The sequence below is a fragment of the Dipodomys spectabilis genome, unplaced genomic scaffold, assembly GCF_019054845.1.
Source record: "Dipodomys spectabilis isolate Male_0828 unplaced genomic scaffold, ASM1905484v1 ptg000737l, whole genome shotgun sequence".
Classification (NCBI taxonomy): Eukaryota; Metazoa; Chordata; class Mammalia; order Rodentia; family Heteromyidae; genus Dipodomys; species Dipodomys spectabilis.
The window spans coordinates 187481-259569 of NW_024871414.1; positions in this window are offsets into that span (position 1 = coordinate 187481).

Here is a 72089-nt window from a genome sequence, read left to right on the forward strand (position 1 = left end):
GGGAGCCAGTTGTGTTTGAGAAGTCAAGAAAAGCTTTCCTGCTTAAGTGATATTTCAACTACAATGTAAAGATGGGGGTGCAGATGGGATATTCTCGGTAAAGGGAAGAACAGGGGGAAAACTAGGAGGTATAAAGAACTAAGAATAGTTAAGAACCCAAAGGCAAGCCAAAGTTACAGACAGAGAGTGAAGAGATAGGAGGGAGTAATAGGTCACAGAGCTGGAAAGTTAGGCAGGCAGTAGAACAATACGGGTTTGTTTTCCACTCTAAGTATTATTACCATAAGACTAATGAAAAGTCCCTGACACAGTTGGAGTGAGAGAACCTATGACTATGCTTATGGCCCAGAAAGAAAGCAGGAAGACCATTCTGGAAGTAGTTGCAATGGTGAGGGAACACATGAGAATTCTTAGGTGGTGAAATTGGCAGGACTCCACAGACTGGACGTGGGTTGTGAAAGGCATGGAGGGGTCAGAACTAGTGTTGAGTACCAGGCAACTATTTAGTCCAGTCTGAAAGCATGAAGACCAATAGAAGGCTCTGCTCTTTTCTGTGTTTTAGCCTTCTCTGTGTCAGCTGCCTCTTTTCCAGAGTATCCAGCCCAGTGTTTCTGCCCCTGGAATAGACTGCCAGGTGACTGACAGTTGAACTTTTCCTTTTCCCTGTGACTTATGGCAGACTCATCCCTCTCGCTTTGATTTGTGTGATGACCAAATGATACAGCAAATGTAAAAATAAGCAAGCAGACATTTGGGAGGGTAAAAGTGCTCTCAAAGGAATCCATTTCACTATTATCCTTATGATTATCTCCTCCCTTCCTTCCCCCCCTCCCACCATTGGGAATTTCTCCCATTTTTTAAATTGTACAACAAAGGAAAACTAGACGAGAACTAGAGGAGACTTAATCAGTGCCAGAAATAATGAGATGGACTTTTATTTTTGCACATACTGCACTTCATAGGATAAATGCTGGCACATGCCCAGCTGCTGCCCCATCTGTGCTACCTGTGGAAAAGTTTTCCTTATTTAGTGTGCTGCTCATTATTTGTCTCCATTGAACTTTAATTGGTCTCTAAGTATAAGAAATTACTTAATAAATGTCAAGAGGGACATGTCCTCAAGAGCACAGATTTATCCCTACGGCCTCCATAGCCAGGGTTCGTGGCACACACCCAGGATTATTCCCTGCTATTTGAAGGTGGAGGTTGGGAGGATTGAAATTTGAGGCCCGACCAGGCAAAAAGTTAGCTAGACATCATCTCAACAGACAGGCAGGCCTGGTGTGTATGTATGGAAGTATATTCACTGACATAATCCCAGCTCTGCAGGAGGAATAGATAGGAGGAATACAGTCCAAGGGGAAAAAAAAGCAAGACCCTACTTGAAAAGTAACAAATCCTGTGAGACCTTTTGGAAGCTGACCAGAGTCTGGTTCATATATTCAAATACTGAAGAGTTCTACAACAGTGCATTCATATATAGCCAGTGTGAAGGACTCGAAGCTTCTACTGCTGCTTTCTGCATGATTATAAAGGACTTTTATTTCTTCTTCTTCTTCCTCCTTTTCCTCCTCCTTGCCCCCACCCAACCCCTGGTTGAACTTGGGGCCTGGACACTGCCAAAGAGCTTTTTTGTTCAAGGCTAGAACTCTACCACATGGAGCACAGTTCTATTTCTGATGTTTCGGAAGTTAATTGGAGATGAAGTCGCACAGATTTTCCTGTATGAGCTGGTTTTGAACCACGATCCTCAGAAATCAGCCTCTTTGGAAGCTAGAATTACAGGTATGAGCCACTGGCTATTTTTTTGTTTTGAAGTCAATTTACCTGTTTGAAATAGATTAGTGATCAAGAAGGGACTTGTACATTGGAGTTTCTTATTAGCTAGCACATAGAAAAATGCTAGATCTGCATAAATCTGAGTGATCAATCCTCCCTGAAGTTCAATTTCACCTTTGTGGTGAATAGGAGTTTTCTAATGGAACTCTAGGAACAGTTGGGCAGAATAAAAAGGCCAAATAATTTGGAATCAAATTAGTCAATTTTACATTTCTCAAAAATGATATATTTTCTTTGTCCATTCTTTGTCTTACTCATAATTCAAAACTGAGTCTAAATGTCAGATCCGGGGTCCTGATCCTTCTCTTTGCTGCCTGACAGAATTAGGCTGTGCCCTTTGGGCTCGAACGACCCCTTTTTTCCTTTCCTCTAAAATAGAACTTACAACATGGTATTGTAAATTTTGGGTTTCCTGGAGGGAAATGATTTTCTATTACTTATCTTGAATTCTCTGTGCCCATCAAAGCTCATGGCCCACAGTCAGAGCTTAGCATGTTTGTTGAATGAATAATACAAATTCCCTCAAAGCATATGAATTTATTTTAGGCTGAAAAAAAAGTCCTATTCAGATGTGTTGTAGCTAGTTTCTGTAACAAATAAATTCTAAAATTTCAGAGGCGTAACCAAGCAGAATTTAATCTTTCATTTATATAACAGCCACGATTTTGTTACTGACAAGTGGGTAGGTGACTTTTTGCTTATAGCTTACTTTTTCCTAGACCTCAGTCATTATTATTATTATTAGTCAGTCATGGGGCTTGAACTCAGGGTCTGGACGGTGTCCCTGAGCTTTTTCACTCCAGGCTAGCATTCTACCACTTTGAGCCACAGTGCCACTTTCAATTTTCGGATGGTTAACTGGAGATGAGAGTTTCACAGACTTTCCTTTTTGAGCTGGCTTGAAACTGTGATAATCAGATCTCAGCTTCCTGAAAATCTAAGGTTACAGGTATAAACCACTGGTGCCCGGCTCAGACTTCCATATTTATATGGTTTGCATCTTTGTGATGTAGAAATTCCTGGAACTATTCTTTTTTATTGCTGATCATTTTTACCAAGGCATATTAATTACATGAAATAGTATGTTTTGTTATGACATTTTTATATATTTATATGTGTTGGTCCCAGTTACCCTTAATCATTACCTGTCTCCTCCTCTGCTGGTCTACTTTCTCTTCCCAAATATTGTCATACCTTTATATAGTGAATTTCAAGATAACACACTCCCTATTAGGTTATCTCACTTAATAGTTATTTAAGAGTGTACTATGTATAAGACAATGTTATGCATTCTTAATATAGGTAGAATAATGAACACATTCCCTGCCTTTGTGGCACAGACATTTTATTGTAGTTAGACCACAATAGTATTTTAGTAGTTGATAAGTGCTATAGAAAGATGTGGCAACATAGGGCTGTGGTGAGCTTCCTTTTTAGAGAAATTTCAATGAAGCATCCAAGTCGGATGAGATTGAATATTGTAAAATCTTTGCCAACCATCTGCAGGGTGCAAAGCAGTCTTCTGTACACTCAAGGCTCTCAGCATTTTGCCTTCATCCCCACTCATTTGTAGAGCTTCCTGTTTATCTAGGACCAACGTATCACTGTTGTGGATCTTAGGCCCTACACCTCTCTCCATTCGTATTCCAGTTTCCTTCACTCTCTCCTTTCCCTGGCTTAACTATTTTTATGGTGCTGGCATCTAACCCTGTGTCTTACACATGCCAGGCAATTGCCCTACCACTGAGCTGCGTCCTCCAGCTCTACAAAAACAACTTTTATTTCTCTACTTGATTTCCAAAAATGATTAAGCTCCTAATATGTCCAGTGATGATCTCAGATTCCCACAGCCAGCCAGACCCTACCTCCTTCCAGCTCAGTGCCTCTTCATCTCCTCATTCAGCCACCCCTCCTCCTCCTGTAGGCCCTTTCTGCCTTGTGCTGTCTCCCAGGGTACACTCTGAAGGACCTTCCTACATTGATCTGAGTCCCCCCCCCCTTTTTTTTTACTTCCCCAATCGGACCTCTCTGCTTAAGGCAAACATACTGGCTTCTGTTTCCCTCCATTCTGAGCAGCGGAATGTTCCTTCTTACTTTTGCAAAGATGCTCATTTCATTCCTTTCATCAAAAATGCTTTCCTCTAATTTTCTCTTTCATTGAAGGCTTGCCTCAAATGCACTGGAAACTGACGATCTCACTCATCTTACTCTATTATTTGTCTCGTAGTCCTCTGTGCAAACAGCTACAATCAGGTGTTGCTTAACAATGGGTATATGCTCTGAGCAATGTGAACACAGAGTTTACTTACAGAGACTAGGATGACAGTGGTGTTGCCAGGCAATTTCATCTATGGGATCACTTATATATGTGGCCCATTATTGACCAAAACCTAGTCATGACTGTTGTGATCTTAGGGATGTGTCTGGGTTGTGGCTGCCAGTTCAACTTCCTTAAAGTACCATCTGAACCATGATTATCACCTTCCTTTCCCCCACTGTTGCAGGTCTAAATCGTACTGTGTCCTTAAGCTTCTTACCTCTCCTGTCTGTCGATAGGCAGCATGCTGATCTCCTGGACTCAGGATGATTCTAGCTTCATTCCATCCCTACTGCCTGAATTTATTATAGTCTATTCACCTGAGCCTGTAGGTTCAGCTCATTCCTTAAGACTCACCCATGACTCCACTTGCCTGAGTCTATAGGTTCTCTTCATGGTTGAAGACCCACCTATGTCTCTTTTACCACACCTTGAACTTTTCTCTGGTTTACAGAATTTCCATTTCAACTTAGGAAATGAAGACTACTTGTTCTTTTTCCTTGCTGATCCAGGACCTTTTGCATTCTTTCTCTCTCTCTGTCTCTCTCTCTTTCTCTCTGTCTTTGTGTCTGTCTCTCTCTGTCTTTTTCATACCCAATATCACTTAACTCTATATTGCTTTGCATTATTTATGAAAGTTTCATGTGTTGTATTTATTTCCCAGTTGATCCATGAGTGTCTTCTGTTATGGTACTTTCTACATTTTTTCCCACAAAAGTTACCACCTCCTAACCATTCCTAGAAGTTTTTCTTCCAACTTACATGATGGGGACAATATTGGGATCATTCTGAGTGGTTAGGCACTGATTTATCTTGCTGTGAAATTATGATCTGTTCTTTTGGGGCTTAAGAGTATCTGTCAAAGATAAATCCACATAGTCGCTTATTCACCAGCAAAATTCATGGTCTCAGAGACAAATTCTGTTCTCAAGAAGCTACTCCTCAGGTGCTGGTGAGGAATAGGAGAGACAATAAAGGCAAGTAAATATAGACTGAATATCCCTAATCTACAAGATGAAAATGCTCTAAAATCTGAAGCTTTTAGAGTGACGACATGCTGCTATGGGTCTGCTGTGTCAATGTATACAAACTTTGTTTCAGCCCCAAGTTGTTTTACTTATTTTTTGTCCCTTAGAACCGAGGCTTGAATTTGGGGCCTTGTGCTCTTGCTCAGCTTGGTGGCTCACAGCTGATACTCTACCACTTGAGCCACATCCTCCAGTCTGTCTTTTTGCTAGTTAATTAGTGATAGAATCTTATGGACTTTTCTGCTCAATCTGGCTTTGAACCTTGGTCCTCCACGTCCCAGCCTCCTGAGGAGCTAGGTGCTTGGCATGTGACCAAAATATTTAAAATATGCTATGAAATGGCCTTTAAGTACTGGGAAGAAAGCACTTGCATAGCATGTGTGAGGCTCTGGGTTGGTTTCCAGTGCTTCAAAAACAAAACAAAATGAATGAATTAACTTTAAGTTGTGTGAGTAAGGTGCATTTGACACATAAGTTAATTTAATGCTTAGATTTGGCCCCCATCTTTAAGGTATTTATTATATATCTGAAAATATTCTAACACCTGAAAAGTTCAAAACTTTGAAACACTTTGGTCCCAAGCATTTTAGATGAGAGATGCTTACTGTGTCATTGGAGGTGCTTCTAAGGGCAGTTGGAGAAGCAGAACAGGATAATGAGTAGAGAGGTGGTAGGCAGGATCAGGAAGAACTCTCTTAGCTGGTTTGGAGGAAACCCTCCTGAAGAATGACATTTGATTGAGATCTTTAAGGAAGATGTTAAGACTGGGCATAGGCTTCTCCAGAAACTGCCAAGAAGTTCCCAGAATTAGAATAAATCTGGCAAATTTTAGGGAGAGAAAACAAGACAGTATCGAACAGGAGGGAAAGGCAGAGAGAATAGAAGACAGCAGGAGCAGGTTGTTGATAGCCTTATGGAAATGTATTCTGTCATGCAGACACAGGGAGACGTTCCAAGCTGAGGAATGTATGTGGTGTGAGGTCAGCTGTGGGAAGGTCATGCTGACTAGTAGGAAGGTCATGCTGACTACTAGGAGAGGTGCCCAGGAGGGCACAGTCATAGCTAGAGCAGAGAAATCAGTTTTAAATTCTCACTTGGTCCCACCTTTATGCTATTGCAAACCAGTAGCATAGCCAGGAATGTTCAGGAGGTGTGGCCTATTGGGAGGACTTTAGGACATTGGGTATGTATCTGGAAGAGGATTTTGAGAAACAGGACTCCTGATCTTTTCTTCTGTCTTTGTTTCTTGGCCGTGAGGTGGGCACTCTTGGTCTACCAAACACTTCCACCATGATATTCTGTTCTACCCCAATTGGGTCAATTGATGATAAACTGAAATCTTCAAAACTGTGAGCTTAAACTGAGCATCTGTGGATTGTTCCTGCAATCCCAGCTACTTAGGAGTTTGAGACTTGAGGATCATGATTCAAAGCCAGTCTAGGCAGGAATGTCTGTGAGAGTCTTATCTGCAATTAAGCACCAAAAAGTTGAAAGTGGAGCTATTGCACAAGTGGTAGAGCACTAGCCAGAAGCATAAAGCTAAGGGACAGTGCCCACATCCTGAGTTCAAGCCACAGTACCAATACAAATGAAAAATCAAAAGCAATAAAATACAATGCAAATAAATAAAAATCCCTGTGAGGAAAAACAAACCCTTACTCTTTATCAATTGCATTATCATACATATTTATGTTAGTGATGGAAAGTTGGCTAGGAAATTATTCAGCAGAGAGAGATTTTTTTTTTTTGTGGAGGTGAGAGTGATGGAATAATTCCAGAAATGAAGCCTTGAGAGTTGAAGAGAAAAGAGAAGATGAGATCCACCACTCAAGTGACAGCTTTTTCTTCGATCAGTGGGGGTTAATACTAAACTCTGTCCCTGTTGGGCATGTTTAGATACAAATGTTGTACATGTGGGTGTTTAACTCTTCTTGAAGGATTCTAAAATGTTGGATGCAGACTGTGGCTTTACTTGGGTGGTTAAAAAAAGATAATGTGAAATGATAATGTAGCCAGTAGTCCCTAGCTTACTCTTCCTATCTTTTCACTGTCAGTCTATTGTGCCACTCGCATCCACCTTTGGCTAATCTAATGTTCTGGTGTTTGGCTAATCTAATATTGCCTGTGTGTCTCCCAGTATAGTACCAGTTGATGAAGCTGGCTACCATTTTCCTTTTTCTGTCTATTGTATCCACAGCAGCTGTGCACTCTGGCCTCTAATTGCTGAATACAGACACATCTGTCAAGCAATCTAAGCTTAGTAGATACGTTTATTGGAAAAAAATTGACAAATCAGATTGTATATGAGAGAAAAGTGTTCACATTTAAATTAAGTACTTTTTAGATATCCCGCATGAGATGTAAGGAAATCCTGTTCTAATTTAATGAGAGGTAGGGATTCGTGTGGAGAGCCATTAATGATAACTACCCAGATATCCATTTTTCTCTTTGCATTGTCATGGAGCATTTAAATTAGATTATGGATAAAAACCCAATTGCATTACATTCAAGTAAATTTAGTGACAGAAATTATTTGTTAATAAAGTTTCCTACAAAGATGTAATAGATATCATCCTTTTTGGTGCTATTCAGGGAATAATTCTATCACTTTTGAGAGTGATTTTATTCGAAGTAGTATTAGCCTCCATATTCTCCAATCAATGAGAAGTCAAAGATTAGTGATGGTTAGAGGCATTCAATTTTGTTTTGTATAGTCGTGCTGTGGGTTTGCATCATCCTAAAAAAATGTTCCCTTAGTCTCTCAGTTCTTGGGAAGAGAAATGCCTGGTCCCAGGCAGGTCTACACTGTGGGCATGATTCTTTCCTCACGTATTGCTGTGCTTTGTTTCTAGGCCCCCTTTTGTAGCCCTGGCATCATCATCCCCTGTCTCCATATCAAGACGCTTGCCCTGGTTGTGTAGAGATTATTGGTAGGTTCCCCAGACATTGATCCTCTTGTCCCTCTATGAACCTTTTTTTTTTTGGGTCCGGTCGTGGGGCTTGAACTCTAGGCCTGGGCTCTGTGCTCAAGGCTAGCACTCTACCACTTGAGCCACAGCACCACTTCCGGCTTTTTTCTTTTTGCTTATGTGGTGCTCAGGAATCGAACCCAAGGTCTCATGCATGCAAGGCAAGCGCTCTGCCACTGAGCCACCTTCCCAGGCCCTCCATGAACCTTTTATGAGCCAGGAACCTTCAGGGTCCCACTTCTTAGCTGCAGTAGAACCCACAATGTCCTACTTTACAATTCTGGGGTACCAGTGAAATGGTTCCTACATTATCTCCCCATTCACTGATCCTCAATAATAGGTCTGGAGAAAGAAGGAGATAGCCCTAAACACCCACCCTCAGATTTATCATGGACGAAACTGTCTTCCTTCTCTGGAATTGGGAAGGATCTGACTTTAGGAACAGAGAGGCTAGAATCCTTCTTTTCATCTGCATCTACAGCAACAGGGCACAGAAAATGCACAAATTAATTTCCCAGTGGGGTCACCTGTTGTATCATGCACTCGATAAATCAGGTTGGAAACAATCCATATTTACTGAGTGCACTGGAGTCTAACAATTCCAGAAATTCTTTTTACCATATAGACAACATTTTACATTAGTTCTTTACATGAATGATTGGGCTAGAGCGCTTAAAGTCGGTGTTCTGGAAAGTTAACAGTAAGCACTATGTTTAGGTTTGCTGTTTTTAACATTCTTAATTTGTTTGAAATATTTTCTCCACAAAACTGGCCCATTCCTATTTGTCTAACTAAAAATTACCAAGCTAACATAGGATCTAACTATTGATTGTTCATTTTCTTTAGCTTGTTCATTTTCCTTAGTTGACTGAAACATCTGCTTGCAACCAGATTTTGGGGGGTTTGTGTTTACTGGAAAGAATGATGGGTTTGTCTCCATTCTCCACTTTGTTCCGTCTTGGTATTTACTGCCCAAATCCCCTGGTAGGTCTAGCCTCTGTGGAAGCCTGTTATTTTCCTTGGTTTGGGGAACTAGAATGAGTGACCAGACACTCATTCTGTCTCTCAGGACACCGGCCTATTGAGGTTGCTGAGAAATGAGCACGATCAGGTTCAGCTCATTAACTACAACAGTTTCCATTGTACCATACTGAGCGTGTCACCCTGCCTGGTCACAGGCATTGTCATTGATGGCATCTGGGCAATCACCCAGCTGCATGCTCTTCTGGGGGGAAAAATCCCACACTCTTTGACTGGAGCAAGGGAAAGACAACAGTTCATGAGAGATTGCAATTACTGCAGGGCTCATTGGAAAATAACTATTGCTATGTTCATGCTAGGTCTAAATGAAGCTATTATGTGTGTATACATATATAACATATATATGTAATCATGTATGGTTTTCTTTAAGTCTTACAGATGGCATTTTTTTGGGGGGATGGGGAGAGAACTGTTTGGGTATTTTTGAACAGAAGCTACGGTGTAGGTTCAATAGAGATTCAAAGGAAATGAGAGAGTTGTATCATGGCCATAACTTGTGACAGGTTAAGTGACCTCAGGCAAACCATTTTACAGGTGGTAAGGGCCTGTGTTAAACCAGGTTTTTTTCCCCCATGGGAACAGGTGTATATGTGTGTGTGTGTGTGTGTGTGTGTGTGTGTGTGTGTGTGTGTGTGTGTGTGTGTGTGTGTGTGTGTGGTGTGAAAATGTCTCAGGGGAGGTTTTAGAAAAATCAATTCCCAGTTATTATCTCAAATCAATGAAATTTGACATCGTGTGGAGAACTCTGGCACTAGTGTTATTTAACAGCTTCTGCAGGTGATTTCATTGTCTAGCCAGGACGGAGCCCATTGGACTGAATGATCTATAAATGTTTGCCCTGCCTCCACAGTCTACTAATTATCTCAGTCTGTTTTCCTTATTTCAATTTACTCTTCTTTTCTGCTGTAGTCCTGTTATTCAAATTGTTCATAGCATTTCCCTGATTGATCATAGTTTGAACACTGGGTAGATAAAGCTGGGAGCTGTTGGCTCAAGTCTGTAAGCATAGCAATTCAGGAGGCTGAGATCTGAGGATTCCAAGCCAGATTGGGCAGAAAAATCCTTGAGATGCTTATCTCCAATTAACCAGCAAAAAGCCTAAGAGTGGAGGTGTGGCTCAAATAAAGAGTGAACAAAGCTAAGCAAGAATGCAAGGTTCTGAGTACCAGCACATAACCAACAAACAAACAAAAACAGGTATATAATTTGAAGAAATAAGCTTCATAACTTTGCATTTTTTGCAGTTTTATACAATATATAGCTAGAGACACAGGCCATTTTGATGTTAGCTAATCTGCCTGTCAATATGCAAATGAGGAACAATACAAAACACATAGCAGTAACTCCATCAGTTTTCTACATCTCAGTGGCCTGGCTGACTCCTCCCAGGGGTATTCCTGCCTCAGAACTAAGATCAGATCCAGAGTTATATGTAAACAGTAGCGAGTAGAAGATGTCCTTCCACTAGACATGTAGCAAACCTTTGAGTACCTCTCTAAATGTGAAAGGATACTAGGTGATGGTAATAAGTGCCTGGGCTGGAAAACATTGATCACATTGATCTAATCTAAATCTTTATGTGATGTGAAATATAATTTGGACAGCCTGTAGTTAATTACCATGTGTACAGCACAGCACAAGCTGTACATCTTAGGCAAGTTAATTATCTCCTTCAAGCCACAGTTCTGATGTGTAACACAGAGCTAATAATAGTACCTTTTAATTGGATTATAGTGACAATTGGTTGAGATGATTCACACGATGAGGCTCCTTTCGTTGCTCGGCACGTGGTAATCATTTAAAAAAAAACGTCTCCTATTCTTAGAATGGTCACTGCAATTACTATTGTTGTTATTGATCTGGGGCTAGTGATGGCTCTAGGCAAATTCCCAGTCATAAATTCATTTCTTGTCTGTCATAACTTGGCATCCACGTTCTCAGTCTGGTCTCTTAAGAGCTGAGTGTGTGGGGAAGCCCAGGGCTGAAAAACCCAGCCACATAGTGCCTTCAGCCTTCTTTTCTGCATCTGTTTTGTGCAGACTTCCTCTCCTCTTGCTTTCTGCTTCTTGGATGAATTATTACTGACTTGGCGATCCTGGAGTCCCTATTCTCTAAGTTCTTCATATATCTCTATATACATGTATCCATTCATGCCTTTGTTTTTTCATTCATAAACATTTTCATCTATTTGTTTCCTCATTCAAAGCAATACTTTGAAATCAAATATGCTAAAAAATTTCTTTCCAAGTACTTGGCATTACAGCAGATAAAGATAGCTGCTTCCTTTTTTGTTGCTTTGAGAGTAAGAGCAGACTTCTAAAAGAAGTAGAAGACCCAAGAGACATTTGTAGTCTGCCTCTGAAAGGCCAAGAAGCCACTCTCTCATGCTCACAGCTTGGTGTGCAGAAGAAATTGCCTCATTAGGGTGCTAGGAGAGGCCAGCGGGGCCCAGACTCAAGAGCAGAGTCTACCGCCCAGTGTGCAGCAGACACTAGTGTTGCTGCATCTGTTTGTCTTGTATTTGCTTACGTAGCTCACCACATCCATTACATGATGGGACAGTTCGCAGTGCTCAAACCTATTTGATCTATTCACTGCAAGCACGACCAGTTGTAAGAATTGCAGGTGCACTGTTGGGTTTGAAATCCTGAGTAAAAAATGTTGATTGGTGGGCGGCTGGGAAGGTGGCTCAGTGGTAGAGTGCTTGCCTTGCATGTATGAGGCCCTGGGTTTGATTCCTCAGCACCACATAAGCAGAAAAAGCTGGAAGTGGTGCTATGGCTCAAGTGGTAGAGTGCTACCCTTGAGCTGAAGAGCTGAGGGACAGCGCCCAGGTCCAGAGTTCAGGCCCCACAACTGGCAAAAAAACCCACAAAACCAAAAAACAACAACAAAAAAAGAAGAAATGTTGATTGGTGGGGGTGCATGTCTATCCTTCCAACCCTTAGGGAGGCTGAGTTAGGAAGATCTCTAAAGCCAGCCTGGGCTACACAGTGAGACTGTAACTACAAAAGAATAAAGAATAAAAGAATAAACAAACAACTAAAAAACAAAAAAAAGAGAGAAAAAGTAATTTTCCAGAAGCAAATCATACATTTGACCTTGTCTGCTGCGCTGGGGTTACTGAGGCTCTTGCTGTGCAGATAGTGAACTCAGGCCAGCCATTCAGTGTGGTTACAGCATGGTCAGTGCTAAAGGGAAGATGCATACTGGGTCTAAATAACACCATCGTGTCCTCACCACCATCTTGCTGCCGTAATAGAGGATGGAAAAACTCTAGAGATGAAATAGGTCATTCTTTGAACTGCAGATGTGTCCTGTTGTTTAGCTCCAAAGAAGTCTTATTCCAGGGGAGTCTTGCCCTAAGCCCCTCATTTTTCCTCACCTGTCTTGCTTTACTCACGAAAAGCACTTCTGTTTGGTTTAATTCCTCACACGATGTGTAGTTTTGGCCTTTGTGCTAGCTACAATCAGGGTTGCAAGGGTTTTTTTGGGGAGCGGGGCATGAGTCTGCTTGCAGATGCTGGTTTTCTAGTAGAGACTCCCAGTCCCACCTTTTAAAGTGTGGCTTCTGTGTATCTTGCTGATAGGCTTCCTGTGTAACAATAGGAGGTGACTCAATGCTGCCTGTGTTCTCACACACAACACGGAGCTGATGAGGCCTTCCTTTCCCCTGTATTTGCACTCCAATGACTAGAGAACATGGAAGGTGTGGTGTACAAACTACATCCTTATCCAACATTGTTCCTGTTTCTAAATGTGTGAAGCTGCATTACTGATAGTAGTTCCAGTTGGTCAGTTTGCTCTTTTTTTTTTTTTTTGGTTAGTCGTGGGGCTTGAACTCTGGGCCTGGGCACTGTTCCTTAGCGATTCAGCTCAAGGCTAGCATTTTATCACTTGAGCTACAGCACTACTTCCAGTCTTTTGGTGGTTTTATTGGAGATAAGAGACTCACCATCTTTCCTGCCTGGGCTGACTTTGAACTGAGATCCTTAGATCTCAGCCTCCTGAGTAGCTAGGATTACAGATGTGAGCCACCAGCACCTGGCTCATTTTTTTTTCTTTTTTATGTCCTTGATTATCTCCTAGATTAGTGGTTTGGGGAATTATTTCTATGCATGTTGTCTTCATTGACTCAGATGTGTTTTATAGATCTCCATGACATTTCTTCTGTCTTTGCATTACATTTTTTAGTTTTAGGGATTCTGTTACCATCTCTCCTTTGGGGGCTCTGAATATAGTTGGGAGACTGAGAAGATCAAGGGCTCAACATCTGGGATGAAGCTGGGTGCTGGTGGCTCACACCTGTAATCCTAGCTACTCAGGAGGCTGAGATCTGAGGATCACCGTTCAAAGCCAGCCCGGGCAGGAAAGTCTGTAAGACTCTTATCTCCAATAAACCACTAGAAAACCAGAAGTGGCGCTGTGGCTCAAGTGGTAGAGCATTACCCTTGAGCTGAAGAGTGCGCCCAAACCCATATTTCAAGCCCCATGACCGACAAACAAACAAACAAACAAACAAAAAACCATCTGGGACAAGTTCTTTTAGTTGCATCATTCTTTCTGTTCCTAACACATGAATTTTGAGAGACACATTCTAATCATAGTAACTCTATAGTCTATAACTTCTCTTTCATATCAATGTAACAAAATTATATTAGGATGTATTCATTCAGTATTTTAGCTGATATTTTTATGATGTCATTATACTTTTTATTTTTGGTCATGGATCTTGAACTCTGTCCCTGAGCTCTTCAGCTCAAGGCTAGTACCCTACCACTTTGAGCCATAGCGCCACTTCCAGTTTTCTGGTAGTTAATTGGAGATAAGAGTCTCACAGGCTTTCCTGCCCGGGCTGGCTTTGAACTATGATTCTCAGATCTCAGCCTACTGAGTAGCTAGGATTACAGGTGTGAGCCACCAGCAACTGGCATCATTATACTTTTTGAAATAATTTAAATAGCTGGATAGAATTCTGATTTTTGGATAGGTAAACTTTTTAGGTTCTATGGTTGGTCATTTAGGTTGTTGGTGATTTTTCACATGTCTCCATAATGGTATGAATAGGTTATATATGTGATTGTTTCAGTGATTGTGATTATGCTCTTAGATTATAGTCTGAATATGGATAAAGCCCAAATCTGGTAATCATGTTAGTAGGAGGTTGGAAGTTTGTACCTCACTATAAACTTTGATCTGGTTGTTACTATGTAACTTGGTTTGGTACTAAGCACATACAGCAAATAATTGTTTGATGAGTGTAGTCAAGTTTTTATTCTGTATTCTAATTCTTTGTCTAGTGAGCTCTTTTTTTTTTCTTTTCTTTTGTCGGTCGTGGGGGCTGAACTCTGGGCCTGAATGCTGCCCCTCAGCTCTTCAGGTCAAGGCTAGTGCTCTACCACTTGAGCCACAGCACCATTTCTGGCTTTTTTCTGCTATGTGGTGCTGAGGAATCAAACCCAGGGCCTCATACATGTGAGGCAAACACTCTATCACTGAGCCAACTTCCCAGTCCCAGTGAGCTCTTTTTTTAAGACCTAAATAAGACTCAATAATATCACAAATTTTCAACTCAGTTCTTCTCTTTCCATTCTGGATAAATAATGAGAATATTCTACTTCATTTCATGAAGTAGTTCTTAGGAGTTCAAAAGGATCATAGAATAAAAGAATAAAATATAAAGCTGTGTAAAAAAATGAAATCATGAAAAGTAAATCCCAGCTAAATTACGAGTTTAAACCTGAGGGGAAGCATTAGAACACAGAAATGGGGCCCAAAGGGCTCTAGCAGTAATTGTTGCTGAGCTTGAACCAGACCTTGAACTACTGAATCAAAGTGACACCTTACTCTGTCCCATAATTCACAGTCACTTCAAACAGAAAAGATTCATATATTAGAGGGGGAAGCATTTTGTGGAGTTCAGAGTCCATTTCATCTTATTTAGCCTACCTTGTGAATTCTAGAGTATTTAATGATTGTTCTTTTTAAGTGTCTTTCTACAGAGGTATACTACATGAAAAAGAGAAAAGCAAAACTGACCAATGATGGCCTTATAAACATTCAAAATATATGTGATTTGTTCCCCCTAGGTGAGTTGTGAGACTATAGACCTCTCTTTAAAGTTATTCTTGTGTGTGTGTGTGTGTGTGTGTGGTTGTAGGGCTTGAATTCAGGGCCTGGGCACTGTCCCTTAGCTTTTTTTGTTTAAGGTTAACATCTACCACTTGGAGCTATAGTGCCACTTTTGGTTTTCTGGTGGCTAATTGGAAATAAGAGACTCACAGACTTGACTGCCCAGGCTGATTTTGAACCTCAATCCTTAGATCTCAGCCTTTTGAGTAGCTAGGATTATAGTCATAAGCCATTGGAACCTGACTTAAAGTATCTATCTATCTATCTGTCTGTCTGTCTGTCTGTCTGTCTGTCTATCTATTTAGGTATGAGACTGGGCCTTGAACCTGGTACCTTATGCTTTGAATTGGCTAGTGCTCTACCAACTAAGCCATGTCTCCAGCCTCTCTTTATTTGGGTCAGACTTGGGGCTTGAATTCAGGGCCTGGGCACTGTCCCTTACTTTTTTTTTTTTTTTGCTCAAGGCTAGCACTCTACCACTTGAGCCACAGCTCCACTTCCAGTTTCGGTGGTTAGTTGGAGATAAGAATCTCACAGACTTTCCTGCACAGGTTGGCTTTGAACTGAGATCCTCAAACCTTAGCCTTCTAAGTAGCCAGGTTACTGGTGACCAACCAATACCAATCTAAGCTTATTCATTTTAACTGGACTATTTATTCATATGACATTGATATCACATACAAGGTACAAAAGGACAAATGTCATTTAAGGTTCCTACCTGATTTGGATATGTCCCCATCAGTGTTGGAAACCTGATACCCAGTGTGGTGATGCTAGGAGGTGGAGCCCAAAGAGAGCTGATTGGGTCAAGTAGGAGACCTCCTGAGGGATAAACATCAGTGTTCACTGTGGCAGGAGTGGGTTAGTTATAAGAGGAGTGGATTGTTATGAATGTGGATTTACTCTGTGCTTTCTCCTTCCCATGCACTTACTTTCCTTTGCCTTCTGCCATATTAGTGTTGCTGTACAGAAAAATGTAGGTGCTGGGTCCTTGCCTTTCCTAGCCTGAAGAACCACAGCTCAATAATTTCCTCCCTCCCTCCCTCCCTCCCTCCCTCCCTCCCTCCCTCCCTCCCTCCCTTCCTTCCTTCCTTCCTTCCTTCCTTCCTTCCTTCCTTCCTTCCTTCCTTCCTTCCTTCCTTCCTTCCTTCCTTCCTTCTGCCTTCTGGGGATTACTGATGTTTGCCACATCCAGTTTAAATACACTTCTTTTCTTTATACATTACTCATTCTCTTTTATTATTTTTAGTGATAGAAAATAGACTAAGACAGTAATGCATTTACTCCAACCTTTTTGAGTGTATAAATTAGAATTAAGGGAAAGAAGAGGAAGAATGTATTACTGCCCATGCACTGGGATTATGTAGTTGTGTGCCATCTCTCGGAGCCCCGAGCTTCCACATTCTGTCATCTAACTCCCATTGGGATACATTTTCACAAATTCTTCTTGCACTTGGGGTAAAATCATAGAGAAAATTTAATTGTGTGATACAGATTTGTCTCTCAAGAGAACCATGTGAATATTTTCATTACCTAACAATTTATGAGGAAAAGAGTATGCGAATGTACTTGCTCTGTGACACAATCGCATAAGGACAACAAGACATGGAAAAGAATAGATGACAAAGAGTGAATCACTTAGCCATTTCTGTGCAATTCAGATTGCAAACACACATGCATGCATACATACACATAAGAAATGCCTTTGAGGGCTGACAGGAAGAATTACAGGTTGTGTCTTCATATATAAGGAAGTCTTCCAATGGCATATTAACTTGTCTTGATGGATTCTTACTAGTGCCTTATATAATCCCTATAAATTACTCAGCTGAGTTTTATAATACTGACCTGTCCTATTTTAAATACCTGCAAAGTTATATTCTGCTTCTAATTGGACTTGACACAACTGGTTAGAAGAGAATGAATTGCTCACTTAGGGGGAATATAATAACTCTTTTAGGCAATTTGGGTGCCATTTAGTACTTTGGATAAAGTAATTTTCTAAATGGTATCTAAAAATTAATCCAGGCTTGAAAGAGAAGAATTTACCCCTGAGTTAGCCGTAGGTCCAGGCCCATTCTTTATAGTGGAATTCAATGACTAATCTAATTAAAGCAATCATCCCTTGACTTTTCATGTAGGGTCAGTCCTAATCCTGGGCACAGAGGAGAAGATGTCGTATGCAAGGGCTATAAGGCTCTGGGGTTCTAGTCCATGCTGTTTACTAGGTTTCCATTCAAAATTCTGCTGAATCCTTCTTGAAACAGATATGGATGGGAGTTTTGAGTATTTGTGTTGCTAGCTTTTTTTTCTTCTACTGTTTGTTCTCCTCCACTTTATGGGATCTGATGACTAGACTGTCCTGAAACTTCTCTAGATAGTACAACCTTGTCTAGGTTTGAAGGAGGAAAAGTAGCTAGAGAAGATGAATTGTACACATTGCCGAATTTCCTTTCTATACATCAGGGGACAGGATATTGAAGTCTGGTTATTGTCTAGAATACTGGCTATAATTGTATATGCTCTGTGGTCTCTGAGACAATGTAGTTGGATGAAGTGGTCTGTCAGTGTCATTTAGCTTCTGCTGCTGCTGGTATGGTTGAGTTCTTCTAGAATCTGGCTGAGTGTCTGTATATTTTTTGCTGTATTTATTTTTGAGAGATGGGTGTTGAGTATCTCAGGGATAAATATGTTTTTCTATGTTTGTCTTTTCACTTCTCTGGATTCTTTTTGACATAGGGTCTTACTATACAGCCCAGGCTGGCCTTGAACAGATCATCTTCCTGTCTTAACTGCTGGAATATAGGCATGTGTTACCAGGTCTACAAATTCCCTTGTCACTTCTATCAGTTTTAGTTCAAGAATTTTGCAGCTTTGTGCTTTGGCTCATACATATTTAGGATTGTTATATCTTAGAATATGGGTTCATTTATCATTACATAATAATGTTCTTCTATTAGTGACAATTTTCTTTGTTCTGAAGGCACCATAATCTGATACAAATATTGCTGTTTATGCGTTCTTTCAGTAATAGATGCATATATTTCTACACTCCTATTTTCAGCCTACATAGATCATTACATTTGACAGGAGTTTTGTTTAGTTGGGTCAGATTTTAATACATTCTGGAAATTTATACCTACCTTTTAATTGGTATGCTTAGGTAATTTTAATTAAATATAATGTGTATCCTTCAGTGCTTAGTCCCCTCCCCCCCCAAAAATACTCCATCATAATGTAAAGGACTCAAATGTCAGAGGAAAAGAGGAGTTCTTTCTTTAAAATATTTTTATTATCTTTATTGTTGTATAAGCAAGTTGCCATTTAACAAACTGGATTGTAAGTACAGTGCATCTTGATCAGTGTCACCCCTTTAGATTTAAGAGTGTGAGTTAATGGGATGTTGGGTGTAAATAAGGTTAAACCAGTGTTAAAACCAAACTGTGAAGAAAATGCATTTTTGCTGTTGTTGTTGCCATGTGTTTGTTTTTACTTTTTGAGGCAAGGCCTCACAATGTAGCTCAGGCTTGCATTGAACTCACCATCCTCCTTCCTCTCCTCCTGAAAGCCGTGATTATAGGTCTGTGCTACCTTGCCTGTAGGAAGAAGATTTCCACCTTACTTCTAAGACAACCTACAGATTATTATAAATACATATAACCCTTAGGTCTGAGACACATATAACTTATTATTCATAGCAACTTAGCTAGAGTAGCATTTTGCATCCATTCCTCAAACCCTATAGGGTACCATGAATGAGGCCAGATATTTATTGCCTGTGCATACTTTGGGTTTTCACTATAAGAAAAAAACCACAAAGGGAGGAGGCTGTGAGTTTTTATCACATTGCTGGTACCCTTTCCATTTTCCCCTGTGGGGATCTATTGCTGTAAAACTCTGGAATTGTGCAAATATCCTTTGGAAAGAAAGGGGAACGTCTGGTGAAGATGCTCTCTACTTTAAGTTTGCTCTCCAACTGTCTCTGAGTGAGGCACATCAGTCCCTTTTCTTAGTATGTCTAGATCATGCAGAAAGTAAGGAATCTCCCAGTATTGTCTATCAACAAATAACTGAATATTTAATTATGTCTACCATTTTCTTTGGATTGGGCCTGCTTGGGACAATCTTACTACAATTCTTTTTACAGGTTTTGAGTGCCTTATTCCAAACTTGTTTTCCATAAACAGTCTGATCTTTAGTGTATAATTTTGCAGAGAGTAGAGTTCATCAGGAACATAGTCACCTGACAGCAGCACTGTTTATTTCTTTGAAATCTGGAAAGAAAGCAAACAAATGGATCTTTCCTCACTTCTGACTGGAGGACAAGGCGGAGGTAGGGAAGGTGCAGGTTCTTGTGATGTGGATTAGAGAGGCTTCAACAAGGGGGCCTACTACAAGGTTTTTACATGATCACATTTTCACAAACTTTGCCAAAAGTATGATTTTTTAAAGTTCAATCAGCTAGGGTGTTAGTTTATCCACTCTTAATGTCTCTTTGGGCCAGATGATAATAAGTAGCTAATGACATTTTTGGGAACAAGTCCAAGGAAAGTAGAGCTGGGGTTTCAGTTTGATTAGATCTGATGGGATACATGTATGTGGCTCAGAATTCCACCTATGAATAATTAAGTTGTTGTTAGTTTCTCAATGTAGAAATTTCAGGAACATTCCTACTTGCTGAAATGCAGTCACATGTAAATGTCCTGTGGTATCTGGCACTGGAAATCTGTGGATGCTTGAGGTTTGAAAAGTTTGGTACTCAAAGCTAGAACATGAAAAAAAATATTCTGTTAAGATAGCTTATATAGGAATGAAAACGGTTAGAAAATCTCAAGGTTAACTATTGTTCAAAAAATTTATATATCAGGAATGAACTTAAACATTAAAAGAAATTCTCAATAGTGAAACAATCCAAACATGAAAGAAAAACCTCAAAACACTCTTACAGAGACTAAATTATCTCCAGTCCTTCCACTATAAAAGTTCTGCTATTCTAACTGGTGAATGAAGGGGTATGAGAAAGTGGGGAAAATGGGTTAGAAAAATATACAGGCATGGAGCTGGGAAGGTGGCTCAGTGGTAGAGCACTTGCCTTGCATGCTCGAGGCCCTTGGTTCGATTCCTCAGTACCACATAAGAAAAAAGCCGGAAGTGGTGCTGTGGCTCAAGTGGTAGAGTGCTAGTCTTGAGCTGAAGAGCTGAGGGACAGTGCCCAGGCCCAGAGTTCAGGTCCCACGACCGGACCCCCCCCCAAAAAAAATATACAGGCAGGCAATTGCTAAAGATTACTCCAGATATTACAATTTTGTTTCTGTCATTCTTTCAATACTTACAATGTCTTGATTTCCTGTTTGATTCTAAATTAAAACTCACATGCATATTTAGTTTGCACCATAAATTTATATTAATTTCCTTAAAGTGAGTCTCTCAAATTGTGTAAATTCCAACAAACTCTCCTTCTCTTCCTTCTCCTTCTCCTCTTCCTCTTCCTCCTCTTCTTCCTCCTCCTTGTTTTGTATCAGTCCTGAGGCTTGAGCTCAAGGCCTAGGTGCCGTCCATGAGCTTTTTTTCTCAAGACTAATGTTCTATCACTTGAGCCACAACTTTACTTCCTGCTTTTTGCTAGTTTTTTTTGGAGATTAGAGTCTCAGGGATTTTCCCACCCAGAGCTGAGATCCTCAGATCTCAGCCTCCTGAGTAGTGAGGATTATAGGCATGGGGCACTGATGTCTGGCTTCCAGATGGACTCTTGTGCTATGGTCTGTGCTGCTTCAGTCTCCAGGCTTCCTACATAAATAGATGTAAATACAGTCCCTCAGGGGACTATAAAAGAAGAAAGCGCCCCCACAGAACACCGTTTACTCTCTCCACCCTGATGTGAGTCAATCTATGAACAGAGTCACTTAAAAGGCTCCCATTTCCACCTATGAATATTGACATTGTTGTTAGCATCACCAGTCATCCAGCTCTCAAATTCTAGCAGAGAAGAAAACAAATGGATTTGGGGCCCCATGGTGGAAGAGAAACAGCATCAGGAAACAGCAAGGGAAGAAATAGGCAGGTAATGATGAGAATATCTCCCAGTGAGAATAACAATCAAAATGAAGGCAGTTGTAAAGAAAGAGGTTCAAATATTGAACCCCATCTCTGAGATACCATGATACAGAATGCAGGGAACTACACAAGTGCTCTGTGTTGCTTAGTGACTTCGTGGTGTTTGAGCTCAATATACATTGAATTTAATTTGCTCTTGTTGGTTTTGTTTTGTATTGTCCTTTAAAAAATTGTAACTTGTCTCTTAAAATGAGATCAGCAAACTTAATAGTTATCAACTAATGACTAAGAAAAAGATGGCTTCTTTCATAGTGCCCTCAGGAATTCTTTGAAGTCAGAATTAAAAAAAAAAAAAAGATCTGAGAATAGGTCCTGAAGATATCACCAGGCGGAATTTAATTCAAACTCATCAAGGTAAACCCCTAACAGTGTCAGTCATGCGATATCTCGAGGGGAAAGGTGATAGATAACACAGTAAGAATGCTGCTGAGAAAATAAATTAAAGATCAAACTGAGACATCACAGAGCAAACAAGGTGATTAGAAACACCCGGGAACAGAATATCATCCGTGAAAATAAAAATGCTGGCAGGGAATGCCTGATACAAGCATAAGAAATGCAGATAAATAAGAAAGTATTAATCGAATACTTAAGTACTTAAGTGATAGATAGCAGAAGATGGACAAAGATAATCCAATGTAGAGCTATGACTCTCAAATATATAATCCAATAGGTGGGAGTCAAAAAGTATTCAGAGACTGATATAATGGAAGAAAAGTTCCCTGAAATAAAGGAGGGATGATAAGTATATTGGAAAAGACTATTGTATCTTAGGGAAAAAAATAAAAAGTAATTGACATTGAGACATATCCTGGTTGGATTAGGCTACTTAGCCACTCTAGGTGATGACATTAATTTCCTTGAAGTGAGGATACTAAGTGTAATCTAAGGTCTTTATAAATAAAACAGGGTGGTGGGTGGGTCAGTGTTAAGAGACACTAGAAGGTTTTTATGCTTCTGGCTTTGAAGATGGAAGGTACCAGAAGCAAAAAGGAATACCTGACCTCACTAAAAGCTGAAACAGCAAGAAAATGGATGATCTCTTAGAATCTTCAGAGGAAGAAAAAGAGTTCTGCTAATCTCATCATTTTAGCCTACTGAAATCTACTTTACATTTCTTGCATACAGAACTACAAGTTTGTGTTGTTTTAAAAATTAAAGTTTGTGGTAATTTGTTACAGGAGTCATAGGAAATCAATACTGCCAGGCTAACCAGATAAATACAAATAAACCCACCTCAAATTCAGAAATGCAGCCAACCTAGTAAAAGCACTAGGCAGTGAACATTGAACCTGCCAATGTTAAACTAAGACAAAGTAACTCCAGGATTTATGACTCCACAGGTGACAACAATGATACAGTCAGCCTAGTGCCGTATTAGTTGAGATATTAGCAAATATGCAGCTAAGATGCAGTGAGGATACTAACCCAAGAAGTGAAGGACCTCTATGATGAAAACTTTAAAAACTTGAAAAAGGAAATCAAAACAGAACTTAGAAAGTGGCAAAAAACTCCCATGCTCCTGGATTGGAAAGATCAACATTGTGAAAATGGCAATACTTCCCAAGGCTATCTACAAATTCAATGCCATACCTATCAACATTCCAACCTCATTCTTCAAGGAAATAGAAGAGGCAATCCAAAAATTCATATGGAACAATAAAAGACCCCGAATAGCAAAAACGATCCTCAACAGAAAGAACAGTGCTGGAGGAATATCAATACCAAATTTCAAACTCTACTATAAAGCCATAGTAATCAAAACAGCTTGGTACTGGCACAAGAACAGACCTCAGGACTAATGGAATAGAATTGAAAACCCAGAAATGAACCTACAGACCTATAGCCATCTAATCTTCGATAAGGGAGTTAAAAAAAATATAATGGAAGAAAGACAGCCTCTTCCGAAAATGGTGCTGACAAAACTGGTTCACTGCTTGTAGAAAACTAAAGCTAGATCCTTATATATCACCCTGCAACAGAATCAACTCCAAATGGATCAAAGACCTCGGAGTCAAAGCAGACACTCTGAAAACATTACAGCATGGAATAGGAGAAACCCTAGGTCTCCTTGGCACAGGCTGAAATTTTCTTAATAGAGACCCAGAAACACAACAAATCAAAGAAAGGTTGGACAAATTGGATTGCATGAAATTGCAGAGCTTCTGCATGGCAAAGGAAATAGCTAGCAAGATCAATAGAAAGCCCATGGATTGGGAGAAGATCTTCACTAGCCATACATCAGACAAGGGTCTCATATCTAAAATATACCTGGAACTCAAAATATTAAATCCCCCAACAACAAATCTTCAAAGAAATGACTGCCCAATAAATAAGTGGGCTAAAGACTTAAAAGAGAAACTTCTCTGAAGAGGAAAGAAGGATGGCCAATAGACACATGAAGAAATGTCTCTAGACATAAAAGAAATGCAAATCAAAACAACATTGAGATACCGCACCCCAGTTAGAATGGCTAGAATCCAGAACTCTAATAACAACAGATGCTGGAGGGGATGTGGACAGAAGGGAAGGAACCCTACTGCATTGTTGGTGGGAGTGTAAACTTGTTCAACCACTTTGGAAAGCAGTATGGAGGTTCCTCAAAAGACTTCGCATAGAGCTCCCCTATGACCCAGCAATCCCACTTTTGGGCTCCACCACAATGCCTTGTTCTTTCACCATATTCTTTTGGTTCAACAATAACCCAGGAAACAATGGAGCTAGCTAACTATGATCTGAAACTTCTGAATTCAAAAATAATCCTTCTCTCTTTTAATATGATCTTAGATCAGATATTTTGTCACAGCAATGAAAAGCTGACTAAATCATGATCAAACTCTGGGAGGTGTGACAGATGCAGCCCCATGCAATTTACCTTTATAGAGGAACAGACCCTCGTCCGTCCCAGGTCCAGCCGTCCTCAGGCCAGAACACAGATACGATGGTGTGGCTAAATTACATACCTACTCAGGAACTTTAGATGAAAGCTGGTGATGGCCAAACCACTAAGTGGTAAACATCTGTCCCAAGCACCCTCAGCCACCAAACCAGTCCTGGATTTTCTATCCAGACTTTATGTGAGAGTACATTTCTTCTCCGTGTATAAAATTCATATTTAGATTTCTTTCACATTGTAACCCAACCACCCAAAATTCTGAGGTGATCTCAGTGACTATAATCCTATGTTCCATAATCTAGGTGAATGCAAAAAAAATTCTTGTGAAGGGGCTGGGAAGGTGGCTCAGTAGTAGAGTGCTTGCCTCACAGGCATGAGGCCCTGGGTTCAATTCCTCAGCACCTCAAAAGCAGAAAAAGCTGGAAGTGGCACTGAGGCTCGAGTGGTAGAGTGCTAGCCTTGAACTCTGCCTAGTCCCAGAGTTCAGACCCCACAACTGACCCCCGCAAAAAAAATCTTGTGAAAACAAGAAACTCAGAGATACTCAGACTCTTCTATTTTTGCAGGCCCAAATCCATTGCTATTATAACATGGCCCAAGGTGATGCAGGATGATAAAAAGTATAAGTCTATATTTAAGGAAGGGTCTTTTATCACATGAAAGCAGCTTACTACTGGTTTGTGTTTGTTCTATATTATTCATTCCAAAGTAGTATACATAGATTATTCCAATTAGAATATGACTGTCCCATGATAGGCACATTTCTAATCCTCGGTACAGATGAAGGAATGGATGCTTAGGGTCTCCTTGCTAAGTTTAGCTAAAGGTTACAGGTAGTAGGTAGAGAACCAACACTTCAGTCAAGAGTTGTACTCTGCGCTGCATACTTCACTATACACAGTTTTGTGCCTTAGATCAAAAGGCTTATGAATCCTTGCACTTGTAGTGCTGGTCTTTGGGTGGAGTGCTGGATGGTAGGATGGCCACCTCTGTTCTTACTGAGGACTCGTTTGTCTGAAGTTCAACCCTTTGAATTTTCCTCCACAGGTTCCAGCTCGCGGGTAGCTGCTTTTAAGAGCCAGAAATATTACAGAATAGCAGCCATTTGAACTCCTCCTTACCAAGATGTGTATTGTAATAACAGTTGACTATCCTACAACTTCAGATACTAAATACCTGGGAGTTGGGGGCATGCTGAAGGGAGGAAATAAATTTGAAGGCTACCAAAGCAAGGGGTTCATTTATCTCGGTGTTCTTTTCCCTTCCCTTGATCCTGTGTGTGGAAACACTAGTGCAGAAAAACTTCTCTTTAGAAAAGTGGAGCACACAGAGGACGGGGATCGGAGTGAATTTGGAAACATTCCAGATAAAGTTTATTTTTTGCTTAGTTTGTAGATCAGTGTAGTAAAATGGATATAAAAACACGCTCCATCTCAGTTTGGGGAGGATGGCTGGTGATCTGAGTTGCGTTTTAGCTCCTCCTTCTCTGTTCTTTTGTGGCCACAGCACTGTTGTCTCTGCATTACCTGGCAGGCTTGTGCTAGGTGGTTGCCTAGCAACCCTTGTCTCCTTCGTGTTCTTTTGTAAGAAGGTATTTTATTTTGCATTGTACCATGCAAAATTTTGTATTTATATTTATTGACAATTGAAAATGAGATTCTTACGTGTGTGTTGGAACACAACAAATTCCGTGTGGGTCTGTCAAACCTCTGAGTAATAATTACGAGGCAGGCCTTATGTGGTGAAAGTGTAAGTAAATAATGCCCCTACAATCATAAAGACACTTTAAAATCCTGCCGGAAAGCATAAAAGTCTCAACAAATGTGCTATGTCTAATGGAACTGCGTATTTCTTAGGAAATGTAGCTTTTTTTAATACATATATTATTAGGGCTCTCATGGGCTAAATGTACTTTTATTGAAGATATTTTCCACAGTTGCTCAATCTCCAAAGCAATAGCTATAGGAAAGATAAAACAAAACAAAACAAAGCAAAAAAGTGTGTATAGAATGGCACTGATTTTTCTTGCGGAATGTATGAACATCATGGTTTGCTGTTTGACATATTTTTAACCTCTGCATGAGGAAATCTTAAGGTTCTTAGGTGCTTTACATTCTAATGATCATTTTTGAATTTGTTTTTCTTGGGTATTTCAATGGTTCTACAGGGCAATATTTAGAAGATTTGAGAAATGGAATGCTGTAAGTATTCACATTGGAAGGCATAGCTTCATAAACTCTAAGGGAAAAAAGATTCTGATCTGCAGAAATAAGCTAATGGCAAATATTTAGCTGCCCTAAATATAGAAGCTAAATTAATATAAACAAATATAGGGTTGAAGTAGAGTCTAAGGTCTTCACCCAAACAAAACTTCCTAATTAAGTAAAGTTGGGATGAAATAGAAGAATAATTGTAGAAGTTAATGGGATCCTCTTAGAAACATGAGCTGGTGTTCAGTAGTGCTCAGAAGCTTTCAAAAGCTCTGCCCTCTGATAAGTCTTTGATACAACTGATTGCAAAAAATGGCCAAGTTAATTAAGCTTGTTCTTTAAATGTTGCCCAAACGTTCTGTAGTGAAGTCAAGAAGAAATGGATCATTCATTTATTTGCAAGTAACTCCTTTGGAATCATTGTTCATCCACAATGTGAAAAATTTATTCACTCCTTGTCTTAAAAATAAAGCAGGGCTTGGAAAAAGCTATGGACTAAAGTTCTTTTCTGACAATACTTCTCTAAACATTTACAATAAGCTTGAGCCTCTCCTCTAGGGGGTCTATTGCCCTGGGGGGCTAGTTATCATACAGCCTAGAAGGTCCCAGGAAGCAGGAAGAAGAGGCTGAATGAACTGACATTTAAAAAAGACCCCATTGTCTCTTAATCTCAGGTCCAGCACAGTCATGATTTAGACAAGTTGTTAAGTGTACTCATTTATATTTGTGTGATTTTTCTCCTTTTCACTTATTCTGTTCTCATGTTTTATAGTTAAAATATGTTTTTTTCTCCCTTATTCTTACTCTAGATACTAACTTTGACTAAGTTCTACAGATATGAAGATGTACATATGCTTAGAGTCATGGTAGGAGGGAGACAAGGATAAGAGCAAACCATGGAATCCATGCTATTGAGTAGGTTTGTGCGAGGACTGATGGTGAAGTTTTCTGTTCTTCTGTTTATTCTTCCTTCTCATGTTAGAAGGGAGACAGCCAGTGTACAGTAGCTACCCTGGGCATTGGTTGTGGCTCAACATCTGGATCTGTTGAGGAGGGGAAACATGGCCATCCTTTCATTATTTGCAGCAGTGCCCCGGCACCTAGTGCAGCATTGGGGACAACTTTCCTTTCTCCTCTGCTCTTTCTCACAAAGCTGTTGTCAAGTCACCTAAGAACACCCAGCAGCCTCTCTTCCTGCATCTGGCCCCATTAGAGTAGACAGATGAAATACATGGTGCTTAGTGGGATCTGAATTTCAGATAAATGAGGAATACTTTTTAAAAGTGTGTCCAAATACAACTGGAAATCCAGCAATTTTATCTGCTGCCATATCTGGAGATCTTAGCCTGGAAGTCTGGAAATATTTCATCTGTGAAAATATCATCTATTCATGGTATTCCGACAATTGGCTTTTTGAAAATGTTTGTACTTTCTTTCACTTATTTATCAATCTACTTCTTTCTCTATTTATATTTATTTATTATCTTTGAGGAGTTGTACAAAGAGATTTCAATCAACATGTCTGTGTATGAGTACCCTTTTCATCATTCTACTTTGATAATTTCTCCTATTGTTTTGTTTAGGCTTTCTATTTTTGGTGGGATTTCAACATTTGTTAGAACTATGAAGTACATTTTTGTTGTTGTTGTTGTTGTTGCTGATACTGGGTCTTGACCTCAGGGCCTTGATGCTGTTCTTTTTTTTTTTTTTTCTGTCGGTTGTGGGGCTTGAACTCTAGGACTGGGCACTGTCCCTCAGCTCTTCAGCTCGAGGCTAGTGCTCTACCACTTAAGCCACAGCGCCACTTCCAGTTTTTTCTGCTTATGTGGTGCTGAGGAATTGAACCCAGGGCCTCATGCATGTGAGGCAAGCACTCTACTACTGAGCCACCTTCCCAGCCCTGAGCTGTTCTTGAGTTTTTCTACTCAAGGTTAGCACTCCACCACTTGAGCCACAACTTCACTTCTGGCTTTATTTGGTAGTTAACTGGAGATAAGACTCTCACAGACTTTCCTGTCGCAGGTTGGCTTTGAACCATGATCCTCAGATCTCAGCCTCCTGAGTAGCTAGGATTACAGGTATGAGCCACTAGCACCTGGTAAGATGTACACATTCTTTTTGTAAATTTTTTATTGTGAAAATACTGTACAGAGGGGTTGCAATTACATGGGCAAGATAATGAGTACCTTTCTTACCAAGCATTGTAGCCTCCTCCTTTGTTTCCCCTTCCCATCCCATCTTTCCCTCTCCTCCCCCCCCTACCAAAATTGTAAAGTTTGGTTTTGACATAACGACTTGTACATCTCATTGTTGAAATGGGTCCACCTGTATCCCTATTTAAACGATGTGTTTTTCCCTTCCCCTCCACAAATTATACTGACATGAAATACAGTGAAAGTTGGGGAGGGACATACAAAGCAACAAAGAAATAATCTTATAAATGTGTTAGAAACAATCGCATGAAAGAAAAAAAACATTTGAATACATATCTTAGGGTTCATTTCCCTAGCATCAACTTATCTGACCTTTTCTACTTGACTCAGACATATACTAGCTATTGCAAATAAGGGAAACCATGGGACCTATGTTTCTTTGGGCCTGGCTTACTTCACTTAATATAATTTTTTCCAAGTCTTTCCATTTCCTAACAAATGGGGCAATGTCATTCTTTCTGATGGAGGCATAGAATTCCATTGTGTATATATACCACATTTTCTTGATCCATTCATCTACTGAGGGGCATCTGGGTTGGTTCCATATCTTAGCTATGGTAAGTAAGGCTGCAATAAACATAGTTGTGCTGGTAGCTTTAGTGTGGTCTTGTTTGTGAACATTTGGGTATGCCCAAAAGTGGGATTGCTGGGTCATAGGGGAGCTCTATGTGGAGTCTTTTGAGGAACCTCCAAACTGCTTTCCAAAGTGGTTGAACAAGTTTACACTCCCACCAACAATGCAGTAGGGTTCCCTTCTGTCCACATCCCCTCCAGCATCTGTTGTTATTAGAGTTCTGGATTATAGCCATTCTAACTGGGGTGCGGTATCTCAATGTTGTTTTGATTTGCCTTTCTTTTATGTCTAGAGACATTTCTTCATGTGTCTATTGGCCATCCTTCTTTCCTCTTCAGAGAAGTTTCTCTTTTAAGTCTTTAGCCCACTTATTTATTGGGCAGTCATTTCTTTGAAGATTTGTTGTTGGGGGATTTAATATTTTGAGTTCCAGGTATATTTTAGATATGAGACCCTTGTCTGATGTATGGCTAGTGAAGATCTTCTCCCAATCCATGGGCTTTCTATTGATCTTGCTAGCTATTTCCTTTGCCATGCAGAAGCTCTGCAATTTCATGCAATCCAATTTGTCCAACCTTTCTTTGATTTGTTGTGTTTCTGGGTCTCTATTAAGAAAATTTCAGCCTGTGCCAAGGGGACCTAGGGTTTCTCCTATTCCATCCTGTAATGTTTTCAGAATGTCTGCTTTGACTCCGAGGTCTTTGATCCATTTGGAGTTGATTCTGTTGCAGGGTGATATATAAGGATCTAGCTTTAGTTTTCTACAAGCAGTGAACCAGTTTTGCCAGCACCATTTACTGAAGAGGCTGTCTTTCTTCCATTCTATTTTTTTTAACTCCCTTATCGAAGATTAGATGGCTATAGGTCTGTAGGTTCATTTCTGGGTTTTCAATTCTATTCCATTAGTCCTGAGGTCTGTTCTTGTGCCAGTACCAGGTTGTTTTGATTACTATGGCTTTATAGTAGAGTTTGAAATTTGGTATTGATATTCCTCCAGCAGTGTTCTTTCCATTGAGGAGCGTTTTTGCTATTCGGGGTCTTTTATTGTTCCATATGAATTTTTGGATTGCCTCTTCTATTTCCTTGAAGAATGAGGTTGGAATGTTGATAGGTATGGCATTGAATTTGTAGATAGCCTTGGGAAGTATTGCCATTTTCAATGTTGATCTTTCCAATCAAGAAGGATGGGAGTTTTTTTTGCCACTTTCTAAGTTCTGTTTTGATTTCCTTTTTCAAGTTTTTCAAGTTTTCATCATAGAGGTCATTCACTTCTTTGGTTAAGTTAATTCCTAGGTATTTTATTTTTTTTTGCGCTATTATGAATGGAGTTGCTTTCCTAATTTCAGCCACACTTTTCTCATTGTTGGCATACAGAAAAGCCATTGATTTTTGAGGGTTAATTTTATACCCTGCTACTTTGCCAAAGTTTTGAATCAACTTGAGTAATTTGGGAGTGGAGTCTATGGGATTCTTTAAATACAAGATCATGTCATCTGCAAAGAGGGAGAGTTTTACTTCTTCTTTCTCTATTTGGATCCCCTTTATGTTTGCATCTTGTCTTATTGCTGTAGCTAGGCATTCTAGTACTAGATTGAAGAGAAGTAGAGAGAGTGGACCTCCTTGTCTCGTTCCTGAGTTAAGAGGAAATGGCTTTAGTTTTTCACTATTAAGTATAATGCTGGCTGTAGGTTTGTCATATACAGCCTTTATTGTATTGAGGAATGTTCCATGGATTCCTAATTTTTCCAGAACCTTCATCATGAAGGGGTGTTGGATCTTTTCAAATGCTTTCTCTGCATCTATTGAGATAACCATGTGGTTCTTATCCTTGCTCCTGATGATGTGATGAATTACGTTAATTGATTTGCATATATTGAACCAGCTTTGCATCCCTGAAATGAATCCTGTTTGATCGTGGTGTAAGATGTACATATTCTTTTTTTTTTTTTGTTCTTCTTTTTTTAATTTAATTTAATTTTATTTGTGAACATACTGTACAGAGGGGTTACAATTACATGGGCAGGATAATGCGTACATTTCTTTTTTTTTTAATTTAATTTTATTTTATTTGTGAACATACTGTACAGAGGGGTTACAATTACATGGGAAGGATAATTTGTACATTTCTTAATGCGTACATTTCTTACCAAGCATTGCAGCCTCCTCCTTTGGTTTACCCTTCACATCCCTTCCCAGCCTTCCCCCTCCCCCCAATCTCAATCCTTCTCCTTCCCCCCCCCCTGCCACACCAACATTGTAAAGCTCCTTTTGGACATGACAACTTGTACTTCTCATTGTTGCAACAGGTCCACCTGTATCCTTAAACAACTGGTTTTTCCCCATCTCCTCCACAAGTTATACTGACATCAAATATAGTGAAAGCAGGGGTTATACTGTGGTGGAGGGACATACAATGCAACAAAGAGATAATCTTATAAATGCGTTAGAAACACATGCATGAAAGAAAAAATCATTAAAATACATATCTAAAGGTTCATTTTCCTGACATCACATTATCTGACCTTTTCCGCTTGACTCATACATATACTAGATATTGCAAATAAGGGAAACCATGGGACCTATGTTTCTTTGGGCCTGGCTTACTTCACTTAATATAATTTTTTCCAAGTCTTTCCATTTCCTAACAAATGGGGCAATGTCATTCTTTCTGATGGAGGCATAGAATTCCATTGTGTATATATACACCACATTTTCTTGATCCATTCATCTACTGAGGGGCATCTGGGTTGGTTCCATATCTTAGCTATGGTAAATAATGCTGCAATAAACATAGTTGTGCTGGTAGCTTTAGTGTGGTCTTGTTTGTAAACATTTGGGTAAATGCCCAAAAGTGGGATTGCTGGGTCATAGGGGAGTTCTATGTGAAGTCTTTTGAGGAACCTCCATACTGCTTTCCAAGTTGGTTGAACAAGTTTACATTCCCACCAACAATGCAGTAGGGTTCCTTTCTGTCCACATCCCCTCCAGCATCTGTTGTTGTTAGAGTTCTTGATTTTTGCCGTTCTAACTGGGGTAAGGTGATATCTCAATGTTGTTTTGATTTGCATTTCTTTTATGGCTAGGGATGTTGAACATTTCTTCATGTGTCTATTGGCCATCCTTCTTTCTTCTTCAGAGAAGTTTCTCTTTAAGTCTTTCGCCCACTTATTTATTGGGCAGTTGTTTCTTTGAGGATTTGTTGTTGGGGGGTTTAATTTTTTGATTTCCAAGTATATTTTAGATATGAGACCCTTGTTCGTTGTATGGCTAGTAAAGATCTTCTCCCAATCCGTGGGCTTTCTATTGATCTTGCTAGCTATGTCATTTGCCCTGCAGAAGCTCTGCAACTTTATGCAATCCCATTTGTCCATCCTTTCTTTGATTTGTTGTGTTTCCGGGTCTCTATTCAGAAAATTTCGGCCTGAGCCAAGGAGACCTAGGGTTTCTCCTATTCCATCCTGTAATGTTTTCAGAGTGTCTGCTTTGACTTCAAGGTCTTTGATCCATTTGGAGTTGATTCTGGTGCAGGGTGATATATAAGGATCTAGCTTTAGTTTTCTACATGTAGTTAACTAATTTTGCCAGCACCATTTACTGAAGAGGCTGTCTTTCTTCCATTCTATTGTTTTAGCTCCCTTATCGAAGATTAGATGGCTATAGGTCTGTAGGTTCATTTCTGGGTTTTCAATTCTATTCCACTGGTCCTGAGGTCTGTTCTTATGCCAATACCAAGCTGTTTTGATTGCTATGGCTTTATAGTAGAGTTTGAAATTTGGTATTGATATTCCTCCAGCAGTGTTCTTTCCGTTGAGGAGCGTTTTTGCTATTCGGGATCTTTTATTGTTCCATATGAATTTTTGGATTGCCTCTTCTATTTCCTTGAAGAATGAGGTTGGAATTTTGATAGGTATTGCGTTGAATTTGTAGATAGCCTTGGGAAGTATTGCCATTTTCACGATGTTAATCTTTCCAATCCAGGAGCATGGGAGGCTTTGCCATTTTTTTAGTTCTGTGTTGATTTCCTTTTTCAAGATTTTAAAATTTTCTTCATAGAGGTCCTTCACTTCTTTGGTTAAGTTAATTCCTAGGTATTTTATTTTTTGTGGGGCTATTACAAATGGAGTTGCTTTCCTAATTTCAGCCACACTTTTCTCATTGTTGCCATACAGAAAAGCCATTGATTTTGGGGGGTTAATTTTATAACCTGCTACTTTGCCAAAGTTTTGAATCAGCTTGAGTAATTTGGGAGTGGAGTCTATGGGATTCTTTAAATACAAGGTCATGTCATCTGCAAAGAGGGAGAGTTTTATTTCTTCTTTCCCTATTTGGATCCCCTTTATGTCTGCATCTTGTCTTATTGCTGTAGCTAGGCATTCTAATACTAGATTGAAGAGAAGTGGAGAGAGTGGACATCCTTGTCTTGTTCCTGAGTTAAGAGGAAATGGCTTTAGTTTTTCACCATTGAGTATAATGCTGGCTGTAGGTTTGTCATATACAGCCTTTATTGTATTGAGGAATGTTCCATGGATTCCTAATTTTTCCAAAACCTTCATCATAAAGGGGTGTTGGATCTTGTCGAATGCTTTTTCTGCATCTATTGAGATAACCATGTGATTCTTATTCTTGCTCCTGTTGATGTGATGAATAATATTAATTGATTTGCGTATATTGAACCAGCTTTGCATCCCTGAAATGAATCCTGTTAGATCGTGGTGTATGATTTTTTGGATGAATTGTTGAAGTCGATTGGCCAAAATTTCTTTGAGAAGTTTTGCATCAATGTTCATCAAAGAAATGGTTCTATAGTTCTCTTTCTTTGATGAGTCCCTGCCTGGTTGTGGGATGAGGGTTATGATAGCTTCATAGAATGTGTTCGGTAGTGAGCTTTCTCTTTCAATTTCATTGAAGAGTTGGAGGAGTATTGGTGTGAGCTCTGCTTTGAAGGCCTTGTAAAAAGATGTACATATTCTTTAGCATTATTTTAGGTTTAAAAAATGTTGGTTATCACTGAGTGCTTATCTAGTTTGTTTAATTACCCTTCCTGCAGAACAATTCTGCTTTTGTTTTGCTATCCTTCATTAACTCTTTGTTAATTAAAATTGCTTTTTGTTCATTGAATATTATTTAATAATCTAACTTACACTTCCTAAGTATATATCCTAACAGATTTTTATGTTTGTGTAACAGTACACCATCAAGTCAAGGATAGAGCTCTTGTTCACTCCAGCAACCTCCTCCCTGCTTCTTCCTGTGAACATCACTCTACCCCACCAACTAGGTCAAACCACCCTACTGTTTTCTGTTGCCACAATTTAGACTGGACTTTTCTCAAACTCCAATCAATAGACAGTGTAGTATGTGTGTGAGAGCCTCTGGCTTCTTTTGTTGAAATTAACATTATTGAAAGAAACTTATTATTTTACGTTTATATTATACCTATCTTGATTCACTCTTGGACCTAAGAATTGTGTAGAATAACCAATCTTAAAGTTCTTCATGTATTTGGGTTCTCAATTTCCATCTCTAATTTTATTGCATTTAAATCAGAAAATTCGCTGTCATTTCCACTAAAAATGATATGGAGGTTTCCTTTCCCACATATTATACACTAATTAAAAAATATTCTTCATGTTCCTTCTGAGAGCTTTTTATTTTTAACAACTCCTAGAACAGTTCCCAAGACTGATTGCAGGAGAGGCTTCAAAAGCTTAATGATACAAATAACTAAGTTAGTAACAACTTCCTGGGATTTGTAGACATTATTCCAATAGTCTTATAATATTTAATATTGCTATAACATGTGAGTTTATCCCGACTGTTTTTGTTTTGTAGATTTTATTTCTTCTAATTAGTTATAGACTTCTTTCCTTGAAGTTCACTGCTTTCATGTTTCTCTGTCTCATTGGGTTAGTAATAATATTTATTTGTGTAGCACAAACTTTCAATGTGTGCCTTTCTGACTTATTTTTTAATTTCAGAAAATGGCTTTCTTTTATCACTATTTTCTGTTGCAATTATTCTGCTTTATTCTTTAGGGATATAATTCACAGTGGATGCCTACCATCTTTATCTTATAGCTATTAATTTTGTCTGTGATGTCTCCTTTGCATCCCATTTTCTTCCCATTTTCTTCTCTTTTCCTTCCTTCCTTCCTTCCTTCCTTCCTTCCTTCCTTCCTTCCTTCCTTCCTTCCTTCCTTCCTTCCTTCCTTCCTTCCTTCCTTCCTTCCTTCCTTCCTTGCTTCTTTCCCTTTTCTTTTTCTCTTACTTTCTTTCATCTTTTTTTTTTTTTTTTTTTGTCGATTCTAGGACTTGAGCTCTGGGCCTGGGTGCTAGGCCTCAGCTTTTCAGCTCAAGGTTAGCACTCTACCACTTGAGCCACAGCGCCACTTCCAGTTTTCTGAGTGGTGTATTGGAGATAAGAGTCTCACGGACTTTCCTGCCCAGGCTGGCTTTGAACTGTGATCCTCAGATTTCAGCCTCCTGAGTAGCTAGGATTACAGATGTGAGCCACCGGTGCCTGGCTTTGCATCCTATTTTCTTCTTCTGTCCAATCCTCCACATCTCTGACTCCATTTATGCTAGCATTCATTTTACCCCTTACTGCCTTCAGCATTTCCATTTACCTCACTTTCCTCATCACTGTGTTAAGTTTTTTCACTCTGTTCTTCAAGATGTTGTGAAGATCTCATCTAGAACTGTGTGTGTGCTACAAAGAGGTGTTACTTCAGCCAGGCGCCTGTGGCTCACGCCTGTAATCCTAGCTACTCAGGAGGCTGAGATCTGAGGATTGCAATTCAAAGCCAGCATGGGTAGGAAAGTCTGTGAGACTCTTATCTCCAATTAACCACCAGAAAACTGGAAGTGGCACTGTGGCTCAAGTGGTAGAGTGCTAGCCTTGAGCTGAAGAGCTGAGGGACAGTGCCCAGGCCCAGAGTTCAAGCCCCATGACCAAAAAAAAAAAAAAAAAAAATGTTACTTCGATTAACTTTCCTCTCCATTTTCTCTTTTTGTGGAATAAGATGTTAATGTTTAAAGATTAACTTTTAAATTCAGTGGTGCAATGGTCCAGATGTGTGAGTTACCCAGAGAACTTCTCATCCGGGCATGGCCACAGAATGTTCAGTCGTGGCAGAGGTTTCCTCAAGCCTGCATTCCTTTGCAGTGAAGCCTCTCTCCTAGCTTTTTTTGAAATGCATCATCATCCTAATTCTATTTTTTGTAGAGTTTTTTCCCCTCCTCCCCATCCCCCCGGCCTTTTTTTTTTTCTTTTTGGCAGGAGGCTTAGTGAGTAGACAGCTTATCACACTCACTGGAAAGGTCTTGCTTAGAGTTTATTTAATTTAGCTATACAGATGTTTTTCTTCTGCTTATTGTCCCTTTTTATCTCCATGCGTTGATAGTTGAGTAGAAAAAGATAAAAAACGTAATATCATAGAGCAGAGCATGCATATATGGGTATCTGTTCCTCCTCTAGTTGATTGCTTACAACGGTGGTACCCGTTTTCCATGAATTTTGGGTGGGGCACTGTGACTCTTCCTTTTTTTTTTATTAAAGGGAAGTTTGCATTCGTTTAAAAGATGCAGTTCCTCACATCCATCTCAAACTTGGTGTGGGTTGCCTTACATTGATGTTCCTGGTGACCGCTTAATGCCACTTTGACCCTTCTGCCTTCACCAGGAGCCACAATCTCAGGGTCTTTTTTTTTTTTTTTTTTTTGCCAGTCCTGGGCTTGAACTCAGGGCCTGGGCACTGTCCCTGAGCTTCTTTTGCTCAAAACTAGCACTCTACCACCTGAGCAGCAGCCCCACTTCTGGCTTTTTCTGTGTATGTAGTACTGAGGAATCGTACCTAGGGCTTCATGCATGCAAGGCAAGCACTCTATCACTGAGCCACCTTCCTAGCTCTCAGGCTCTATCTTTGATGGTTGTTCTCATCTATTTCAGTGAGTTTTTAGGAAAGGAACTAAGGAAGTATGTATTTGTGCTGCCCCTTTGTGGCCCCCAATTCTAAAACTGTCATTCTAAAATGTAAACAAGGAGATAAATGTTTCTATGGGACATAGTTTAGAAATGGGGACAAGCTATCACCTGCATTTCTGAAGGTTTGTTGTTGTTGTTATTGTTGTTGCTGGTTGTAGTATCTGCTGTTCTAATTCGTGGAACTCTAGAATTCACTTGCTCCTTAGTTCCTGGTTAACTAATAGCATTGTGACTCAAATTCTTTGTGGTGCTTATATGTCTGTGAACACCCTATTGAACTCTTGACCCAAGCTTCTGAACTTTGACTGAATTTCCACATTGTTCCTTTCCTTGATTTTTCATCTCCAAAATCTACCATTATTAATGATCAGAGGATAAAGGTCTCATAAGAATGGCCCAATAATTTGTATTTGCTATTCATCCAATCCCATTTTCCTGCAATCTCAGGACAATGATTTCTATGGATGAAAATTGTGAAAAAAAAAACACCCAAAATGGAGACAGAAAAGCACCAGGATGTTTTATTTGAGTTGACCTAACTGCATTAAAATGTCCTGAATGGTGTAAGGACAATACACACTCAGTTTTCTGTATTCCTGTTACATTATTGTGAAATCTTATTTCAGACAAAGCGAAACATGCATTAGACTTTTCTTTAATGCAAGCTCTTTATATATTATAACAATGGTACATGTGTGGTAAAAGAAAAGGTTGTGGCTCAATGCCCTGATTTTCTTTGCCAGTTCTAAAATCAGTGATTGTAAAGCAACTGTGTTTCACTGGGGCATTCAGTGGCTCTGTGGATGGAATTGGAAGCTTTATCTATCAGGATTTCTGCAGCTTAATAGATGCTCTGCTGATTGATGAGGTACTGTAAGCTCCAGATGCCCTTGGCCATGAAGAAAGCCCAAGGTTCTCCATATTTGGCAAATTCTGCTTTCTTTCACTTTAATCTTGGACCAAGATCTCTGTAGTCTTTTGGCAATAAGTTCAACATCTACTTTCAGCTTTTGCTAGAAAAGTTAAAGATGGACAGAATAATGGGGATGGGAGAGCCTCATCCCAGCCCAAACATTAAAAAATGTAAGTAATGTTTCAAAATTGCATGTTTTATCCAGACTACATTATAGTAAGTGGTCTGAGAGATTTTTTATACTCTGATTCTTTAAACTTGCTTGTCAGAATTTTCTTCCCATTAAGATTTCCATGTCACTTTGACGTAACAGTCACCCTGAATTTTATTCTAGAATTTTAAATAAAGCCTGGAAACCTGAAAACCAGAAATAGAAGCAACCCTTCCATGTTTCTCTGGGTGATTTTTTTCCCTCCTTGGGGGAGCATGGGTAAAGGATGTGGCATTGCTGGGGATTGAACTCAGGACCTTGTGCTTGCTAGACAGGTACTCTACCACTCGATCCATGCCTCCAGCTGAATGTTTTATTTTAACATTATGCTTTTAATTTTTATTTTAATGTATGATAATCTTGTACCAAATATTCTTCTATCTGGGGCATTTTCATTCCATGATCATGTCTGGCTGTCTCCTAATATCTTTGCAGACCTAAAAGAGATTCTCTCTCTTAGACCTGTGTGAAATATTAATTGCTTCCCTTTGCCACCTCCTCCTTTTATTTTCTGTCTCCCCTTCTTCTTTCTTCTTTGTAGCCCTGGGGATTGGGCTATTGGTTGAGCCAAGCCCTCAGTGCTTTTGCTCTTTAGTTTGTCTTTTAAACAAGGTCTCCTGCTTTTTCTTTCTCTCTCTTTTTCTCTCTTTCTTTCTTCCCTTCTTTCTTTTTCTTTTTTGTCAGTCATGGAGCTTGAACACAGCCTGGGTGCTGTCCCTCAGCTCTTCAGCTCAAGGCAAGCACTCTACCACTTGAGCTACAGCACCACTTCCGGCCTTTTCTGTTTATGTGGTGCTGAGGAATCAAACCCAGGGCCTCATGCATGCAGGGCAAGCATTCTACCACTAACCCACCTTCCCAGCCCCTCCTGCTTTTTCTAAGCTGGCTTCTGAATCTTGATTCTCCTACCACTGCTTCCTGCATAGCCAGTACCATAGGTGTGAAGCACTATACCTGGCTTGTTTTTGCAATAGGGTCTCGCTAGTTGTTGCCCAACTGGCCTTGAACTGTGATCATCCTCTTTCTGCCTCCCAAGTATCTGGGATTATACAGGCATATACCACCACACCCAGATTCTTCTCTACTTTTTCTGTTTCAATTCTCTGCATAGTGTTTATAGCCATTGAACATTTCTGTTCTCTTCCTTCCTCTTTCTCTTTTTTCCTTTCCCATCCTTTTTACTTCCTTTGTCTCCTTCTGCCTGTCTTTTTCGCTAGTGTCGTCTATGTCTATTCGTGTATTTAAGTATTATTTGTTTGTTTATGTGGTACTGAGGAATCGAACCCAAGGCCTCATGCATGCTAAGCAAGCACTCTACCACTAAGCCACATTCCCAGCCCTATTTGTATATTTAACTGCCTGCCCACAGCTTCTCTTCATGGTCATGTGTATGCTAGGGTAGCAAAATGGAATCAACTCTACCTCTAACATCTAGTCAGTGTACTGTAAAATATTAAATGAATTTATGAGGGAATGCATTAGAAGTTTCCTAATATTCTATTGAATACAATATTGAAGTAATAATAACTGGTGAACATTCCATAAAGCATCATTTTGTGTTCAAGGAAGCTCTGAATGAATGAGCTGCTGCATCCTCAGGGGAGATGAGCTTCTTTGCAGAGACCCTTTGTAAGTGCTCAGTAACTTCCATACCAGTGGAAGTGCTTGCTTTTCCCAAACTCATGCTTCTCTTTCTTCTCATTCCTTAGATCTATTGTGAGCCTAATTCTTGGCCCTCACCCCTTTCTCCTTTTTTATTTCATAGTACTGGCATTGAACTCAGGGGTACAAGGAAACACCATACTATGTAAGCCCCTAAGCTTTTGCTTTGAGTTTGTTTTCTCAGATAGAGTCTTGTGTTTTTTGTTCATGTCAGTCTCAGACAGCAGTCTTCCTAGCTCTGCCATCAGAGTAGGTAACTTTACAAGTAGGAATTACTATGCCTGTTGCTGGCTTCCTTTTCTTGTTCTATGTGGGCACATCTAAAATAAAATTACTTCAGGAAAAATGAAGTAATTTTATAATAGGAAAAAGTAACCCAATACCATGGCTATTCGCTTACTTTCGAACATTGGGTTGTATGATATAGTATTGTTTTGGTAATTCACACAATAGGGAAATACATTTATGCTTTCTGTGTTCTAATTACTAGGTTCTAGGTTGTTGTTGTTCTACATTGTTGTAGAAATGACTTGTACCATGCACTAAGAATTTCTCAGCCATGTGGAAGATGTGGCTTAGGAGGTGTTTAGGGGATAAATGAATAAGTCTTTTTTCTTTTGGGAAATAAAGAGAATCTAACAAAAGTTTTCTTTTTTCAGTGTGGTTGCACAAGTAATGTTTTCTTAAAATATGCTTATGTTAATATCAAGGTGGAAAAAGCTAGAGCTGGGGACAGCTGGTGTCTGAGAACTTGCTGGGGAGACTTGGAAGGACGCCATGGGTTTTGTTCTTGCAACACCTGAGCCACAAGGCATATGAAAACCGGGTGGGGGATGAATTCAGGGGAAAAGGTAGAAATACTTAGAGGAAAGAGCAAAGCTGTTGCATTCATGGGCAGGTGGACGACGCTGTGAATATTTTATGAGTCAGAAGTGTTCAGAAGCATAGACCGTGAATCTGAAGTTTTTGGATTGTCATGATCAGTCCCTAAAGTTCTAGCTTCGGAACTGAAATCTTACACTGTTTGCCCTTCAAACTTGGTACTTGTTGACCTTGGCTCCTGCTTTAGGGAAATTTGGCTTATTGACTTTTTTTATCAAGGGAAATCATTGCCAGCCCACCAATCAGATTTTCCTGAGATGGAAATATCTCTCCCCTTGCATTTCACCTACACTGACAAGAGATGGAGCTGACAGCGGAGCCCATTAGTCAGCGTGAGCTTGGGGAAGGCGCCCTGCTCTGCTGGCCGCCTCTGAAGTCCTCCACCTAAGAATCGCCCAGTCTTCCTAATTGTCTGTCCTTGGAGACCACAGAAAGACTGCATCTCACACCTGCACAGCTCTCTCTCTATTGGATGACCTGAAACATCCCGAATTTCAGCTGGGCAAAAACCACTGCAGATATGTTTATCATTCAGTAAGCCTTCAATTTACTTTAAAAATTAGGCCTCTTCTAGCAATTCATAGGATGATAGACTTTGGGTGGCATTGGATTTCCCCTTTACTCTAGCATGTAAACTAATAATTCATATAATTTGTTTAGTTTTAATGCTAGATAAAGTTGTCATGTGTGTCTCTCAAAGTCGAGTTTCTCCACAGGGAGAAGAGCTGCCCTTGGGCCTTTGTACCAAACTATGGGACAAATCCTGAATCATGGCAGCACTGGCTGAAATCCAGAGATAAACAGAGATTAGTGGAGCTCTTATAACTGTGTTTTTGCTCTGCTGCTGGTCCACCGAGAAGTAAGAGAGTCTTGGTGAATGAAGTGACAAAAATCACATCCTTTTCTTTCTTGAAAGAGGATCTTAAGCCCAGGAAAAGAAAGGTAAACTCCAGAGACTAAGAAGAAATGACACTAGAGGCAGAGGCAATAAATGGCTCAGGAGGTGAAGCCACAGACTGGGCTGGAATGGAAGGGTCAGAATGGCCATGAAGGGTCTTTTGGTGCAAGAGAGACTTGCATTGTTTGTGGAAGCATGGCTCTTGGTCTGCCCTTGCTGGCTGAGGAGGTGGAGGGAGGGGTGACTACCTCTCCCAGCAACCAAAGCCTGTCTGCTTGCATTGGCCAAGGAGGGGAGGACATTTATGGTTTATATATAGGCTTCTTGCCCAGGAAACATTAGGATTCCCACTGATCAAGATATGGCTCCATTTTATTTATTTTGGCAACTGAAAAACTAAGTGGAGAAAGAGGACTAGTTTTAGCAGTAACTACAGGGGAAAAATCAGAATGACAGGACTGTGGTTACAGTGGCACTTCAATTAATAAAACCCGTGGGAAACATGCCCTCTTACAAGGAAATCACCATGTTTGAGAAAACACGAAACAAAACAATTATAAATCACAAAGTTGCCCGTACGTGTTTTTTTACTTGACTGGGGGGGAAAATAACCCAACAAATAACAAATCCAAGCAATCAACCAAAAACCTGTTCCACAGCTTGTGCTGTCTCTTCACAGTTTGAAGTGAATAAAGAATTCATGGAGTAGAATTTCTTTTGAGCCTCTGGTCTTTTTTTCTGCTCTTTGCCCAGCCTTCTGCCCACATACCTTAGCATACCCCCTTCACCAGAACCCAGAGTTCAGATGCTCTCAGCCCTCAAAGCTCCACACCTTCTTTTATTTTTTTTCCTTCTCATAATTAAGAAAACTCCAACAGCTCAAGCCACTGGTTCTTTAAATTTTTTATTTTTTTATTTTATATTTTTGTTAGTCAAAGGGCTTAAACTCAGAGCCTGGACTCTGTCCCTGATCTTTTTCACTCAAACTAGCACTCTACCAGTTTGAGCCACAGCACCACTTCTGGTTTTCTAGTGGTTCACTGGAGATAAGAGTTTCATGGACTTTCCTGCCCACGCTAATTTCAAATCTAGATCCTTGAATCTTAGCCTCCTGAATAATTAGGATTATAGGTGTGATCACGGGCTCCTGGTCCGGTCATTGGTTTCTATATCCAGCTTAGCATATCTGTGAGTTTGGTCCCCAGAGCTCAGTTCTTCAGTTACTTTTGGATTTTCTGTAACAAAAAAGGACAAAGTGATATGTCAAAAGAGTGGAAAATTCTGGAACTGGAAAATTCTGCACTGGAATTAGATTTCATTACTCCAGGACTTGTCAGAACATTGATGTGAATCTATGAATTGACAGTCATAAGAAAGGCATAAAGCATTGAATATTTTTGAGCATTTTAAGAGACTAATGCTTGTCTGATACACTCTGGGATGCTGTTTTGGCTGAAATCCGTCTGTGGGAACCTAAATTGTAGCATATCTAAGGTATCTGTTAATAGTGTTGTATCTGTAGCCTTCAAAAGGTAGATTCACTTTCTAAATCCTGGTAATTGAGAATATGACTTTATTTAGAGATGAGGACTTTATGGATATAATTAGTGTAGAGGCTCAAGCCTTAAAATGCTCTCTTGGTACATTGATGAATACATTTTAAAAGGGTGTTGATAGGGAGGGTGTAGCACAGCCTTGAGGAATGAGACCTCAGAAATGAACACATGAAGTGTGCCAACTGCTTAAACTTTTAGGTTGTACTCACACCTGATTTCATAATACCACAACCACTTGATAACGGGGTGCTACTGAACACATCTGTATTTATGGGTTGCTGAAATATAATAACACCCAGTTTCTCTTGGTTATTCTTGATGGCACATTCCTTCTCTACTAGGGTTTACTTACAAGACAGAAGCTATTTCTTGAAATGGAATGGTTGTGTAACAAAAGAGTCCTCCTACAGAATATTTAAACCACATTTCCCATTGGGGATAACTGTAAGGTTTTTATAATGCCCATTCTTCCCATCATTGGGCCTTCTGGTTAAGATGTCCAGTGAGGCCATGGACTCAGTCTTTTGGAGCTTCCAGCAAATGTCTTAGAGAGAATCCTACTGTAGGAAACTTTTTTCTTCCTTTCTTCCTCCCTTCTTTCCACCCCCCCTCCCTCCTTCTTCCCTTCCTGCCTTCCTAAAATTGCTGAATCCTCTTAACTCATCTGCCCTTCATGGTCAGAAAAAAGACTGTGTTTCACTTCTCAAACTTAATGCCATTATTGCCCTTTTGTCCCTATACCCCAAGACTCTCAGGCATAACTTTTACAGTTCTGGCACTTTTGACATTATAACAGTCAGCACTTAATTCATTTTTTAGTACTATAACTCTTCCTTATTCTGGAATCTGGGAACATATCACTAACTCTCTTACACTGCTTGACCTTTGTCAGAAACTTTCTAAGTGGAAGAGACAGGTTGAAGTCACATGTCCTCTGTTAATGGGAGTGTCACACGCAAGTTGAATTTGCTCTGGGATTTGGGTCACCACTGCAACTGAGTTTGGGGACCAGATAACTGTAGGGAGTCAAGAGTTTCGATTTATTCTTACTTGAGAGATATTACGTCTGAAAGCAAGATGTACATTTATTTCCTGTATTATAAATCCACCTTCATAAACTAACCTAAAGGGCCATACAGGTCATCCACTCTATCTCTGTACTAGGAGAAAGAAAGCTCTCTAATGCTTTATACCAGCTAGTATAAAGGCCTAGAGAGATCAACCTGCTGCTGTTGCTCTGTAGGCAGCTTTAGATTCATGGCTGTACTCTTCATGGGTTTATGCAATTATGATAGTTCATTTCTCCTCCCTAAAATCCTTCTCCTTTCCTAACTTTTGTTCAGACAAAATGCTACCCTTCCCCCATTACCGATCATTTGCCTCTATTTAGGAACCTATTTCATGAGCTTCCATTCCTTATGAAAAAGTCAGCTGCATATTCTCTTCTTGGGAATTGCCTTCTCTATTATTGTAACATTTTTACTCATCACACATTTCCCTCCAGAAGCCTCAGACGTGATGGTGCAGTGTCCTGAGAGCATCTTAGTAGATTCCTGCCATTTTTTTGCTCAGTGGAATAATAGTGTTTTGGACATGTTTTCAAACAGTGGTTTGTTCTTTTCCCTAGACAAGTGTATAATATAAACTTCTTTCTAATTTGCTATTCTTGTTTGCCCCTTGGTGCCTTTTTATCATTATTAGTTCCCCATTTCTTCCGCTCCCTGGGGCTTGGTGAGAACTTCAGTTGAATGAGTTAGCATTTTTTAGGTTGAGCTTTGTATAGCTTTATCTTGCCTGTTTTCTCCCCTTAAGCTTCTTTTATGCTCTTTTTTCTCCCTCCTGTATTATTTTATTTGCTTACTGATATTTGTAGCATCTCAGTGGCTAATAACATCAGGAAAAATCTCATTAACTCACTGATCACTCTTGCTTCCAGATCTTGATTAAGATGTAAAGATTTTATGCCAATTCCTTCAGAACTCCTGTAATCATTTGCATTTCACAGAGTCTCTGAGGCAAAATGAGAAAGGACCCCGTAGGCATGTCTGTCAGTTCTATTTCTACATTACCTTTGCATGTCATTTGGATCTACTGATTTATACACAAGTCCTAGATTTTCGGATTCTTCCTTCATTACTACTTTATAACTAGAAATGCTTGTTGTGAGATCATCACTATTTATTAATCACCTGTATTAAAAGTCTTCCAGTGTTTGAGAGAGACTACCTCTCCTGTCTCCACAAATGGATGTAGAGGGTGGAGTCTAACCAACATTCACTGATTTCCTGTTATGTGTTAATATGGTAACATCACATCCGATAATCAACACCTCAATATAAGGAGGTCTCATAACCTCTCTTTTGGAGATTTTGAAGCAGAGGTGAAGGGAAGTTAAGTAGAATGGTTTTTGGATCATGGTTAAAAAAAAAGCAACCCACCCAACTGGGATTTGAACTTAGGTCCAGAGAGTCTCCACTGTGCCAATTGATTCTGGAGGGTCAGTCAGTCAGCCAGGCATCAGTACTGCCTAATGGCAAAGCCTTTGTTTACCTGGGGAAAGCTATAAGGATACATCCAGTAAAGGTAGGCGAACACCACTGAGAATGAAGAGCCCATGATGCACCATGGGAAGGACTGAGTAGCCTACAAAGTACTGTGTGGCTACCTCTTCCCTTTATGACCACTTATAATCCTCCTTCCCACCCCCAAGTTATCACAGACATTCTGACGATGCTTGGCTCTCACTGCCTGCCAAAGGAAACTTTTAGTCCATTTTAGAGCATGATTTTCAAGGACATGGACAGCCCAGTGCTTTGATGCTGTCTTTATGTATAGGCAAACCCCAAAATAATGTGTCAAAATTAACATCAGGAAAAAGAATTAGCCAATCCCCAACCCTGTAATCTTCTGGGTGAATGAAATTGCTTGCAAATTATAGACATGCAAGTATCTATAATTTTGCTTCTCATCTGCAGGTTTATATTTCCTTCATTCTGTATTAGCTAATAAATTCTTGTTTTCTGAATGTGCCCTGCTAGAATGCCATCTGTTAGTTATGCTCTTGTAGTGATTTGGGCATTAGAGTGGATGCTTGACTAAATGACTTTTAAGATCCTTTCCATTTATAAGAATCTGTTATTTTGGTTTTTTTTTGACACAATTACATACTTATTTTCCCCATTGTGTTCAGAAATCATGATTGGTAGAAAGAGGGCTTATAAATATCAATTGCTGACATACTTTGACTTTTGCTTAGGTTTAATCAGGGATCGATTACTAAAACTTTCTTTTGATACTAATAATTTAATTTTTCAAAAGCTATGTATATAGTGTTTGCCATTGAAAATTTCCAATAAATCAAGCTACAAGGATACAGTTCAGTGGTAGAATTTTTGCCTAGCATTATGTATGAAACCCTAGGTTTGATTCCTAGCACCAGGATAGAACAAAAAAACAACAACTGAGTGGGCACACATGCATGGGTCATTGTGATCTTAGTTACTTAGGAGGCTAAAATACATAAGATCATGGTGCACAGCCAGTACAGGCAGAAAAGGTTTTGGGATTCCATCTCCAAAATAATCAGCAAAAGCTGAACCGAAGTTATGGCTTAAATGGTAGGCTACCAACTAATATGCAAACAGGGAACATAAGGTTGTCAGTTAAACCCCCAGTATTGGTGAGAAAATAAATAAAATAGTCCCTTCCTCCACCAACCCAGACATTCTTCATTCTTAAGGCTTTGAGGCAATGAGTTGGTCTGGAAGGTAATAGCATAGGAGTAGGGAAAAAATTAGCTCTACAGGGCAGGAATCATTCGAGTAAGATATGCTAGTGAGGTTTTTCATAAACTATGGGCAATGGTGCTCTGGCCTTCTTGATGCTTATTCAAAAGCTGAGCACCTCAAGCTGATAGCGTTTGTGTGGCCACACCCCTGTAGGCAGCAGTTACCCTGGAAAGCACACATATTTCAGAGTCATAACTGTGATTTGGGGCAATCTTTCTCCTCCCTGCTTTCCTTCATTGTCTTTCAGTTTACACCAGGCCCCTCTTCCTCAATATGTCCTATCGCATGGAGGTGGCATTCTGCTTCTCCTGATGCTCTTTCTCTCATCTGTGCTTCGTAAAATCAATCAATCCCACCCTATCAACAAAAGCACAGGTGTTCCTCCATGCTACCCCTTCCCTTCTGACTCCCCACATCTCAGGTAAGCCTCAGGTGGTGTACAGCATTCTGAAGAGGATTTACCAAATATGATACCAAGTAGGGAGTTTAATCTATTATGCATATTTCCTTTCTAAGTATGCAGAATAGGAGACAATTTCAGTTATCATTTTGCCAATAGCTTCTTTACCTTGTTGGCAGATTAGGATCAGTTGGTACAGATATTTTGTTTTTGCCATGGGTCTTCTCCAAACTACAAAATACGTTTCTCCCATTAGTATTCTGTTTTCAGAGTAAGTCAAATTTATTTTAAGGTACAATGACAGAGGGAGGTGGATGCTGACTTGTTTATTTTTCTTTTGGTGCCGGTTTTACTCCATCCTTAGTAATTGCTTTTGGAAAAGACACTTAACAGAAAAGCAAACTGTTGCACCTGAAGATTGATTATACCTTTTCTCCCATTTCTCTGTCCTTATCAATTTTGTGTGACATTTGTGAAAGTCAATACATTGTTCATTTTTCATGACTACATGAAGAAAATACTTGGCTGTGAGAACTTTTAAAAAATCAGAGACTCTTACCCCCTAGTAGTTATTGAACATAATGTTGATGAGTGATATTTCCTGATACGTGTATGAATATTTTGAATGCCATTTTCCTCTACTTTGAATGATTGCATGGTTATTCCTGAAAAGCAGAGATTGAAAAAAGTTTAGGAAAAGAGTATGAACATATAAAAATTATAATCCTGACTATTCACAGATAACCATTATGTATTTGTATCTCTAAAGAAATTTATTTATTTTATATAATACATAAGCACATATATAAACTTGCATCCACTAATAAATTATATACTGGTATAGAGAAAGAATATACATTCTCTGTTTTGGTAGTAGCAAGGTTTGAACTCAGGGCCTAGGCAACGCTTTTCTGCTGAGCCACACCTCCAGGTATGTCCTCTTTTTTTTGACACATTAGTAGCATATGCATACAATTCTACATTTACTTGGTTTTACTGGCATATGTTGTAGTCAGTCTGTATCAGCACATGTTTAAACTATTTCATAATCAAGGCTGTATACTCTCCCCTGGGATTAAAGTTATTTAATGTGATTAAAAAGTTATTGGTTCCTTTTTGTCTCAAATGCTTTAAAATTAAAGCTATGTTAATCAGCATCTCTGTACCTATATAATTTTATCCAAATGTGCATGCATCTGCAAAGTTCTAGCAGTAAGAGTGCAGAATCAGAGAGCATACACCTGTATGTTTGATGGATATTAGCAAGTTACTCTGCAGAGAGCTTGTAGCAGATTCTTTCCGCTGCAGTACCTGACAGCTTTGCCCATATTCAGACTAGCAATTTGGACCTGATCCTTCTGATAGGTGGTACTTGTCCAGGCATTTAATTTACATTTCTCATGACAGATGAGGTTGAGCATCTTTTGCTGTAGTTGAGAACTATTTTGATTTCCTTTGTACCTTGGTTAACTTATAAGTTAGCCATTTCTCTATAATCTTTAAATATTTACTTTTAGGAGATTTTAAAGTCTAATGTGCTTTTAAGTCTCCCTCCCTCTTTTTGACATGGGTGGTTTTTATTTAATGTTAATAGTGCCCCAATGAACAGCACAGAGCTTTTTGAAAGATTATTTCATAAAATGTATCAGAATTTTTGTATGTAGATTCTGGATTTTTTTATAGATATGCATTTTACAAGATAACACACAAATATTGCATATAAAACCTTCAGTTTCTTTGCAAATCAAAACAACATTGAGATATCACCTCACTCCAGTTAGAACGGCAAAAATCAAGAACTCTAACAACAACAGATGCTGGAGGGGATGTGGACAGAAAGGAACCTTACTTCATTGTTGGTGGGAATGTAAACTTGTTCAACCACTTTGGAAAGCAGTATGGAGGTTCCTCAAAAGACTTCACATAGAACTCCCCTATGACCCAGCAATCCCAGTTTTGGGCATTTACCCAAATGTTTACAAACAAGACCACACTAAAGCTACCAACACAACTATGTTTATTGCAGCATTATTTACCATAGCTAAGATATGGAACCAACCCAGATACCCCTCAGTAGATGAATGGTTCAAGAAAATGTGGTATATATACACAATGGAATTCTATGCCTCCATCAGAAAGAATGACATTTCCCCATTTGTTAGGAAATGGAAAGGCTTGGAAAAAATTATATTAAGTGAAGTAAGCCAGGCCCAAAGAAACATAGGTCCCATGGTTTCCCTTATTTGCAATATCTAGTATATGTATGAGTCAAGCGGAAAAGTTCAGATAATGTGATGTTAGGAAAACGAATCCTCAAATATGTATTTTAATGTTTGTTTTTCCTCTCATGCATGTGTTTCAAACGCATTTATAAGACTATTTCTTTGTTGCTTTGTATGTCCCTCCCCCACAGTGTAACCCCCGCTTTCACTATATTTGATGTCAGTATAACTTGTGGAGGAGATGGGGACAAACAAGTCATTTAAGGATTCAGGTGGACCTGTTGCAACAATGAGAAGTACAAAATATCATGTCAAAAACGAGCTTTACAATGTCGGTGTGGGGGGGGAAGGGGGGGAAGGATTGGGTGGGGGGGAGGGGGGAGGCTGGGAAGGGAGGTGAAGGGTAAACAAAGGTGGAGGCTGCAATGCTTGGTAAGAAATGTATGCATTATCCTGCCCATGTAATTGCAACCCCTCTATACAGTATGTTCTCAAATAAAATAAAATAAAATTAAAAAAAAAAAAAACAAACCTTCAATTTCTTGTGTATAGTTCATTGTAGGTTTACTGTGATTAAAGCTAGAGAAATTCCTTAAAGTGATTTTAAAAAATCTGAGATGGCTATTTTTTGGCTATATGTTTGAAAATTTATCTCCTGTTTTTTTTTTTTTTTTGGGTCCGGTCATGGGGCCTGAACTCTGGGTCTGGGCGCTGTCCCTCAGCTCTTCAGCTCAAGGCTAGCACTCTACCACTTGAGCCACAGCGCCACTTCCGGCTTTTTTTCTTTTTGCTTATGTGGTGCTGAGGAATTGAACCCAGGGCCTCAGGCATGCAAGGCAAATGCTTTAACCACTGAGCCACCTTCTCAGCCCTCTCCTGTTTTTTATTTTGAATTTCCCATGTTTTTTGTAGTAATTTTCTTTGTTTTTGGTGGTCGTGGGCTTGAACTCTGGGCCTGGGCGCTGTCCCTGTGCTCATTCAGCTCAAGGCGAGAGCTCTACGGCTTGAGCTACTGTGCCACTTTCGGTTTTTTAGTGGTTTTACTGTTGATAAGAGTCTCACGTGGACTTTCCTTCCTGGGCTGGCTTTGAACCGTGATCCTCAGATCTCAGCCTCCTGAGTATCTAGGATTACAGGCATGAGCCACTGGTGCCCGGCTCACGTATTAAATTTTTGTCCGTAAATTTTACCTTTAGGGTGCCTATGTGCTCATCTATACATGTGCTACTATTTTGCTGTTATAATGCTTGTAACTTTAGAATACTTTTTAATACCCGATATGAATAGTGACTGTCATTAATGTCTGCAGCTGGAACTATCTTCCTTAAAAGAGGATTTTTGCTGGGCACTGTGATTCATGTCTATAATCCAAGCTATAATCTAGGTGAAGGTAGAAGGATCAAAAAATCAGATGCTAGCAGCCCAGCAAAAGCGTGAGACTCCATATGAAAATAACTAAAGCAAAAGAGGGCAGAGAGAGTTGCACAAATGCTAGAATGTCTAATGAATAAACACAAAAGACTGACTTCAAGAGCCTATGACCACCAAAAAAAATTAATCTTCCTAATAGTCTCATGTACTCCTACACTGGGATATTTGGTTTATTTCTAGTTTTTAGTCATCATAAGCAATGATTTCATGCTTTACTATAAAAAATAAAGTTTGATGATCCTGTAAGCAATCATTTACTCATTTATCCCATTGTAATTTATTTCTCTATAAAAGAATCCTAGATATAGAATTATTGAATAAAAATTACTAGTCCGTAAGAGGATCTTGGGACACACACACACACACACACACACACACACACACACACACACACACACACACACACACACACACACACACACACACTTTCCAGAATCTACAAGAATATGAGAATGTATATTACTTGTTTCTTGTTGGGTAAAAAGATCTTCCTAATTTAGTAGCTTTAAAGAGCAAGTACTTGTTATTAACACCCCAGCTTCTTTGGTTCAGATATCTTGATGTGGCTTAGTTGGGTTCTACCTATTCTGCGTCTTTCAGTGATACAGTTACCTAAAGTTTGTGGAGGGGAGGATTTTCTTTCATTCTCACTTTGGTCACTGTGGGCAGACTTTGATCCTCGATGTGTCGTCGTCGGAATTACCTACTCCTTGCTTTATTGGTCACTCATATCCTAGAGAGCAGAGGAGAGTGAGACAGTGAAGAATGTACAAGTCACAAGGTTTTAAAAATTAGTGCTGGAAGTGACATTTCATAGGTTTACCCTAGTAGTGAGTTTCTGAGTCTCACCCGCACTGGAGGGAAGGAGAAAGTAATCCCAGGAGATATGATTGATCTCAAGGAGGCAGAAGTCATTAGGGATTATCTGAGAGGTAACTACCAATGAGCCCTTGGTGCATTCATCATTTCCAGAACTGAGTGACTCTGTTAGCAACTTCTCAGCTTGGTATATAAACATAAAAGTCGCTGTCATTTTTGCTGTTCCTTTTATTAAATAAGAAATGTTTGATTTATTACTGAGTAGTTATAGTTTTAGTTGCTAAATTTTTTTATTTTCCTGTTTCCCCTGTCTCGAGGATCTCAATTTCCCAAACCTATATTTGCATTGCTAATTTAATTTGAAATTATGACCCTTCTTTCTGTGGAAGGAAGAGTACCTTGGTATCTTTAGGGAATTGAGGGAAATTTCCATGTTGTTTTGCTTTGTAGAAAGAACTTGTTTCTTACCAAAAAGATTGATTGACTAGCTGCCTACCACTGGTCATTACTATTGACAATGTCAAAGAAAATAATGAGAAGTTTGACATTTATTCCTCCAACTGCCACTAAATTGGTAATAACATATTGACATTTAATAGTTTCAATACTTGATACAGGTGATTTAGCAATCTGTAATAATCACTAGCTTCTAGCTTTTTCATGCAAAAAGTGGTTAAGACTAATTAAAATTCACCATGGCTACCACTTTTTAGAACTATGAAATCCTTGTCTGTTAAAAACTTCCAAGAAGGCAAACTGGCAGGTATAAAAAATGTGTATCTTGCTTACAAGATCAAGAATTAAAGACCAATACTTTACATCACCTGAAATTGCATGAACGTTATTATTTACTAAGACAGAAAGAATGTTATTTAACAAGCAGAATATCAGACTTGCATCAATCAATATATGACCTGGGGCAAATCATTTAAGCTGGTTGATTTCTTCATCTACAAACAAGAGACCTGCAGCTTCCTTACATTTTTCAAAATGTCATGAACATTAATACAGTAAGACATAAACTTTATGGCTGTGTTTCTTTTTATGACTCCTGTTAAATTCTCTGCTGTAGAATTCAGCCCATGCCATTGCTGGACAGTTTTCATTATAGGATAGTTCTTGTGTTAAGTTCAAATTTGCTCGCTGCTAATTTCTACCTATTTATTGTAGTTTTATACTCCGGATATATCTTAATTTTGTCTTCTACTATATCCTAGTACTTACTACATTTGAAGTAAGCCCTATAGTTTCCCTATAAGATTTCTGAACATCTCTACTAAGCAGTACTTGTTTTTAAAATAAAAATTGCTTGTTTAAGAAAAACTTAAAGAATCAGGCAACACTGTCATTTTCTTGTGTCAGATAATAATTCTTAAAAATGCCTCATAAAAATTCAGCCACCTGCAGTGTGCCTTACAACAAAATCATGTACACAGATATATACTCATTGTTCTGTGTGGTTTATAATACAGAGGAGATCAACATAAACTGGCAAAAAGCAAAGGCATCTGACAGATGAGCACACACACACCTGTAGGATGAGTTTAGTTTCAAAGAGAAGGCCTCTTCCTGGAGAAAGGCAACCTTGTAGGAAAGAAAATGGGAGTCTGAGGAGTGTCTACTTCAATTTGGATTTGTTTATGGATTGAGAGAAGGCTAGAAATAATTCTTTTTCAATGCCATGTGCAGGGCAAATGATCAAGAAATTTGTTTGATTTTTTTTTTTTTTGTCTTGGGGCTTGCACTGTGAACCTGAGCTCTGTCCTTGAGCTTTTATGCTCAAGGTTAGTGCTCTACCACCGAAGTTACACTCCTACTTCCTGCTTTTTGTGGCTAATTGGAGAAAAGAGTCTCATGTACCTTTCTGCCCAGGCTGGCTTCAACTTGAAATCTTCAGATGTTAGCCTCCTGAGACACCAGGAATACAGACATGAGCCACTGGCACCTGGTGTTGTTTGTTTTAATATGATGATGTTTTGTCTTAGTCTTTTGTTTGGAATTAGTGAAAGTGCAGAACCTATAGTACTACTTATTTTGTCATCTTTATGAAGCACCTATTATGGGTTATACACTGTCCTTGGCACTGGGGGTTCCAAAGTGAAGTAGACATTGTGTTTTTGCTAAAAGACTGTATTATAAAGTAAAAATATGAAAAGAAGGAAGATGCTGTGTTCACAGATCAGGTCTGTCATTTCCCCTGGAGATGGGTCATAGGTCAGAGAGGAGGTCCCTCAATGCTTTGCAAAGGATGATGGAAGCTGGGCTTGGAGGCGGAGTGAAGGAATTTGCAAAGGATGATGGTAGCTGGGCTTGGAGGCTGAATGAAGGAAGGAAAAGGGAGTGGCATAGGGAAGTGTCTTGACCCAGGAAAGAGCCTAGAGATTTGTTTAGGCCATCACTCATGGGGGGGGGGGGGGGGAGATCCAGAGGAGATGTAGTGGGAGATAAATCTGGATTAGGAGCAAAAGACTGTTCCTCATTTGTGACATGCCAAGTCCTTCTATAAAAAGAATTGTATGATGCACTCTCCTTGCTTCCGGTAGTCTGTGACTTAGACTAATAGGATTATCTTCTTCTCTTCCACTTGTTCCATGAATACTTCTTAACTAGTTTCCTCCAGGGGCTATGTCTAGGCTGTTCTGCTGCCATGTATGTATCCTTGATCTCATCCTCCAAACCTGAGCCTTTTGGGGGGGGGGGGGAGGAGGGGCTTAGATCTCTGGTTTTAGGCTCAGTGAACCTACAATATTTAACCATATTGCATTTGTCAGGAGCTTCTGTAGTCTTCCATTAGAAGATTTTATGCATAGTAGTGTAAGTTAACTTGTGATGATATTTATTTTGTTTTAATGTTTCACTTCTTTAAGACTAAACTAGTGGTTAAAATTTTAGAAGTATCCATCAGGAGGTTTTCATTGCCAATGGTCAGAAACAACTCAAACTAGCTCATGACAGAATATGAAAGCGTATATTGTTGAAAAGGCACAGGTCAGTGCCATATCTATTGGCCCACAATGAGAGCAAGACTTTGGACTGTGATGTCTGTCCTCCCATGTGCCTCTTCTTTATTATATGCTGGCTACATTCTCAGGACTCTCCCCATATGATAGCTCTGGTAACAACACAAGAGTTAGGATTCTCAGTGTGAAGGGTGTTTTTCCATTCCAATAGCTCTGCCTAAAGTAGTGGGGTTGAGCCTCATTGGCTTGGTATGTGTCATGTGTCCATTCTGAATGAATTAGAATGGCCAGCTGAATGAAGCACACCAAGTAACCAGCTCAACTTACCTGCCTTTCTCAGGACCTAGATGAGGACTTAGAGGTAGTTCAAGCCTGAACTCTAAGCATGGAAGTATGGAAGGAGTGGTTTCCTGTATGCTAGAATATCATTTTCAGAAGAGGGAGAAATGACTGGCTGGCAATAATTACCAAAGATTCTACAACTGATCACTTACTCTTCCTCTCATTTTAAAAAAGTTACTGGACGTCTGAGATAAATAAAAGTGGTTACTAATTATCCTCAAGATAGCATCAAGCACAGAAATGGTGGGAAAAAGGGTAAACTAACCCAGTAGTGATACTCACTAGATACCATATTGGAAATAAATAATACAACTTTGGGAATAGGGAGGTCAGGAAAGGAAAATCTGGGAGAAAATGAGGGAGTGGATGATACTGTTCAAAAAGAAATGTACTCAATACCTGACTTATGCAACTGTAACCACTCTGTATATCACCTATACAAAAAACATTTTTTTAAAGACAATTTAAAAAAGATAGCATCTATAAAATGGAAGTGATATGTACTGGTCTCCTATTGGTCAATTAGCAACAGTGATCTTTGAATTCACATTGTTTATTCTCTTCTCTTCAATGCTGTCAGGAGAGAAGGTCCAGGCTTTGGTTCAGTCATTATGTATTGCAAACATGGTGGCATTTTAGGTCTACAAAGAATATACAAATTAGATCATTTTTATTGTGTTTAACCATTCCTAATATTTTCTGCAATAAAAATATTTGTATTCCAATAAAATATTTTGAATATTGTCAGAGGTTATGAGTGAACTAACACACTATTATGTGTTCATTAAAGAAGAATCAATGGGTGAATAATAGCTATTTTCATGGTTTTGGACTGGAAGCTGGAAAACACTGGGATTTTTTTTTCTTTTTAGATAAGGACATACTATGTAGCCTAGGCTATTCTAGAATTCTTCCCTCCTGCTCCAGCCTTCTGAGTACATAGAATTGCAGGCATGTGTCATTGGGCTAATCCAGATGCTTTGGGAAGAATTAAAAAAAAATTACATGAGCTTGTGATTCTGGATGCAGAAATTGTCCACAGAGGGGATGGTTGAGGTTGCTCACAGCCTCAGGAGGAGAGATGATTATAAATGGCAAGGACTTTGAGAAGAGACAAGGAAAGAAAGAACACAAGTTTTCTAGGGGAGGGGAAAGCACTTAAAAATTCAGCACACAGTCGGGCTTCTCATTGAAATGCTAAGACTCATATGAAAAATACCACACATCCAAGGATGTAATGTGCATCTTTCTAACTAATAATCCCAAACAATATAGCATTTTGCATTTACCTGGGCCCATTCATCTCCAGGTCTAATCAGAGCTTCCTGATGAATGGCAAATTGAAGTGGCTCGCTCAAGGTCATTCATTTCACTTTCTTATTCTCTGCAGAGTTTAAATACAACTCTAACCAGATCTTCTAAAAGTTATGTGTTCTATAGCTTGTATTTAAGCCTTTGTGAGGGGCAGGGTATGAGGATCTGCTAGGGAAGATTAAGAAGAAAAATATGTCACTTTGGAATTGTGTAAGTATTCTGGTTAAGAATCTCACAATAGGAAATAAACATGACCTATTGTCTCTGTCTTAACTGTTCATTAACAGCACAGTCATTCTTTTTCTCTCCTTTGTGATTATTCAGTGGATAGAATAATATTTTAAAAGACTTGTGTGAGGGGCTGTGAAGGTAGCTCAGTGGTAGAGCGCTTGCCTTGCATGCATGAGGCCCTGGGTTCGATTCCTCAGCACCACGTAAGCAAAAAGAAAAAAGCTGGAAGTGGCGCTGTGGCTCAAGTGGTAGAGTGCTAACCTTGAGCTTAAGAGCTGAGGGACAGTGCCCAGGCCCAGAGTTCAGGCCCCACGACTGGACCCCCCCCCCCAAAAAAAAAGATGTGTGTGAATATATCACTTAGGCTGACAAATGGAAAATTATTAATAATTTTGAACCTCTTTGCTTTTCTTCTCTCATGATCTATATTATATATAAAAATAATTCTATAGTTCTGTCCTTTACTTCTTCTTAAATACTCAGCTATTGTCTATACTTTTTTGAATTTTGTATGAGTGGAATAAAATTGAGCTTTTATTCATGTCTTATGTATTCTCAAATTTTGCTTAACATGATATATATTTATAATATATACACATAAGCATATATTATATATTCACATATAATAATAGTGCGTATATGTGCTTTCCCCTCAAAACAGCTTAAGTGCAGACTACAGAACACAAACTTAAGAAGAGCAGGTTAAAGTTGTATTTGCACTATGACAAGAATAAAAACACATGTATACACATCTAGTTATAAATATAAATATTTGCTAAGTTGTTTCTGGAAGTGACAGTAACAAGTTAATAACACCAGAATATGTGAATCTCAGTTGCTCTATATCTTTCCAACTCTTGATATCAGACATAAATTTTAATTAGTGTAGCAAGTTTTGTAGGGTATGTAATTTTGTTTCATTTTATAGTCTCCAATTGTTTATCAACCACGATGTTTTTACTCATTAACTCAAAACTTTTCTCTTTGGAGATTTGCCTATCTAAGTATTTACAGCATTTTCTAAAAAAGAGCTCTTTGTGTCTTTTGCATGTGCTTTCAATATTCACTGATATATTGGATTCATCTTTATTTTTTTCATGCGTTGCCTCTTTCTTCTGCTAGACTCTTGATTGACAGGTCATAATGGTAATGTTCTTAAATATGTTCATCTTTTCCTTTATAGCTTGAACTTTTTGCTTTGTGTAATCAATCCTTCCCTGCTCTAATGGTTAACAAAGTATTATATTCTTTTTGTAAAGTTTTAGGGTTATGTCTTATTTAATATTTTTGCAAGAATCCCCCTGGAATTGATTTTCATGATGTGAAGGCCAATTCCATCTTCAGAACTAGTTAATGTAAAAGCATTCTTTCTACACTGTCTAACAAGGCCATCTTTTCTCAGGAAGCTAGATTACACTTCTGTGAGGATTGTTACTGAGGGGCTGTTTTCTGTACCATTGGTATATTTCTCTAATTTTCCAGTGGTATACTGTAGTACTGCTAAAAGTTCAAAATAATTCTTGTTATCTTCTATGACATTCTTCACTTCCTTGTTCCCTATATGAGAATTTCAGGTCATTTGAGAGTAGGTTGCTGATGCTATAACCTTTTGTTCCCCAATACTTCAAGATATATAATTATCATAGTCATGGAATTTTCTAGTGACAGAGGCCATTATTTACAGTCAATAGTCTAATTCACAATTATCCCATTAATGTCCTTGTAGCTGTGTTCTTTCGCTGGCTGCAGATCCAGTCTGGATTCACATACTGCATGTGGTCTTTTCTCCTGTCTCCATAGTTTCCTTTAATCTGTACATGTCCTCATTTGTTTGTTTTTATTTTTTCAGCTTTCTTGGTATTGACATTGCTGAATAGTATAACTGGAATGTCTCTCAATGTTCAGGCAGGTACATTTTTAATAGAAAGGCTATGCAAATTATGTTGCTTATGTTGTTTTCATCTTAGAGCCCAGTATCAAAATATTAGGTTCTTTCATTATCAAGGCTGCCAATTTTGATGACTTGGTAAAGATACTGTGAGCTGTCAGCCCAGTTCCTCTACTACAAGGTTTTTATGTTTTCCTTTATGATTAATAAAGAAGCAAAGGAGAGAAGTTTTAGATTATGTAAACGTCTTGTACTTTAACAAATTTGTCTAAGAATCCATTGATTCTTACAAGAATCAATAGTCTTTTTTTTGTCAGTCATGGGGCTTGAACTCAGAGCCTGGATAATGTCCCTGAACTCTTCTGCTCAAGGCTAGTGCTCTACCACAGTGAGCCACAACGCCACTTCTGATTTCCTGGTAGTTAATTGGAGATAAGAGTCTTATGGACTTTCCTAACCCAGCTGGCTTTCAATCACGATCCTCAGATCTCAGCCTCCTGAGCAGATTATAGGTGCGAGCCATCAGTGCCCAGAGAAGCAATTGTCTTCATTATGATTTTTAATCAATTATGTTTCTCCCCTCTCCCTTTTATTCAGCATTAGGGACTGAACTCAGGGCCTCACACTTGCTGAGCAAATGTTCTACTACTTGAGCCACGCCCCTGGTCCTCAATTAGGTTTTAACTATGTCATTCCGTCATCCCTTGTATTTTCTCCTTACTATTAAAAAATACTTTTTTGTTTTATTCCTTATCACATCTATTTGGTCACATAGCTATTAACTTTTAACTTATTTTCCATCTCTTTTACTTCATAATTGTTAGCTTACATTTTATAGATCTTCAGCAATGTCAACATCTTATTTCTTTGGCATTAATTATTTCCTTGAATATTTTATAGTTTTGACAATGAACTCAAATTTCCTGTTATTTGAGTCAGTGGTTTACATTTTGAGGGAACACTTCTGGGAACTATATTAAATTCTTTACAGAGTTGTTTTGTCGTGGTTGTTCATTCAGGGAGAGTAGAGTTGGTATGTACGACTTCATAAGAATTGACATAATTAAGAACTTTTTAGGAGACTGTATTTCCCTCTCTATTCAGCATGGGGAATCCGTAGGCAGGGTTACTTGCTTTCTTCAGGTGGGAGGTACATAGCAATAGTTCAAGTTCACTCCTTCCCTGAGGTAATAGCTGTTAAGCAGCCAGCTTCACCTAACCGGTCTTTTAAGGAATTCTCTGCTTTTCAAGGGCCCTAGCTTTTTCTCTAGTCTCTAACCCCTGGGAGGCCATGGCTTGGGAATCGCAGGTTCCCTAGTATTTAAATACACAGGGACAAAGTCTGCCTTTTGTGAATGGCTCATTTGAATTTCTTTCTCCACTTTATTTTTGGCCTCCTGCTATTTTTCATTGTTGGTTAGCCACTTGAAATGCCTTCAAAGCAGCTTGCAGTACTTTACCTAGCTGTTTAGTTGCTTTTGGAGGCAGAGTTGTTTGGGTTCTTTATTGTCATACTCTGACAGTAAAGTCCCCAGAGTCTCTTTGGTTTCATAGTGAGATCTGAGGACTACTTTGTGGGATTTTTTAGAAAATTTAATTAAAAAAAATTTTTTTTTGTCGGTCATGGGATTTGAACTCTGGGCTTGGGTGCTGCTGTTCTTCAGCTCTTCAGCTGAAGGCTAGCACTCTACCACTTTAGCCACAGTGCCACTTGTGTTTTTCTGGTGGTTTATTGGAGGTAAGAGTCTCATGGACTTTCCTGCCCAGGGTTGGCTTTGAACCTGGATCCTCAGATCTCAGCCTCCTGAGGCGGAGGATTACATGTGAACCACTGGCGCCCACAGCTATTTTATTTGTATTTTTAAGTGATCATCAATTAGTTGTACGAGAGGATTTCATTTTCATACGACCATGTATATCTACGACGTTCCTTGATTCAAGTCACTCCGCATCACTTTCCCTTGTTAGCCGCTTTCCAGGCCAGTCCCAACAAATCTTGGTTTTTCCATTTTCACACATGTACAGAAAAATACTTTAACCGTATTTGCTCTACTTCACCCTCCTATGCCACTTTCCTGTCTTCATTAATGCCCTCATCTCAGACAGGACCTGTTTTATATTCTTTTTTTCCTTTAAGTATATGTGCATTGTTCAAGGCGATCTCCCCGTGGTATTTCACACATGCGCATGTAGTATTTTAATCAGTTTGACCCCTCTGCTTTCTCTGGCATCCACTTTGTCTTTTATAAGTTCACAGAAGCATACCCATGCATGCATACTAATAGAGCAGCAGGAGAGATTTCAGTGTGTTGATCTGTTTTTCTAATAGACTAATGCATGAAGCTCACTTAATATACAGGGAGGTCATTTCATGTACCTGCAGCTACAAATAGTTTTGAAGGCGATTTATGTGATCACAGATGATTTTCAACTTTTTTTTTTTTGCCAAGTTAATGAAACAGTAAGTATGTAACCCTCCTGCTTCAGCTCCCAAGTGCTGGGATTACAGGCCTATGCCACCATACCTGACTCAGATTATGACAATTTTAATTGCTAAATATTCATTACTTAATTTTAATTTTAAGTAAATATATGATGACCCTCTTTCTATCCCACATAAATGAGCGGCGAATGGAAACATATGTATTTGCAAGTTGCTTCTTTTATATTACCTTTAGTGAAATCATTCAGTTATGTAGTACATATCCAGTTTGTCAACCAAGTAATCAAGACTTTGTTATTCCAAGCCTAATTAGTTAATTAATTAATTTTGGTAGTAGTGAGGTTTGAACTCAGAATTTCTTTTTGCTAGTCTTTTTAACCTTAGTTATTTTAAGAGAGGGTCTCATTTTTGTTTTTTTCCCCTAGGCCAACTTCCCAGGTTGTCATTTTCTAACTATGCCTCCCAGGAAGCTGGGATGATAGGCGTATGCTACCAGTTTATTTAAGATGAGATTTGCTAACTTTTTCCTAGACCACACTTGAACTGTGATTCTCATGATTTCTACCTCCTGAATACCTGGGATTACAGATATGAGTCACTATAGTTATTAATTTTTTATCTTTGTCAATGACTGAGTATTGGTGGAGTCATTATGTACAGTTCAAATAGTTACGTTAAAATATTTTTGGTTCGAGAATAAAGTATGTTTCTGTTCAGTACAGAAACATCTACCAGATGCTTTCCCCTGACATCTGGTTGTTAAGCGTGATGATGGCATGTTCTGCATAGAAGAGGTACAGATCCTCCCTTTTCATGATGGTTTGAGACTTTACAGCTAGCCTTTGATCTGGGAAATAATCAACTGTTGATGGTTTACCAAACAAAATTTAGAGAAGAGCTTTGAACTGAGAACATTTAAATTTCCTGAACATGTCACCCTGACAGGGCATTTGAGCATGAGTTTTCAGTCTCCCAAGAAACTGTTGAATTGTTCTACTAGACTGAAAAATAGCAGTGATAAGAGACCAGGTCACATCCATTTTACTCTATTTCCTCAGTTATAAACAGATGTTTGATAATAGTGAGAGGCATCTTAGCATCTTCAGTATCTAGTTTAATTTGGTTTGGTTCTTTGAACTAAAATGCCTCAGACTTAGTATGTTTCCTGAGAAAGCACAGGTATATGTCTAAAAATCTAGAAGATAGATCTCTCTCTCTCTCTCTCTCTCTCTCTCTCTCACACACACACACACACACACACACACACATACACACAGATTGGCACAATTGCCAATCTCGAAAACTTAAAACTAAATCCTGACACAGAGGGAAAAATTGACTATCTAAAATCTTGTCCATAGAGAACATACATTCTGTGAAGAGAGGCAAGTTATCAGAAGCAGCTCAGTAACTCTCAGGTCTGTGGAACAAACTAAGATTCTTGGGCAATAATAGATATAGATAGTGGGAAAGAAGTTAAGCTAACCAGGAGTTTGTCAACAAAAACAGAATAGCATGGTTTTACAGTATCATCATTTGTAAAGGTTATGAAGAGGGTGTTTGGTGGTAACGTTTGATGACGATAATATAACTAAGTATGTGTAAATAAATTTATATATAAATATATACATAATATAACTAAAAGTAATAATAAGCATCTGTAGCTCATATTTGTAAAATCCTAGCTACTCAGGAGGCTGTGATCTGAGGATCATAGTTCAAAGCCAGTCTGGAAAGAAAGTCTGTGAGATTCTTATCTCAAATTAACCACCAAAAAGCTAAAAACCGAGCTGTGGCTCAAGTGGTAGGGTGCTAGCCCTGACCAAGGTAGCGCAGGAATAATATTCAAGCCCTGAGTTTAAGCCCTAGGACTGGCACACAAAGAAGAGTAATCATAACTACAGCTTTTTTTCTGAACTTAAGTCCTGCTCATTGCCACTACCTTTTTTATTCCTTATATTAATCCCCATTCCAGATGCCATTATCACATGTGGTTAACAAATGAAGAAGTTGAAGTTCATAGATACTAACTAATTTGGTCAGCTATAATAAATAGTGACTAAGCTAAGATTCTACATTGTGCTTTATAAATGACCAAGTTATGGAATCAATGGCTTAGGAGAAACATACTCTGAGACTAGAGCGTGGAGTCTCATGTTATTAGGGGATAACAGTTGTTTGCTTTGATGGCACATTGGTGAAGTAGAATCTGGAAGGTGGTATTAAGGACATCATTATTAGGTGCCAGGTGGGTTGTAAGCAGGTGTAGGTGTCTACACTTGTCTATGAGCAGGGGACATTCATCAACCTGATCTCCACTGATTTCTTTTAGGTTGGGATGGACTAGCATGAAAATTGCATATTTGGTTGCCTGAGACCCCTAGAGAGATGAGGTGGTTTTAATGACTAGAAATCAACAGTAGAAAAATGCAGGATATGCTTTTGTAAGCTGACCTCTTTCTGTCTAGCAAGTCTTCTTTCCCAGCCTCCCTTTTCACTCACATCTGTACTTCAAAAATCAATCTCCAACCTGCTTTCTTCCAAATGAGCAATTTCTCTTGCTTGGAGACGGGTGGTCTACCTTGCAAACACCTCTCCTGATTCCTGTTAGGAAAAGCTTTAATGTTCAAATTGAAGTTCTGGCAGATAGATGTTCATTAAAGCAATCATGGTGAGATACAGTGTGGCTGTTGGTTTGTTCCTTTGATTTCTCACCTGAATGAGTGTTCATTTCCAGCACAATTAAGGAGCAATTATGTTTCTTGACAACATACTGAAGGGAGGCAGCAGGCCATTTTGTCCTTCTCTGGGTCTGTGGGTTTTTGTTGTTGTTGTTGGTGGTGGTGGTCATGGGGCCTGAACTCTGGGCCTGACTGTCCCTCAGCTCTTCAGCTCAAGGCTAGTACTTTACCACTTGAGCCACAGCGCCACTTCCTGCTTCTTCTGTTTATGTGGTGCTGAGAAATGGAACCCAGGGCCTCAAGCATGTGAGGCAAGCACTTTACCACTGAGCCACCTTCCCAGCTCCTCTGGCTCTGTTTTTATTTCATCCTTCATTTCTTCTAGAAACTCTCCCACTAGATACCTCAGACTCTAGGAAGGAGAGAATGGATGGATAAACATGAAACATGAAATGGCCCCTAGACAACAGCACCTTTCTTATTGTGATTAGGCATTGCCAGATCATCAGGTGATAGATAATGATCAGCTGGGTCACATCTTTGTCTAGGACTGTCTAATTGCAAATACCTCTTACCTCTGCTTCAGCTCTTGCTGTAGTTGAAACTAAAGCTCATGGCAGAACCCCAAAGATGATCTTGGGGGTCACTGAATTCCTTTATCTTTCTTCTCTATAAACTATGTTTGATTAAATCTCTGTCATTCATTATGACTTGTCTTTTTCATTGGCCTATTGGGGTAGGTGGCCCCATATAGTTCTGGTTGGGACCCCTTGGACTTGAGGCATTTTGCCCTAATACTTTGGCCACACTAATTTAAAGCATTTTGTATTTTTATGTAAAATGCCCACAGATACAGTTTTTAAATAAAAGATACAGGGCACCAACGTTCAATGATCAGTTCACAGGAGAATATTTACCATGACCTGCATGAGAAAAACAATCGATATTCCCACTTGAGTATATTTATTGGATTAGTCTCCATTGTATTGACTTTGTAGCAGATCAAGTGTTTCCACCAGTCTTTCCACCCCACTTCTATAACCTTTCGTAATTGCGATAATGGAGAGCCATGGTAGCTACATGCACAGTGATGTTTGGGGCTGCAAAGACCTCTGCCTTCCTGTAAGTGGCAATTACATTTCTTTAATCAGTTTGAAGTGTAGTCTGGGTTGGCTGCGAATCTATGGGTTGTGGGCTCTGTTTAGCACGGGTCAGGAAGGTAATCATAATAAAAATGTAAAAGACATAATTATGGGGCCATTCAACCCAATCAACTCAAAGCAAAGAGTGAATTTCCATTTGTAAACCCAAAGGCTACTGTTCAGATGGTTTTTCAAATACGCTCAAAAGCTATAGGCTATAGGATAATAGTTTTGTACAGTGGCTATACAGAGGACTGTGTCTCCTTCATTTCCAGGTGTAGAGGCTACTCTTGCAAATACTGGTATAAAATCAGTGCTCAATAGCTACCATAGATATAGATTCACACAGCTGTGACTTGAAGTAATTGTTTATCTCACTTTGTGGCTACTAAGATGTCCACTGATTTTAATTTAGGCATACATTTCAATGATGACTGTCAAAAGAGATTTGGTACCAGCAAACAATTTGCCGTTTTCATAGGTTATTCAATGTAAGCTTTTTGCAATAATGTCAAATCCTAATGTAGAAACATCCTTTTTTTGTTTTTTAAGACACATCCATAAATTTATTATTATTATTGTTATTATTATTAAGTAGTTGTACAAAGAGATTTCAATTCCGTAAGTCAGGTTATGAGTACAGTGCATTCTTGATCAATGTTACCCTTTCTATTGTTTTCCCTCATCTTCCCCCCTCCCATCCCTACCCTCGAGTGATGCAGTGAAATTTTTACATAATGTGCATTGAATGCAGTGACTGCATTTGCTCACTTTTCTTTGCTGCATTCCTGTGGACCCCTCCCCTGCTTCAGCTTCCTGGTATTCATTTTGTGAAATGGTTCGATAGTTGTTCAGAAGAGCTACATGAGCTACACCACTGGATTCCCCCTATAAGTATACCATTCTTTGGTCTATTTGTTTGTGTACACATACATATGACCCTGTATATGTTATCATGTATGTTTGTATTTTATAGCTAACTTCCATAGAGGAGAGACAAACATGAGCCTGATTCAACATAATTTTTTTCTAGGTTCAGCCTTTCCTTGCAAATTCCATAGATATGTATATATAAATATATATGTATTCCATTCCAGTATATACACATATACATATACACACATACGTGTATGCACATATATATCTAGGTAATGGAATGGAATATATATATATATATATATATATATATATAAAATGTTTTCTTTTTTTGTAAAAAACATTGTAATATAGTTTTCAAAACTTTAAGAGCTCTTTCCCCAAACTTCTCATGGTTAAACAAATATTAGACCTGAAAATTAAAAAGTGTGAACATTGTCTCCCCTTCCTGAGGTGGGAAGCATGTACATTAGTCTGAAGATTGTAGGATCCTACAATCTTCCTGGTGGGGACTGGAAAAAAGTGGGAGGGACCAGAGGAAGGGCAGAGTGTCAGGAGCAACTGAGCAACGGATTGCTATTCTGTTGATATTTCTCTCCTCTCTCTCTCTCCCCCCATCCCTTATCTGTTCTTTCCCATCCTCTCTCTGTCTCTCTACCTCTCTTCCTCTGTCCCCTACTTCTCAAGAAAATAGACACCCATACTACAAGAGTTTCAAATGAATGTTAGTGTACTATCTTCTCAATTCAATTTAGCAGGGCAGGAGATCTGGCGAGTCTGGGCTTTCCAGGGCAAGTATGTCTTTCAATCACTATGCAAATGATCTCTGCCTCTGATCCAGAGAGAGTGAGCTAATTCTTCAGGCAAGGTGCCACCTACTTGCCAACTTCTGGCCTTTCTTGACTGCTTTGCTCAGAGATTTTTTTTCTCCCCTTCTCCCCTTCTCCCACCCCAGCCTGACATAGGAAAATGGATGAGGAGGGAGCACTCAGAACAGAGCAGGATCTCTAAAGCACTGATTTTGTGCTCAGGACCCCTGAAGCTAGGGCCATGACATCTTTAAGATAGCTTAAGCCCAAAGTGAAATAGGCTATTCAGATTTTACCCACTCGTTTCCCTGAAGGAATCCACTGTGAGAATTGTGGACCTCCATCTTCTACTGCAAAAGCCCAGAATCTTTGATGACCAGAGCCTCACTCTTCCATGAGATGGTGGGGAATTATGTATAAAAGCTACAGTGGGGCTGGGAAGGTGGCTCAGTGGTAGAGTGCTTGCCTTGCATGCTTAAGACCCTGGGTTCGATTCCTCAGCACCACATAAGCAAAAAGAAAAAAGCCGGAAGTGGCATTGTGGCTCAAGTGGTAAAGCGCTAGCCTTGAGCTGAAGAGCTGAGGGACAGCGCCCAGGCCCAGAGTTCAGGCCCACAACTGGAGGGCCCCCCCCCCCCGAAAAAAAAAAAAAGCTACAGTGTCCAGTGCTTGAAATGTGCAAGCAGTTATAGATAAACACATCACCAACACCCTCTACCCGTTGGCAGGATTTATTTGTCATAGTTGCTTAAGATTCTTTGAAACCCTTACCTCCCAATTAAAATGTTAGATAGAGGCAAAGCTCCCTAGCTGTCTCTCAATCATTGCATTCCTGCTTTTCTGTACCAGAAGTAACCATGACTATATATAAGCCACTGGTAATCACTATTGTGATGCCATTAGTCAACTATCTTACAGTCTCTAAATTATATAGAACTGTATTTTTCGTGTTTTTAAAATTTATATTAGTGACGTTTCATATACCATTTACAACTTACTTTTTAACATTTTGAGATTTACCTGTTGTTAATAATGTAGCTCTAGTTCCTTCCTCTCAGTTGCTATTCTATGTACTGCATTCCATGAAACATTAGAGCTCTTTCAATACTTGTTCAAAGGAAGATCAATATTCTATTCCACTTTGTGCACCTTTTACTCTAAAACGCTCCTAGAGTACATAGCTGCATAGCAATAGAGGCTAGTTAATTATTGACACAGTCATGAGTGCATGAGTGCAAGAAATATTTATAAAGTGTCATCCAGTTTGTCAACTCCACGTTCAATACTAGAGAACAAGAATATATGACATGGCTTTGAGAGACCGTGGAAGACAGATAAATAAACAACAGTGATTCTACAGCTGAAGCTGTGTGATCTTTTGGAGGCACTGTGTGCTTTAGGATCACAGAGGAGGGAGAGAGGAAATGAGAGTGGGAAGAGGGAAATGAGCAATGTCTACACAGAGGAAGTGGTGACCTTTAACCTGCATTGGAGGAAAGAATTTCCTGTGAGCCAAGGGTGGGGGTGGGGTGGAGATTGGCTTTATCAAAGGATTGATTGCTGTAAGAAGAGATGGTGGAATATTGTAAAAGTATGGTCACTGAACTGCAAATATAGTTGATCAGCACAATAAAGGGGAGAATGGTCTGGCTGTGACCATTTTCCCTTCTATAACATTCAATGGATAAATGTGTCTGTTGCTCACGGCGCTTGGGTAGTAGTTTCTATGAATGTATGTGCTTGCCTCTTCATGGAGTTGGTTTTCTAAAGCTCTGTGATCCATCTTCAGAATGTAGACACATGGTCTATGAGATCAGGTAGACCTGTATTTAAAATCTCTCTCTGCCAATTCTTAAATCCTTCTCAAGTTTTCCATTTCCTCATCGGGTGTGTGGGCGCAAGAGCAGGTTTTCTGCGTTCCATCAACAACATGCTTATGTCCCCCAAATTTAACTTCCACAATGATGGCATTAGGAAGTGGAGCCTATGGGTAGAGGGGGCCCCTCATGAATGGATTGGTGCTTTTATAAGTAGCTCAGAGGTCAGACTTCCCCCTCTCACTATATATTGTAATACCACTGCTAGAAGGCATCATCTATGAAGTTAGGCCTTACTAGACACCACACCTGTGGAGATCTTGATTTTTAGATGTTTCAGCCTTCAGAAATTCGAGAAGCCAACATCTTTGCAAGCTAAGTTTTTGTTCTTTAATTTGTTCATTGTTATTATAATGGCCATGGACTTAGGGATTATAGTTACACAAGTCAGGTAATGAGTACATTTCTTTTTGGACAATGTCACCTTTCCCCTGCTGTCTCTCAGTATTTCCCCTCCTCCCCCCCTTCACAAGTTATGTAGTTCAATTTCAGTGTAATGGCCAGTGAGTGCTATTGCTGTATTGAAAGCTACACGTATGAGATTAGGAAGACTTGGGTTTAAAATTTCTCTCTGCTACCTGTTTATGCTGTTTAGTTACAGAAAGATGAACAGATGCTACCAACTCAACTATATAATGTTCACAACTATTGTTGGCTGGCAGGACTCTCACTCTGGGTGCATCTTAGAATTCATTCTTGTCATTCTTGAACCAGTTCAATCAACAAGGGGATGAGGTATTCATCATGGTGGTTATACAAATATGGAACAGCCTCTCTTGCTCAAACATTTTCAAGAAAACCCTGGTTAAGTGAAATGAAATCACTTTGTTGACTATAGCATTTCCCAAGGGCATTCATATGCTAAAATATTGAATGTTAAAAGAATAGGGTCAAGGTATAGAGTATTTTCCAGATTTGTTTGACCAGGAAAATCATTTTTCAGGGTACTTTGTTGTTATCATCTAAAAAAAATTGTCATTATAAAGGCAGTGTACAGAGGTGTACAGATCTCTTGTTTCCATATCTTTGGGTTCATTTCTATATATTTTTTATATGTATATAAATATGTCATCTTGAGTAGCAGTACTTCCTAGAATACAGCTTGGGAGATGACTTAGTGGATATCTAAAACTTCATTTTTTTTTTCAGGACCAGAAATGCATTCTAAGTGTCATATTAGGATCTCATGATTTTTTAACTATAAAAATGACACAGAACATATTAAGAATAATGTTAGCTGGATACTGATGGGTCACTCCTCTAATTCTAGCTACTCAGCAGTCTGAGATCTGAGGATTGGAGTTTGAAGCCAGTCTTGAATGACAAATCTGAGACTCTTATCTCCAATTATCCAGCAACAAGTTGGAAGTAGAGATGTGGTTCAGATGGTAGAACATCGATCTTGAGCAAAAAAACCAAGCAAGAGCACAAGACACTGAGTTTAAGACCCAGTACTGGTACACACAGAAAGAGGGGGCAGAGAGGGTAGAAGGGGTGAGGAGAGACCAGAGAGTAATAATGTTCTGGTCCTGAAGTATTGATATATTTGTGATTTCCAACAAAAATATCTCTAGTTTTCCTTACTAGTCTATTATGATTTTATTAACTCATCCTGAAATGACCTTTATCCAATAGATTAAAAAAAAAAAGAAAAACATGAGGAAGGGTTAATAGAGTTGCAGTATACTAATAAGGAACATAAGAATTTTCTTGATCTGTCATTTTTTTTGTGTGTGTGTGGGGTCAATCTTGGTGCTTGAACTCAGGGCCTGAGCACTGTCCCTGACCTTTTGTGCTCAAAGGCCAGCTTTAGCCACAGCTATACTACTGGTGTTTTGGTGGTTATGAGATAAGAATCTCATAGACTTTCCTGCCTGGGCTACCTTTGAACCATGATCCTCAGATCTCAGTCTTCTGAGTAGTTAAGATTCTAGGCCTGAGCCACTGCCTGGCCTGTTGAGTCCTTTTTATTATAAATCATGTCATAGAAGTAATAAATTAAAAACTATACCATATTTGTATAACTATAGTTCTTTGTATTTATCCTCAATTTCTGTCTCAGGCTTCAAATATTAGCCCATTTGAACACAACCCATTTGACCTTGTCTGCTACTATCACGGAGTATGAATGTGGTCACATTATTAAGACACCAAATGGAGAGATTAGAAAACTTAGGGTATTCAAAATTTTCCCATTTGGCACACCTACAATTATAAAATCCTAATGACAAGTTCAGAAGGGAGTACACATTAAATATCAATTATGAATGACAAAATAAGATCTTTTTCCATTTGTAATTCATGTTGTGTTCCTTATTTGCTTCCATAAAAGATTCAAGAAATTTGTGCATAAAAGATTCACTTCTTCTATTACTTTTCAGCAGGAAGAAGAAAATAACAACAAACTCTACAGGTTGGGGAGAAATCAATGTGCCAAAAATTGAGGTTAAAATTATAGTAATTGAAGATTAAATTTGTCTTGATCTTCCTGGCATCTGAGGGAAAACTAAAGGGGGTAGGTGGATGTGATGAGGCATTATGGGAAATAACATTAAAGCTTTAATAAACAATGTTATTTCTTTAGTTAATGAGATAAAAATATATTACTGCTCCCCTCGGTGAAATCATTAGGTCTAATGATAGAATTAACAATTCTTAGAAGAATAAAAGGCTCATCATCGACACCTTGGTTTTAAAATATTCACTGTGCAGGAATAAAACAAATTAAAAATGCTTTTAAAAAATCATTATGTTAGGACTGGGAAGGTGGCTCAGTGTTAGAGTGCTTGCCTTGCATGTAAGAGGCCCTGGGTTTGATCCCTCAGCACCACATAAGCAGAAAAGGCCACAAGTGGTGTTGTGGCTCAAGTGGTAGATTTGCTAGCCTTGAGCTGAAGAGTTGAGGGACAGTGCCCAGGCCCAGAGTTCAGGCTCTACAACTGATCCCCCCCCAAAATCATTATGTTAGATCATTTTTTGTCCTTATAGGGTACAACCTCATGGAGACTGTGTACAAAAGAGACAGGGATTGTCATTGATTGGATTAAGTTCAGACATATTTAGCTGTTTAGGATGCACACAAAAGAAATGACATTTGTTTGTTATAGTATCTATCTATCAATCTATGATCTATCTAACTTTGCTTTAACATCTATGATCTATCATCTATCTATTATTCCTTCTCCTCCTCCTCTTTAATCTGTCTCTATTTCACATACTGACAACAACTTAGTATCAAGGTTTATAAAGTCACCAAGCTGTTTCTGTGTCCAGAAGTCATTTCTATGTTACCATTGGCTCCTTGAATGTTCTAATTCCTGGTTTTCTTGGGAATCTAAATCTGCAGGAATCTGCAGCTGGGAAGCATGCTTCTAACTTTTTTAGTCTTGAAGTATGCTGTTCCCTGGCCAATCCTCTAAATATTACTAC